This window comes from Cynocephalus volans, chromosome 4 (genome assembly GCF_027409185.1).
Source record: "Cynocephalus volans isolate mCynVol1 chromosome 4, mCynVol1.pri, whole genome shotgun sequence".
In the NCBI taxonomy this organism is placed as follows: domain Eukaryota; kingdom Metazoa; phylum Chordata; class Mammalia; order Dermoptera; family Cynocephalidae; genus Cynocephalus; species Cynocephalus volans.
In genome coordinates this window covers 33062283-33134371 of record NC_084463.1, presented here as the reverse complement: position 1 = coordinate 33134371, position 72089 = coordinate 33062283, and the positions used below count along the sequence as shown (strand labels likewise).

The 72089-nt window shown below is 35.6% G+C and overlaps 2 protein-coding genes across 2 annotated transcripts; one reads left to right on the top strand and one right to left on the bottom strand.

Annotated features, from left to right (window-relative positions):
- Positions 1-26125: 26125 nt before the first annotated feature.
- On the bottom strand, positions 26126-27082 carry LOC134375943 (olfactory receptor 9S13-like). The gene has a single exon (XM_063094670.1). It carries the CDS (start codon positions 27080-27082, stop codon positions 26126-26128), a length of 957 nt encoding a protein of 318 aa, XP_062950740.1.
- Positions 27083-40819: 13737 nt separating this feature from the next.
- LOC134375942 (olfactory receptor 1C1-like) lies at positions 40820-58544 on the top strand. The gene is given in 4 exon segments (XM_063094669.1): positions 40820-41144; positions 57610-57877; positions 57879-58264; positions 58267-58544. Coding segments are annotated over 4 exon segments (1257 nt in total).
- Positions 58545-72089: the final 13545 nt, after the last annotated feature.

Here is a 72089-nt window from a genome sequence, read left to right as displayed (position 1 = left end):
ATCAAGACAGATCCTAGAAGACAAAGAAAACCTGTATAGACCAATATCAAGCAATGAGATTGAAGCATTAATCAGCAATATTCCATAAAAGAAAAGCCTAGGAATGGATGGCTTTACTGTTGAATTCTACCAAATGTTTAAAGAGGAATTAATACTGATTCTCTTCAAACTATTCTGAAATATTGAAACAGAAGCCACTCTCCCAAACACATTCAATGAGGTCAGCATCACCCTGACACCAAAACCAAATAATGATACAACAACAAAATAAAACTACAGACCAATATGTCTGATGAATATAGACACAAAAATCTTCAATAAAATACAGGAGCACATGAAAGAAATTATACCACATGATCAAGTAGGATTCAACCCAGAAATGCAAGGTTGACTGAACATAGACAAGTCAATAAATGTGATACATCACATCAATAAAATCAAGAACAAAAAACATTTGATTATCTCAATAGTTGTCGAAAAATCACATGACAATGTTTAACTTCCTTTCATGATAAAGACTCTCAACAAATTCGGTACAGAAGAAAGCATCTCAGCACAAGTAAAGCTATCTATGATAAGCCCACCATGAATATCAACCTGAATGGGGAAAAGGTGAAGGCTTTTCCCTTAAGAACAGGAACAAGACATGGATGCCCACTCTCACCACTCCTATTTGACATAGTACTGGAGGTACACACCAGAGTAATCAGGCAAGAGAAAGAAATAAAGTGTATGCAGATTGGAAAAGACAAAGGCAAACTGTCCCTATTTGTCAATGGCATTGTCCTGTATATAGAAAAACGTAAAAGCTATCAAAAAGCTCAGAGCTGGTTAATAATTTCAGTAGTGTTGCAGGATACAAAATCAATTCCCCCAAATTAATTGCCTTTATATTCTCCAATAATAAGATAACAGAAAGAGAAATCAAGAAAGTAAGCCCATTTACAACAGTCATCAAAACAACAACAACAACAACAACAAAACAGAAAAAAACTAGGAATCAATTTAACCAAGGAAGCAAAAGATCTCTACAGTGAGATCTACAAACCACTACTGAAAGAGATTAAAGAAGACACAAAAAGATGGAAAGATATTCCATACTCTTGGATTGGAAGAATTAATATTGTGAAAATGTCCATAATGCAAATTAGTATTAGTATTATTAATCCATACTACAAAAAAGTGATCTACAAATGCAATGCAATACCCATCAAAATACCATTGATGTTCTTCACAGAAATAGAAAAAAATGTTAAGTTTCATATAAAACAACAAAAGATCCTAAATAGCCAAAGCAATCCTGAGCAAAAAAAAAAAAAAATAAAGTTGGACATATAACACTACCTGCCTTCAAATTATACTACAACACTATTGTAACCAAAATAGCATGGTACTGGCATAAAAATAGACACTCACTCAAGTGGAATAGAATAGATTATTCAGAAATTAACCCATAGTTACAGCCAATTGATATTTGACAAGGGCAACAAAAACATACATTGGGGGAAATGACTGCCTCTTCAATGAGTGGCGCTGGGAAAATCGGATATCCATATGCAGAAAAATGAATCTAGACCCATAACTTTCACCACATATCAAAATTAACTAAAAATAGACTAAAGACTTATGACTAAGACTGGAAACTGTAACACCTCCAAGGGAAAATATACGAAAACACTTCAGTAACTAGGACTGTGTATGGACTTTATGAACAAGTGCCTAAAAGCACAAGCAACAAAAGAAAAAATAAACAAATGGGATTATATCAAACTGAAAAGCTTCTACACAGTAAAGGAAACAATCAACAGAGTGAAAAAACAACCTAAAGAATGGGAGAAAATACTTGCAAACTAGACATCTGACAAGAGATTAATATCCAGAATATACGAGGAACTCAAGCAATTACACAGTAAAAAAACAAATAACCCAATAAAAAATGGGCAAAGGAACTGAATAGACACTTTTCTAAAGAAGGCATACAAATGGTCAACAGGAACTTAAAAAATATTCAACATCACAAATCATCAGAAAAATGAAAGTTAAAACCACATTTGGATATCGCCTCACACCAGTTAGACTGTCTAGAATCGAATGATGGAGAATGCAAATGCTGTCAAGGATGTGGAGAGAAGGGAAGCTCTGAGTCTTTTGGTGGGACCGTAAATAAGTAATACCACTATGGAACACAGAATGGAGTTTTCTCAGACAACTACAGATAGATCTTCCATACTATTCTGCAGTCTCACTTCTAGGTATATACACAAAGGAATAGTTATCATCATGTGAGAGGGGAATACCTGTATTCCTAAGTTCATCACTGCTCTATCTACAATAGCCAAGATATGGAACCAACCTAAATGCCCATCTAAGGATAACCAACTAAGGAAAATACGATATATATACACCATGGAATACTATTCTTCCTTAAAAAAAGAATGAAATTCTGCTATTTGCAGCAACATGGATGAACTTGTAGAAAATTACATTGAGTGATATAAGCCAGCCACAGAGAGAAAAATTCCTCCTGTTCTCACAGATAAGTGGTAGGTAAGAGAGAAAGCAGGAAGGAAAGAAAGACCACAGTAGTGTGTTGGACTTGCAGATGGAGAGAGCATACCTGGGTTGTGGAGTAAGGGTGGGGTTGAGGGGAGGGGGAGGAAGTTCAGGGATTTTTTGTAAGTGCGAGACACAGGGAATAAACATAATTTGTGAAAATGGATATGCTGATAGTATCAATTTTGCTGTCACGTCTTGGGCACAAGTAACGATGGTCAGGTTTGTACGACATGAATATGCATAACAAATAAAACTAAGAAAAATAGAAAAAAATAAACAAAAAATGGGCTGGCACCGTGGCTCACTTGGGAGAGTGCAGCGCTGGGAGTGCAGCAGCGCTAGGAGTGCAGCGGAGCTCCCACCGCGGGTTCAGATCTTATACAGGGATGGCCGGTGCGCTCACTGGCTGAGCGCGGTGTGGGCGACACCAAGCCAAGGGTTGTGATCCCCTTACTGGTCACAAAAAAATAAAAATTAAATTAAATTAAATAAATTCTGGCACTGCTGTGGGCTGTATCAAAAATAAATTTAAAAAATAAATAAATAAATAAAAAATTGGAAATCAAAACCCAGAGAAACTCTGGAAAGTATACAAACACATGGAAATGAAGCAACTGGCTCCTGAATGGTCTATTGGTCCAAGATGAAATTAAACAGGAAATTTTAAAAAATTTTTGAAATTGATGAACATAAAGACAGATATAGCAAAATCTGCAGGGTACTGCAAAAGTAATAATAAAAGTAAAGTTTGTTGCCATAAATGCTTACATTAAAAGAACAGAAAGTCTTCAAATTAATGACCTAATGCTTGACCTCAGAGAACTAGAAAAACAAGAACAGTGGATTCCTAAAATAGTAGAAGTAAAGAACTAAGACCAATGCAGAACTAAATGAAATAGAGACCCCAAAAAATGATATATATAAAAAATGAAACAAAAAGTTGGCTTTACTAGAAATAAAAAAAAAAGAAACATCTTTAGATAGGTAAACAGAAAAAAAGAAAGAAAGAAAAGAGAGAAGACCCAAATAACAAAACTCAGAAATGAAAAAGGAGACATTAGAACCAATACCACACACATACAAAGAATCATTCGAGACTACTATAAACAACTCTGTGCCAACATATAGGAGGAAATGGACAAATTTCAGGCCACATACAAAGTACCAAGACTAAACCAAGAAGAAATAGAAAACCTGAACAGACCAATGACAAGTAGTGAGATTGAAGCAGTAATCAGTGGTCTTCCAACAAAGAAAGGTCCAGGAATGGATGGCTTTACTGTAGGATTCTACCACACTTTTAAGGAGAAATTAATACCAATTTTCTTCAAACTATTCCAAAATATTGAAACAGAGGCCACTCTCCGAAACTCATTCTATGAGGCCAGAATCACCCTGAGGCCAAAATCAGACACAACAATAAAAGAAAACTATAGGCCAATATCCTTGATGAACATAGATGAAAAACTTCTCAACAAAATATTAGCAATCAGAATACAGCAACACATCAAAAAAATTATACACCATAATCGAGTGGGATACCTCCCAGGAATGTAAGGATGGTTCCACACACAAAAGTCAGTAAATTTGATAAACCCCATAAAAAAAAATAAAGGAAAAAAATGAGGATCTCAATAGATGCAGAAGAAGCATTTGACAGAATTCAATATCCTTTCATGATAAAGCCTCTAAGTAAATTAGGTATAGAAGGAAAGCATTTCAACACAATAAAAACCATATACAAAAAACCGACTGCCAATATCATCCTGAATGGTGAAAAGCTTAAAGCTTTTCCCTTAAGAATGGGAAAAAGGCAAGGATGCCCACTCTCAACTCTCCTATTTAACATAGTACTGAAATTACTAGCCAGAGCAATAAGGCAAGAGAAAGAAGTAAAGGGCATTCAGATTGGAAAGAATAAAGTCAAACTGTCTTTGTTTGCAGACAACAGGATCCTATGTATAGAAAAACCTAAAGACTCTACCAAAAAACTCTTAGAGTTGTTTAAGAACTTCAGGAATGTTTCAGGATACAAAATCAACACCCCCAAATTAGGAGCATTTTCACACTCCAATAATGAACTGGCAGTAAAAGAAATCAAGAAAGCAAGTCCATTTACAATAGTCACCAAAAGTTAAAATACCAAGGAATCAATTTAACCAAGGAGGTGAAAGATCTCTACAATGGGAACTATAAGAAAACTACTGAAAGAAATTAAAGAAGACACAAAAAGGTGGAAAGACATTCCATGCTCTTGGACTGGAAGAATTAACATTGTATGAATGTCCACACTGCCCAAAGCTATCAGAAATAGGAAAAACAATCCTAACATTCATATATAACAAAAAAAGACCCCGAAGAGTCAAAACATTCCCCACTCTGGAGGGGGAAAAACAACTCCAGAGGCATAACACAACCTAACTTCAAATTATACTACAAAGCTATTGTAACCAAAACAGCATGGTACTGGCAGAAAAACAGACACCAAAAGAACAGAACAGAGACCCCAGAAATCAACCTATGTACTTACAGCCAACCAATCTTTGACAACATCTACCAGAACAACATACATTGAGGAATAGATGCCCCTTCAATAAATTGTGCTGGGAAAATGGGACACCTACAAGAAGAAGAAGAAAAAAGCTAGATGTGAACCTCTCATCATATAGGAAAATTAACTGAAAATGGATTAAAGACTCAAGTATAAGATCCAGAACTATGAAATTACTCATAGAAAACAGAGGAGAAACACTTCAGGATGTAGAACTGGGCAAAGACATTATCAATAAGACCATAAAAAGCACAAGCAACAAAAGAAAAAATAAACAAATGGGGTTATATCAAGCTAAAGAACCTCTGCACAGCAAAGGAAGCAATTAACAGAGTGAAAAGGCAACCTACAGAATGGGAGAAAATATTTGCAAACTATACACCAGACAAGAGATTAATGTCCAGAATATATAAGGAACTCAAAGAACTTCATAGTAAGAAAAAAAATGGGCAAAGGAGCTGAATAGACATTTTTCAAAGGAAGAAATACAGATAGACAACAGGTACATGAAGAAAAAAAAAAAAAACGCTCAATATCACTAATCAGGGAAATGCAAATCAAAACCATACTAAGATATCATCTCACACCAATTAGACTGGCTATTATCAAAAAGACTGAGAATAACAAATGATGGCGAGGATGTGGAGAAAAGGGATCTCTTTTACACTGTTGGTGGGACTGTAAATTAGTAGAGCCATTATGGAAAACAGTATCGAATTTTCTCAAACAAGTGAACGTAGTTACCGTATGATCCAGTAATCCCTCTGCTGGGTATGTGCCCAAAGGAATGGAAATCATCATATCAATAGGATACCGCACTCCCATGTTCATCACGGCTCTATTTACAGTAACCAGTATATGGAATTACCCTAAATGTCCATTGACAGACAACCAAATTAGGAAAACTTGGGACAGAAAACCAAATTAGGAATTTTCAATAGAATATTACTCACTCAGCCATAAAAAAATAAATTTAAAAATTCTGCCATTTGCAGCTACATGGGTGAGCTTAAATTTAAGACAATTAAGTTACGTGGAATGAGCCAGACACAGAAAGAGAAATACTGCATGTCCTCTTTTATAGATGGGAGCTGAGAAAGAAAGACAGAACACAATAATAAGTTGAAGTTTTAGAAGGATAGAAGAGATCTATAGTCACTAGAAGTGGGAATAGGGGAGAGGGAAAGGGGTTAGGGAGTAATTGGTTAAGTTACACAAAGAGTAATTATGAATTATCATGTTGAATATTCTAATAATATTGATTTGATCATCTCATACTGCACACAAATATTGATAGTCAACTCTGTACTCCATAAATATGAATAATCAATTATGCTTCAATTCAAAAAGTAAATTAGAATTAAAATCTTGAATTCATAGAAGCAGAGAGTAGAATGGTGGTTACCTGCTGCTTGGAGAAGGGATTTGGAAAGATGTTGGTCAAAGGATTAAAAATTTCAGTTAAACAGGAGAAATAAACAGGAGATCTAATGTCTAACATGGTGAATGTAGTTAAGATCAATGTATTGCCTACATGAAATTTGCTGATAGTAGATTTTACATATTCTCACCATAATAAAAAAAGAATTAATTGATGTAACACACGTGTTAGTTGGGTTTATTTAGCAATGCCACAAAGAATACATGTTTCCAAACATCATGTTGCTCCCTAAATATGTACAATTTTGTCAATTTAAAAACTATAATAAAAGACTTAAAAAGCAGAATAAGCCAGTAAGTTCTAATTGATATCTATAGAACACTCTTTCCAACAGTAATGGAATACACATTTTTCTCAAGCCCATATGGAACATCCTCCAGGATAGACCACATGTAAGGCCCAAAACAAGTTTCAATAAAATTAAAATACCTTCTGTAAACACAATTTTAAAATGGGAAAACTAGTAACAGAAGGGAAAGGAAAATTTACAAATATGTGGGAAACAAAAATACACTCTTAACTTATGGGTCTAGGAAGAAATTATAAATAACATTAGAAAATACATTGAGATGAATGAAGGTAAAAACACAGCATACCAATATTTTTGTAATGCAGCAAAGGCAGGGTTCAGAAGGAAATTTATAGCTATAAATGCCTACATTAAAAAAAATCAAACAATAGCCTAGTTTTCTTTATAATACTAGAAAAATAAGAGCAAACTACATACAAAGCAAGAAGAAGAAAGGTAATAATAAAAATTAGAGTGGAGATAAACAACATGGAGGAAAGAAAAACAATAGAGAAAATGCTTAAGAACAAAAGTCGTGTTTTTGAAAAGACCAACAAAATTCACCAAAGTTTAGCTAAACTGTCCAAGAAAAAAGAGAGAAATCTCAAATTTGTAAAATCAGGAAAAAAAGTGAGCCCATCACTGTTGACTTAGTAAATTAAAATGTATTGTAAAAGAATATTCTGAACAATTAAATGACAACAAATCAGATAACCTAGAAGAATGGGATGAATTTCTGGAAACAGTAACAAAACTGACATAACAGGAATTTATTAAAAAATTATTGGTTTATAACAAGTAAATAGATTAAATCAGTAAAACAAACAAACACATGATAAACTTCATGATGAAGTCCAGGACAATTTGGCACTATTGTTGAATTCAACCAAAAGTTAAAGAATTAACATCAGTTCTTCTCAAATTCTTCTGAAAAAAAGAAGAGAAGGAATAATTTCTAAGTCATTTCATTAAGACACTATTACCCTGATACCAAACCCAATCAAAAATATCACACTAAAAGAAATTATACACCAAAATACTTTTAGAATATGCATGAAGAAAACCTAAAGAAAACCTTATCAATTTGAATTTAGCAGTGCACTAAAAGGATTATAAATAATGATCAATTGGGATTTATCCCAGAAATGTAAGTGTGTGGTTCAATAGTTGAAAATCAATAAATGTTTTACACTGTATTATGAGATTGAAGTAAAAAACAAACGTGCTTATTTATTGTTGTAGAAAAAATTTACAAAATCCAACATTCTTTCTTGACAAAATGAATAATAACCATCAGTAAACTGGGTAGTAGGCAATTTTCTCAATGTGATTTAGAGCAAGAATGAAAAACCCAACAACAGAGCATCACATTTCACAGTGAAGTACCAAAAGCTTTCCTCTAAGATCAGGAACATGGCAAGGATATCCTCTCTCAACAATCCTTTTCGATATTGCTCTTCAAGTTCCAGCCAGGGCAATTAGACAAGAAAAACATTTTTTTTAAAAGAAAGCATTCATATTGACCTAAGGGTTTAAGAAAAAATTAAAAAGGAAATCAAAAAATTTCTAGAAACTAATGAAAATAAAGATACAACATACCAAAATCTGTGGGATGCTGCAAAAGCAGTTTAAAGAGGCAAATTTATTGCAACAAATGCTTACATCAAAAGAATGGACAGACTTCAAATAAATGACCTAGTGCTATGCATCAAAGAACTTGAAAAACCACAGCAATGCAAACCTGAAAATTAACAGATGGAAAGAAATAATTAAGATCAGAGCAGAACTAAATGAAATAGAAACCCCCAAAACAATAGAAAAGATCAACAAAATGAAAAGTTGGTTTTTCGAGAGGATACTTAAAATCAACACACCATTAGCTAGGTTAACAAAAAAAAGAGAGAAGACCCAAATAACAAAAATCAAAAATGAAAAGGGGATATTACAACCTATAACACAGAAATACACAAAATTATTAGAGACTATTATAAACAACTATATGGCAACAAATATGAAAATTTGAAAGATATGGATAAATTTCTAGACACATACAAACTACCAAGACTGAACCAAGAAGTGATAGAAAACCTGAACACACTAATAACAAGCAAGCAGATTGAAGTGGTAATATTAGAAATTTCCAACAAGGAAAAGTCCAGGTTTGAATGATTTTACAGCTGAATTCTATCTAACTTTTAAAGAGGAGTTAATACCAATTCTCCTTAAACTGTTCCAAACAGTTACAACAGAAGCTTCTCTCCCAAACTCATTCTATGAGGCCAAAATAACTCTGATACCAAAACCAGATAAAGACACAATCAAAAAGGAAAGTTACAGGCCAATATCCTTGATGAACCTAGATTCAAAAATCCTCAACAAAAAATTGGCAATCAGAATACAGCAACGTATTAAAAAAATTATGTACTATGATCAAGTGGGATTGATTCCAGGGATGCAAGGATGGTTCAACATACAAAAGTCAATAAATGTGATACATCACATCAGCAAACTCAAGGACAAAGACCATGTGATTATCTCAATAGATGCTGAAAAAGCATTTGACAAAATTCAACATCCCTTCATGATAAAGACTCTCAACAAATTGGGTATAGAAGGAAAATGTCTTGACACAATAAAATCCAATTATGACAAGCCCACTGCCAGTATCATTCCCAATGGGGAAAAACTGAGAAACTTTCCCCTAAGAACAGGAACAAGACATGTATGCCCACTCTCACCACTTCTATTTAACATAGTAGTGGAGGTACTAGCCAGAGCAATCAGGCAAGAGAAGGAAATAAAGGGAATCTGGATTGGAAAAGACAGAGTCAAATTTCTCTATTTGCTGATGACATGATACTATATATATAGAAAAACCTAAAGACTCTATCAAAAAACTCCTAGAGCTGATTAATAACTTCAGTAACATTGCAGGATACAAAATAAAAACCCCCAAATCAGTTGCATTTATATAGTAAAATAATGAATTAATGGAAAGAGAAATAAAGAAAGAAAGCCCATTTACACTTCTCACACACACACAAAAGTACCTAGGGATCAATTTAACCAAGCAGGTGAAAGACCTCTACAAGGAGAACCACAAACCACTTCTGAAAGAAATTAAAGAAGACATAAAAAGATTGAAAGATATTCCATGCTCTTGGATTAGAAGAATTAACATTGTGAAAATGTCTATACTACCCAAAGTGATCTACAATTCACATCCAAATGCGAATGACATTCTTCACAGAAATGGAAAAAACAATCTTATCTTTCATATGGAAAAACAAAAGACCGTGAATAGCTGAAGCAATCCTGAGGAAAAAAATAATAAAGCTGGAGGCATAATAATACCTGGCTTCAAATTATACTGCACAGCTATTGTAACCAAAACAGCATGCTACTGGTATAAAAACAGACAAGCAGACCAGTGGAGTAGAATTGCAAACCCAGAAGTCATCCCTCAGGCTTACAGCCATCTGATATTGGGCAAAGGCAAGAAAAATATGCATTGGGGAAAAGAGTGCCTCTTCAACAAGTAATGCTGGGAAAAGTGAATATCCAGATGCAGAAGAATGAAACTAGATATGCATCTCTCACCATACACTAAAATCAACTCAAAATGGGTTAAAAACTTAAGTATAAGATCTGAAACTTGAAATTACTAAGAGATAATATAAGTGAAACACTTAGCACTTATGTCTGGGCACAGGCTTTATGAACATGAGCCCAAAAGCACAAGCAGTGAAACAAACAAACAAACAAAACCCCCCAAAAAACAACAAAAAAACACAAATGGGACTATATCAAATTAAAAAGTTACTGTATAGAAAAGGAAACAATTAAGAACGTGAAATGACAACCTACACAGTGGGGGGAAATTTTTGCTAACTATGCAATTGACAAGGGATTAATATCCATAATATACAAGGGGTTCAAGCAATTATACAGTAAAAAAACAAATAATCCAGTTAAAAAATGGGCAAAAGAGCTGAATAGACACTTTTCAATAGAAGACATACAAATGGCCAACAGTTATATTAAAATATGCTCAACATCACTAGTCATCAGGGAAATGCAAATTAAAACCACATTGATATATCATCTCACACCAGTTAGACTGGTGATAATCAAATAGGTGGTGAATTACAAATGCTGGTGAGGGTGTGGAGAGCAGGGAATGCTCCTGCACTATTGGTGGGACCATAAGTTAGTACATACGTGATGGAAAACAGTATGGAGTTTCCTCAAACAGCTACAGATAGATCTTCCATATGATCCAGCAATCCCACTTCTGGGTATGTACCCAGAGAAATGGAAATCATCATGTTGAAGGGATACCTGTACTCCCATGTTCATCGCAGCTCTGTTTACAATAGCCAAGACATGGAACCAACCTAAATGTCCATCGATGGATGATTGAATAAGGAAACTGTGGTATGTACACACCATGGAATAATACTCTGCCATAAAAAAGAATGAAATACTCCCATTTTCAACAACGTGGATGAGCCTGGAGAAACTTAGGTTGAGTGAAATAAGCAAAGCACAGAAGGATAAATACCACGTATACTCACTCATCTGTGGTAGCTACAAGAAAAAGATGGAAGGAAAGACCACCGTACCAGTCTTATGATTATGGCCCTCACATAATGGGCACAAAGGGTGACAATAGGCTTTGTTTCTCATGAATATTCATAATAAAAAATATTAAATAAATAAATAATCATTTATATTATAAAGGAAGAGGTAAAACTGTCTCTATTTACATTTCATTATTTTATATCTAGAAAAATCAATCAAATTCCTAATTCATTGTGCAGAAATTGATGTGCTGATCCCTAAATCTTATATATCATGGCAAGGGATTTCAAATTCCATAACAATCTTGAAAAAGATGAAAAGAGTTGCAGGACTCACACTTTCTGATTTCAAAACTTACTATAAAACTGCATTAATCAAAGCATTGAATTACTGCCATAAGGATAGACGTACGTTTAAAGTCATGAATACCTTAATTATCCTGATTTGATCAATCCACGTTGCATAGATGTATCAAAATATCACTCTGCACCCATAAATATGTAAATTTTTTATGTGCCAGTTATAAGACAACAATTTTAATAGAAATAAAAGGACAATAAGTCATGTCATGCACTGAGGTAAGTCTAAGGAAAGGAAATTCCCTTTGATTGGAGTTAAGACATTTCAAAGGAGAAGAAATAGTCTATTTGACAAAAGTTGCTGAAACAATCAGATAATTACATACGAAAGAAAGAAGCTAGACACTTACTGTACACTATACTGCAATATTAGTTAAGAGTGGATCAGAGACTAAATGTAACAGGTAAAACAAAAACCCCTTTGAAGAAATCATAGTTGTAAATCTTCATGACCTTGGATAGGCAACAGCTTCTTAAATATATAAGAAGCACAAGTAATAAAAGAAAAAACAAAACTGGACTTTATCAAAATCAAATTTTTTCATTATATTTTTTGTAATTAATCATTTTATTTGAAAACAGAATTTTTTAATGGATGTTAGAAGCAAAAGAGATATTCCACTGTGTTGCATTTCCCAGCAGAGCTTGGAAGAGCTAGACAATTATAAAGAACATGAAAAATTGTCAGTGCCATATACAGGAACCAAACTGCTTCAAAAAATTACTGAAGAAACCTATGTCTAAAACTTACATTCTACACCTTGACTTCTGTACAAACTACTGATTTTGACTCAAGATTGATGCAGATATTTTGTCTCTCACATTTGTTTCATTAAATTTTGTTGACTTGGTATTAAGATCTTCCTTGTTTTTTCATGAGTGATGAATATTCATACATGAATATGGGGTACAAAGAAAAGTGTCACCACTTATGCCTAAGATGTGGTGGCCAGATCCATACTGGAAGCACGCCCATTACCACAAATTGTGATTATACCCTGTGTCTCCTGCCAATTATCTCCCCAATTATCCCCAATCTCCAGCCTGATCCCCCCTTTCCCACTCTACTTTGTGTCCCTAGGTATGTTCTCTCCCTCTGCAAGTCCAGCATACCACTGTGGTCTTTCTTTCCTTCCTTCTCTCTCTCTTAGCTGCTACTTATGAGTGAGTACATACAGTATTTATCCCTCTGTACTTTGTTTATTTCACTCAACATAGGTTTCTCCAAGCTCATCCATGTAGCAAATAAAAGGATTTCATTCTTTTTTATGGCAGAGTAGTATTCCATGGTGTATAATACCACAGTTTCCTTTTCCAGTCATCCATAGATGAACTTTTAGGTTGGTTCCATGTTTTGGCTGTTGTAAACAGAGCTGCGATGAACATGGGCATGCAGGTATCCCTTCGACATGATCATTTCCATTCCTTTGGTTTTACACCCAGAAGTGAGATTGCTGGATCGTGTGGAAGATCTATCTGCAGTTGTTTGAGAAACCTCCATACTGTTTTCCATTGTGGTTGTACTAAATTATAGTCCCACTATTAAGAAAGTGGAAAGCAATCTACAGATTGGGAGAAAATATGTGTAAATCATATGTCTAATAAGGGTCTAGAATTTAGAATACGTAAAGAACTATTAGAGCTCAATGACAAAAAGATAATAGTAAATTACAGCATTTCACAGAAATTAAGAGACATTTAAGTAAACAAGATATATACATGGCTAGTAAGCACATAAAAAGATGTCCAACATCATTAGTCATTAGTAAAAATAAATCAAAACCACAATGGTATACCATTTTACAACATCTAGGATGGTTATAACCAAAATAATAGAAAACAAAAGTGTTACCAAGTATGCAAATGTTCAAGCAATATCCCCAGGAATCTCTCATTCTCCATATCTTCACTCTGCTTGCTTCTTTCGTGGCTTTGCTCAAAAGCAGCTTCTCGTGAAGTAGTGATGAGATGGCAGTTCTGGGTTCATCACCTACAATCCTAGGAAGAGAGCACATCTCCTTTGCACTAGTTCATGCTGGGATTGCATCTACTCAACCTACTTTGTATGACTGCCTATTTCTGGACCAATCCCAGTGATCAGGCCTAATGTCCTCCTCAGGAGGGCTGTGGGGTTGAGTTAGTGCCAGCCCCACCCACACCACAGAAAATGAGTCGGTCTTCAAAAAAATCGAGTTTATTACTCTTTAAAATGGGAGAGAGGCATTGGTTCTACATAGTTATAAATTATTTATAACATTATTTATTGGTTGGTTTAGGGGACTATGTGTATACTGTTCTGAGAACTTGGCCCACTAATGTAAAATTCTCCACAGAAGGAACTGTATCACTTTCACCATTATATTCCCAGTGCCCATCAGCGTAGCTGGAACAAAGCTGTGTGCAGTGACTTTTACTCAAAGTCAAACAGACAACACATACCCAAGACTTCTGATTTCTTGTTTAGATGGCTTTCAGCTTGGCCATCTTATTTTCCATGTTTAATTTTCTTATAATTTTATCTTACTTTTCACCATTATTATAGTCAATGTTATTTGAATAAAATATTCACACGTTTGGTAGCATTTTGTCACATATTTGTCACCATTTTTGATGGTCCACAACACATTACTAGAAGGAATTTATCCACTTTATTGTATCAGAAAAGATATTTTTGTCAAAACTGGCTTTTTCTTCATTTTATTTACATTCTTTAGAGTTTTATGTATTTATTGGATACCAGGAAATATTGTCAAGAAAAATGTTTAAATGAGTAAAGTGGCATAGAAAGGAAAAGTATCATTCACAGCTTTTTGTATTTTTAATTTTTAATTCTATTTTATGATACCATTGTGTTTACACATGAATTTCTTCAATAGATTTTGAGACCTACAAAACAAGATATTTGTATCAATCGTCATCTCCCCAGTACATTCAGCATATTATTGTATATATTTGCATAATTTTATATTCAAAACATATAAGTATATAAAATAAATGCATTTGTGTTGGTTGTGTGGTATAATTTCAGAAATATCTACACATATGTATGCATATGTGTGTGTGTATATATATGAAAATCTAATATCTTTCTGCTTTAAACATTTGTCATTTTATCCCATAACATTGTTTTACCATCTGGATCTGGTATTATTTTGGACACCACAATTGATGTGTGTTAACTTGGTCCTCAGTCTGACCCCTCAGTTTGACCCCTGTGTTACTGACTGATTAATATTCCTCAGAATCACGTATTTTCCAGTCTAAATTTACAAAAGAAAATATGACTAGCCATTCCACCTCTATAGAAGATGATATGACTTTATGTTAATAAATATGAAGTAACAAAATATTTGTACTGTGAGAGAACCAGGCCTTGGGACAATTCTAGGCACGGCCTCTTCTGCATGAGGCCCCAATGAGTGACTGGAACAAGATGTTCCTTCACTGCCCTCTCACTAATTATGGAGACAGGTTAAGGAACAGATTAAGTAATTCAATCCCAACAATGGTGGCAGAATTTCCCTTTGGAATAGTTCAGAATTCAAGCCTTTGGGAGATGGACAACAGAGATAAAATCATTGCCGTCCTCATCCTGCTTGCTATTACCGGCAGCTGTGTTTACCAAACTCAAGAGAGCAAGAAGCAAAGTCCTACCTGGAGAAGGCATTTAGATATTTAGAAGTCAGAGCTAGCACTGTCCCTCTGGATTAACAATCAGTAATAATTTCACCACCAACTACATCAAAAACCTGTGAACTACTTTCATTTTCTACATGGCAAGTACTTTAGTAAGTTTTTTTTATTCTAGTTGTTCATGATAATCTCAGCAACAAAATAATAGGCCTGAGGGAAAATTTGTATTTAAGTGTTTTAATTAAACACATTTCTTGAATGACTAAATTTTAATTTAAGATCTCTAAGACGTGTCTGTTAAGTGTAGGCTACAAGGAAATAAAACATTGTTTTTCAACATGTTTTCTGAACCATGAGCTCTGAAAGGTTTTATTTCAAAGGCTTGCTTTTTATTATAGAATTCTGGCTCAAGTACATATCAAACTTTGAAACAATTATTTACATTTAACCACATTGTGATGCACGTAATGGGTGCTGATTACACTGCAATCAATTAAAAATTAGGTAAAAACTTTAGGTAAAGTTTATGTCAGTTATGAGCAAGAAGTTAAAAAGGAATGACAAAATAACAAAGAGTTCAAAAAGATATGTCTAATTTAAAATGTTAGTTGACAACAAATTCTATGTTTTACAAGATGACAAAAAAATTGATAAAGTAGTACTAGTTAAAAGAACAAAATAAGATGGTACAAATCATTTCAGATACAGTACATTATAATCAATTACTTTAATATATTGACCTTTCAGACAAAAGACATGATTTTTATAGATGATTTAAAAAATACATCCAGCTACATTCTGCTTACATATAAATGAGGCATATAGTATATATAATACACATATATTTACTTACATATTTATAGGTATGAATGCACACAATATGAGAAAATGGACACATTAATACTCATTGTGAAAAATGGTAAGCTAGGCAAACACAAAAGATAAAAAGATAAGAAAGCCCTATTAATGTCAGAACAAATTAATCTTTAGGACAAAAATATTTTCCAATATAGAGTGACCCCATGTAGTATTAAAACTTTCATTTTAAATTAAAATATAGAAATTCTAAAGTAATCATTAACTGAGAATATAGATTAAAATATATAAATCAGATTTGATAAAACTATCAGAAAAACTGGATTAGAATTACAGCTCTATACAAAATCTTTTCAGCAATAGATCAAGTACAAATACTTCAGACAAGATATAGTGATTAAAAGAGCCAAACACTCTTGCTCTAATAATATTTATTTTTTCTCAACACTCATAAAATGTATTTTAAATTTACTTGGCCTTTGTCATAAAGCAAGTCTCCACAAATTTCAAATGACCCTTCTATGAGATTAACTTCCTTTACCAAAATAAATCTATTTAGAAATCTTAAAATAAGTATATATAATGTATGTTTATATATATGTAACATACAGCAGAATGTATTTCTTTTTTAAAAATCATGCAGTAAAATCATGTCTTTTGCCTGAAAAGTGAATTAAGCTTCACATTAGATATTGATTTAAAGTCACTTCTAAGTAACCATTTTACTTAGAAAGTAAAATTCACATTCTAAATTACAAAATCATAATTTTGTTATAATTAAAGAAGGTAATATTTAGACCTGACAAAAAATAAAAGTGTTTTATCTCAAATTTTTTTTATGATAAAGCTAAAGCAGTCCCTGAGAAAATTTACAACCCCTCAAAGGAAGAGAAGACAAGGTAAATATCAATGAATATCTAATTTCAAAATTTAGCAAATAGGCATTAGAATAGAAGGAATATTAGTTGAAGAAAATAATAATAAGAGAATAAGTTAATAAAATAAATGAAAAACAAGGATACACTAAGGAGTATATATAAAGCATAAAAAGTGGTTTATGGAAAAAAAGCTGATTGAATTATGTTGAAGAAAAAAATTATTCAAGACCACGATGATAGGTATAGGGACCACTGCAATGGGGTCTGGAAGGGGAAGAAAGAGACTGGGCTCGACTCCATGAACGAGGATAAGTGAGAATTTATAGCCAAGGAGTCAGTGGAGAGAGAATTACTAAGAGGAAAGATCAGGTTTGAGAAATTCTGGCTAAACCAAGCTAGCAGAATTGTTGCCGAGGACAAGCCAGGATGATTAGACATCACCTGAGTGATGGTGAAAACTGAGGAACTTGATCAGACATAGAGGAAGATCAGATATCAAAGATGAAGTGTTCTGGATAAACTGACTTAGCAGTTTTGTTTTGTTTTGTTTCCTTTTGGATTTTACACAGAAGTATACACACAGACCTAGGAAAAGTTCAGAAGTGTGACTGAAGTTTGGCCAAGCAAGGAATGTTTGTTAATTCCCAGACCTGTGGAAAGATTGATCGGGAGATGAAGAGAAAGGAGATAAACCATCATAAAGAAATTTGGACATTATTATAGATATCATAGAAAATTTTTTTCAAATGCTATAAAATTTGTAACCATATAAAACTTACAAATTTTTAAACTATATAAAACATAATGCTAATAAGTAGTTGACTTAGATGAACTGGAAATATTTTTAAATTAATTAATTTTTTGGGAACTGACTAAGGAAAAAATGTAAAACCCAAATTGTCCTACAAAACTATAGAAATGAGTCAGAGATAAAAAATATTTCTACAAAGAAAATATCCAGCATAAGTACTTGCAAAGGTGAATTATACCCAATATTTAAGAAAGATATATTTTAAAATGTACACGAAGTCTTCTCGAGAACAGAGTAAGTAGGAACATAATCTAATGTATTTTAGATATTTAGATGTAGATTCATGCTCAAACCACACAATAACCTTAGGAAGAAGGAGGTGACAGGCCAATTGTGCTAATATTTATTGTATAATGAACAAAACAATTCATCAATAAAGTCAAGATCAAGTTTTGATTATTCTAGTAGTACAAATTTGCATAGTTATGAAAATTATTACAGCAAATCAACACATTAACAAATAATAAAAATGTAAAGGTGCCAAAAAAAAAAAAAAAAAAGATGCTCCTAGTTTAAAGATAAACACATTGAAATAAATCAAGATGATTATAAAATATTTCTTCTGTTACCACTCTTTTTCAAAAATGTACTGGGGGTTATTGTCGTGAGGAAGCTTAAATTATTTTAAAAAGATTAATTTTCTCATTGTGTAATGAAAGATAAACAAATGCAATAGAAACATGTCATACAGAGTTTTGGTCAAAAAGGACTCATAGAATATGACCTCTTGCCAATCCAAATGACATTATGACTCCTACAATGTACACTTTCTTTTTGCTGGCACATAAAAGAAATATTATGAAGTTATTTTATATGCTTTTCTATACTTGTGTTCCTCAACGTCTGAGCTGATTTCTCTGGTTTCAAGCCAGAGTATTTCTCCTCATGATGGCTTTGCCTTGGGTTGAATGTCCCCCCAAAACTTACCCCCCTCTGTAACTGTTTTTTTTTTTTTTTTTTTTTGGTCTTTTTCATGACCGGCACTCAGCCAGTGAGCGCACTGGCCATTCCTATATGGGATCCGAACCCGCGGCGGAAGCGTCGCCGCACTCCCAGCGCTGCACTCTCCCCAGTGCGCCACGGGCTCGGCCCCCCACTGTAACTGAAAGGTGGGGACTTGAAGAGATGATTAGATTGTAGGACTATATCCTAGTGAATGGATTAAAAACTGCGGTGGGTGTGGTTTGGAGTTCTTTAAAAGGAGAGTGAATGAGGTGGTTAGTCTTTGTCTGCTAGTTCATTTTTGCAATATGATACCCTGCCATCACTGAAGTCACCACCAAAGAAAGCCTTCACCAAATGTGTTCCCTGTACTTTGGACTTCCTAGCCTCTGATACTGTAAGCAATAAATTTCATTTTCTTATAAACTACCTACTTTTTGTAGATGACATAATAAAATACCACAGACTGGGTGTCTTAAACTATGGGAATTTATTTCTTACACTTCTAGAAGCTGGCAGTCCCAGGTCAAGGTCAAGCAAGTGTTGACTTTAGATGAGGGCTCTCTTTCTGGCCTACAAACAGCCATATTTCACTGTTCCCTCACATGTCCTTTCCTCTGAGTGCATGTGGACAGAGAAAGAGAGAGAGAAAGGGAGCAAGTTCTCTGGTGTCTCTTCTTATCAGGGCCCTAATCACATTAGATCAGGGTCCCATCCTCATGACATTATTTAACTCTAATTACCTATGAAAAGCCCCATCTCCAAATATAATCATATTGAGGATTAAGGCTTCAACATGTGGATTGGGAGGTGGGGCACAAATATTTAGTCTATAACACTGAAAAAAAAATAAAGTGTCTTCTGTACTCCAGGAGCATTCTGAAGCATTCATTCAGCATTCAGTACTGAAACAACTTATTGCTTCTATCCTATTCTTACATATCATATATACCACACACCATACATACACATCATATATATCAAATTGGGGGAAAGTCTGTGTCAGATACATTTGCCTGCCTGAAATCTTAAAAGCAACTGAATGCTTGTCTTGAGTGAAGAGAGTTCCTATGTTATAATCAAAGTTGTCAGCATCACACTGACCACTGGTGCTCTGTACAGTGCACTCCTGAGCTGAAACTTGGACTATCAGGGAGGCTCAAGCAAGCTCAGTGTGTGTAGGGAATATAAGTGTCCTGAAATTTTGAGTTCAATGCTCTTTGAGTTTTGTGATCTTCACTAATGCATTCATTCAAATTCTAAGAACTGGGTATGGAGCAATGAATAAAAACTGACAGAAGTTCCTGTTCTCATATCACGTTGTGAGGAAAATGGAGTAGTTTATTCAGGCCCCCCTCACCTCAGGTCCAGTTGGGGGTGGTGCAGCACTTTCTTTGTAAATAAATGGTGTGGGGATGGAGTTACTGTGCATGCACACCCATGGATTTTTACCTTGTTGCTATTCTTGTGTGTGCTTCTTCAGAGTGTGTGAGGCAGCAAATCTGAGGTGCTGGCGGCATAGCTCACATGTAGAAATAAAGCCTATTCTACATTCACCCATGTCTCTAAGGACCTTTTTCCTGTTACCTAGCTCACAGACCTGTGTGTGAAGGGTTTGTGACCCAGTCTGGACAGCAGGCTAGAGGGGTTTGTGACCTCAAGCCCTAGCCCTAGCCCTACAATTGGAGTAGTTGGCAGGAGGATTCTACACAGGTAAGGGAGCCAAAAGCCCTTGGGAAAAGGAGGAAATGTGGCTACTTTTGAATATATGGTGCCCTGAGGCCACTTTCCTGTTGACCAGAATCTGGTTGCTGCTCATTATACTGCAAGGCAGCATAGACCAGGCACTACAGTGGAGAACACCTTGGGAGGGGGAGGAAATGTGGCTGTCCTTGAGCATGTGGTACCCAGTGGCCAGTTTTCTGCTGTACAGAGCCTGGCTACTGCTCGATATACTGCAAACTGATTGAGATTTGAAGAAGAAAGCAGAGTTGTTGGAAGCAGGGATAGATGTCCCAGAGGATGACATGCAGTGACTGGCCACTCCTGTTTCTCGCACTAAGGAGGACGACAAACCCTGTGGTGAGTTAGGGGAGACTGTGTGTCTCCAGGCACGACCTTTTGTACATCAGAAAGTGAAATGCAAGCCGCCTATGGGACCAGGTGGGCAAACAGTGGGCAATCCACAGGAGACCCAATTCACTACATATGTCCTGTATACCCAGGTGGAATTGGTTGACTTGGGGAGACAGTTCTGGCAGAAACAGGGGCAGCCCCTTGCTGCTTGGCTGTTGCAGTTATGGGACCTAGGGGTAGATAGTGTGGTATGCTCTGGTGAGGAGATGGAAAAATTAGCCTCCATCACCATGCATCCATCCCTGAGACAGTGGCTACAGAATAGCCATAGATATACACAAGGACCAGGTAATCACTCCTTCATGGAATGAGTGAATGCAGCTGCCCAAACTGTGTGGGGAAATGCTTGAGAACTGCCCAAGATTGTTAGTAAATGGCAAACTTATTCTAAGTTGGTCCAAATAGTTTGGGAGCTGGGGACGCAGCAGTCCATGTTTAATGTGAACACCCATGGCCCAGACAATGAAAGTTTTATAGGCAGCATGAGAGACATAGTGCTGCAAAATGCCCGTCAACATTCTTGCTAAAGATATGCTTTTGAAGCCAGGATATGGCAAGAATGGAAATATTCTCTTACCAGCCCCAACCTGTTTAAAACAGGGACAGACAGTACAATGGGAATGGCCTTGGAGAATAAAAGCCCCCCATATATGCTGGGTAGGTCTAATAGGGCCTTGGGGGAAAGGATTAGAGGAAGGCTTGCAAGTTTCATCTTGGGTGAAAATTACCTGGCCTCCTAGAGTAAAGGCAACACTTCCTGGAACAGATAAGCACTCTATTCCAAAGGGCACATTTGTATTATCATTATGGCCAATTTTGAGTTCCCTATACTGTTACATGTAGAACCTACAGATCCAACAGTGTTAGTAGATAAAGTATGGTATCATAAACCAGGTAAGATACCTACTCCTGCAACCATCATTTCTCAGGATGGCAAACTGGCATGTATCTTACCAGAGGGACAAGAACTTCCCCTATTGGTACCAATAACCCTTCTGTCTTTTTGCCCATAGTGTTCTGGCTGTAGGCACCAGAATCAACTGGGTACATACATACATTCATGTGATCAATGTGTCGGCCAACTGAATATGCATTGAACTTCTTATCAGTATGACTACAAGATTCCCATGGAAAATCACACCAGTGATGACTACTAACCAGACATGTGCGACTAATAGTTGCAAGGACAGAACTACAGGACAAGCATTAAGGACAAGCCTTAACGCATATTGAACAGACAATATGTTAAATGAATGTAAGGTTCATTTACCCATAATGGAACATCATGGAAAATTCTGAACACCTACATTGTATGGTTAGGGACACTGAAGGGGTGGATTGTGAGGAAAATGGAGTAGTTTAGTCAGGCCCCCTTGCCTCAGGACCAGTTGGGGGTGGTGCAGCACATTCTTTGTAAACAAGTTGTGTGAGGGTGGAGTTAGTGCACATGTGTGGCCATGTATTTTTAGCTTGTTGCTATTCTTGTGTGTTCTTCTTCAGAGTGTGTGAGGCAGTGGCTCTGAACTGCTGGTCAGCAGAGCTCACACCTACAAATAAAGCCTATTCTACATTCACCCATGGCTCTAAGGACCTTTTTCCTGTTACCTAGCTCATAGACCTGCACATGAAGGGTTTGTGACCCAGTCTATACAGCGGGCTAGAGGGGTTTGTGAGCTCGAGCCCTAGCCCTAGCTCTACATACATACATACCCTTATGGGACAGAAAGAAAATATGTGCTCTATTGGATGGTTTTAAGTGCTATGGAGAAAGACAACAAGGAAGAGAGGTGGGATTAGAGTACTGGGGAGAATGATATTCAGGGAAGATAACACTAATTAACCTCACTTGACATCAACATCATCCTGTAGATAATTTCCCTGAACCACTTAAGTAAAACTTTTGGGGGGATCCAAAATAATAGTCAATATAAGTGCTAATTCTGTATCTCCACATGCTTTTATAGTTATTTATATGTTTGTCTTTTGAATAAAATTAATAGTTTCATGCAGGAGTCGTTCATGCTTTATCCTCATAGTTGAGCATTTGACTGCCACATTGCTAATACTCAGTAAAATATTTCTTGAGAGGATGAATAAATAAATTTATAAGGCATCAATAAGAACCAGGCACAAAATGTTTCTAATGTCATTACATTGTGCTGGACTTCATTCTGATGGCAAAAAACATCTCCTGAAGTGCTGTCATACACAGAAAATATGATGTTTCTACCTTTTGGTAGTTTAGTCAATGGATTTATGATAGGACACTCTTTTGATACTTAAGTTTAGAACTTGTGAGTTTATGAGCCAAAATAGTAATAAAAATAAAGTAAATGAAAACAAATCAGGAAATAATTAAGAAACAGAATTAAGAGTTATTGGATGTGGGGGGATATAAAATATTATATGTATGAGTTGTAAATGATGAGGTGTCATGCATCCCAATGGTGCAGAAACTTATCCTGTAAATAGTCTTCAAATATAGCCATTTAAATAGTGAGTGTATGGATTTTGGTTTTTGTTTGTTTGTTTGTTTTTGATTTTGCTTACTTTCTACTAGAGGTTTTGCCAGTGGGGGGAAAAAAGTTGAAAATAAAAAATAAAGCATCAAACAGAAAAGGAAGAAATCTGTCGAAGGAAAAAAAAAAAAACCAAATTGGAAAAAAGGAATAACACTGTGTTTATAGACTAAATAATAGTATATGTAGAAAATCTGATGGAATCTATAAAAAAAGTTACTAGAAGTAATAGCTGAATTAAGGAAGTTTAAAAGATACAAGATCACTATATAATAATCCATTGAATGTCTATTTTCTATCAATGAACACTCCAGAAAATAAAATTTTAAAAAACATACCTTTTACAAAAGCATCAAAAACATGAAATACTTAGGGGCTGATCTGAAAAAAGATATGAAAGAATTCTGCACTGAAAACTATAAAACAATGCTGAGAAACACTACAGCATTACAAAGTAATTGGAGAGATAAACTGTGTTCACAGATTGGAAATCTCAATACTGTAAAGGTGACATTTATTTCCAAATTGATGCACAGGTTTGATTTAATTCTAATTGAAATATCACCGGCCTTTTTGTGATAAAAAAATAAATGCTTTCTAAAATTTATATGGAGAATAAAAAACAATTATAATAGTCAAAACAGCATTTTTCTTTAAAAAAGAAAAATGTTAGAGAGGTAACACTACCTGATTTCAAAACTTACTGTAAAATTATGGTAATCAAAACAGTGGAAAGATAAACAAACAGGTCAATAGAACCCAATAAAAAGTCCAGGGGAGAAAAACTCACACATATTGCGGCATCTGACTTTTAACATAGGTAAAATTAAAGACAATTCAATGAAAAAAGTATAGTGTTTTCAAGAACTGGTGCCGAAATTTTTGGCTTCACATAGAAAAAAAAAAAATCCACAAGAAAAAAAAAAATCCACAAGCTCTGATCTATGACTTACACCATATAAAAATAATCATGGACCAAAACATATACCTAAAACTATAAAACCTGTAAAAAAAAAAAACAACGAAACCTTTGAGACTTTGAATAAGGCAAGGATTTTTTTTTTAATAAGATAATGGAGGAACAACCCTTACATACAAAAGAAATACATTGGCTTTAATAAAAATTAAAACTTCTGTTCTTAGAAGGACATTTGTTGAAAGAATGAAAGGAAAAGCTCTCTGAGAAAATATTTGAAATCATATATCTCATACATAAAGAAATTTTAAATCTTAATAATAAGAAAAACAACTACCCAATGGAAAAAAACAAAAAAGACAAAAAAACAAACGAGCAAAAGATTTGAAAAGACATTTCACCAAAGATGTACGGACAGCAAGTAAGTTGTGAAAAGATGTTCAGCGCCATTTGTCATCTAGAAAATACAAATTAAATCAGAATGAGATACCACTATGTACTCATTAGAATAGCTAAAATTAAAAAGGCAGAAAATATCAAGTATTAATGAAGATGTAGAGGATCTGAAACTCTCACGCATTGATTGTAGGAATGTAAAATTATACAAAAACTTTGGAAAACAGTTTGACAATTTTTAAAATATTTAATATACATTTATCATACAATTGAACCATTTTACTTTTTAGGAATTTACTTAAGAGGAGTGAAACGATATGCCCATATAAATATGTGAACACAAAAAATGTTCATAACAACTATATTTGTAATAGCCCCAAACTAGAAACAAACAAATGTTTATCAACAGGTGAATGGATAAACAAATTGTATTTATACAACACATCAAACATAAATAAACCATTGATACATGCTACAATTTCATTGAATTTCAAAATAATTATGGTCATGAAAGAAGTCAGATACTTTCCATGCCCTCGCCAGTCCTAGGTTACATGATGTATGGATTTGTGGAAAGCTCAAGCAAGTATAAACTAATCTATAATGACATAAAGCAGATCAGTGGCTGCCCGGAGGAGATCATTTTTTGTGACAGAAATGGGAGAATCATTAGAAAGAGCTCCAAGGGAACATTTGACATTATTAACATGTACATTACCTTGATTGTGAAGATAGATTCATAAGCTTATATGTATGTCAAAACTCCAAACTGTACACTTCATGTGATTTTATTGCATGTCCATTATACCTGCATATAAGCTGTTTAAAATAGAATTTATTAATAAGATTTATCTAATTTTTTAATATGAAAAATACCAAGTACTAATGTATGTATTTCTAAATATTTTTAGGTAAAATATTGAAGCACTCATCCTTTTGGGAAGGATCTGTATTTGTACTTGGTTAGCTGTAGTCAAGACAAACATTTTATTGATTTTTTAATAAAATTATACAATTTTCACATAGTTATTTTCAGGTAGCGTTTGATCAAGATGCTGTGTAATATATGAGATAAAGTAACCACATATATTCATCCATTCCAAGACCTGTTCTTCCATTCAACAGCATTGTATTCACCATAAGCTTTGATTTTGTTCATTGTTTAAATATATAAAGACAAAACACACTCTATCTTCTAGATCACAGACTTCAATTAAAAAAAAAAAAAGAGGCCCGTAATGCTATATTCCTAAAGCATAATCCACAGGGGCAGAAGCGGTTTGGAGTGAAGTCCAGGATTATTTATGAGATCCACGGCCACAATAACCACAAGGAAGCTTCTGCTTCCTCCTCCTCAGAGCTTGCTGGACATCTTTGTTTCTCAGGCTGTATATCAGGGGATTCAACACCGGGATGACAAGGGTGTAAAAGATGGACACTACTTTATTCTGCTCCATGGAGACAATGGCACTGGGTTGTGCATACATGAAGAAAACAGTACCAAAAAACAAGCACACTCCGGTTAGGTGGGAGGCACATGTGGAGAAGGCTTTCTGGCATCCCTGCACTGTCTGGATCCTCAGGATTGTAGAGATGATGTAGATGTATGAGACCAAAATGATGAAGAAGGTACTGACAATAATGGAGCCACATAAACCAAGAAGGACAAGCTGGTTTATAAAGGTATCCGCACATGAGAAGGACAAGAGCGGGAGTACATCACAGAAAAAGTCATTGATGTCATTGGCTCCACAGAAGTGCAATGTGAAAGTCATTGTTGTTTGAGTGATGGCATTCACTACACCCCACAGGTAGGACCCTGACACTAACAGCACACAGACCCAGTGAGACATGTTCACAGAGTACAGAAGGGGGTTACAGATGGCAATGAAGCGGTCATAGGCCATGGCAGCCAGAAGAAAAGCCTCTGTGGTACCGAAAAAAGACAGGAAGAAGAACTGGGCAGCACACCCACCAAAAGAAACTGTGTGGTCCTCTTTCAAGCAGTTAATCAGAGCCCTGGGTGCAATTGTGGAGGAATAGCAGATGTCCAACAAAGAAAGGCTTTGGAGGAAGTTATACATCGGTGTATGGAGGTGAGAATCCACCCTGATAATCATAATCATGCCAAAGTTCCCCACCATAGCTATCAAATATAGGATCAAAAAAATCAGAAATAGCATTTTCTGCACTCCTGGGCCTCCTCTGAATCCAAGTAAAACAAATTCTGAGAAATGTGTAAAATTTGCCTTCATTAAGTGCAGCCAGAGAGAGAGACAGAGACAGAGAAACAAAAGAAGGAGAAGAGGGAGGTGGGAGAGGAAAAACGAGAACGTTTGCAAGCCAAATATTATTTAATGCTAAGCTATAAAAGCCATTAAATAATATCAAGTTTGAGATCTTCATATGACTTTAAATACATTCTGTTTCTGATCCTGTGTATGATGTCTTCATGTACTGTATTTCATATGCAGTGAAATGGAGAATGTTTCTGCTGCAGGGGAAAGGAGTTGGAAATAAATTTGCATTCACACAGAAATAGTTTGCATCTATAAATATGTCACCATATTATTCTACTCTAATATCACCAATAATATATGGGAAAGGATTCTCTGATCTATTTCAAGTCATTTCTTTATTTTACACTTTTTTAAAATTTAAAGAAGTCTCAAAATCAGAGCTCAAAGACAGACATGAGTACACATAAGACATAACTACTGAGTTAGTTTTGCATCACAAGAATGTTTATCTGGGTTGAGCTGGGAGATGCTGGCAGGTAAAGTTGATTGTACATATAAAATCAATTTACTCAGGCTCCTGTGTCACACTACCTGTATTAGTTTTCTGTAACTGCTGTAAGAAATTATCTTAGATCTGTTGTCTAAAACAACAGAAATTAACTCTTACAGTTCCAGAAGATGGAAGTGCAAAGCAAGCTTCAATGGCCTACAATGTGTTAGCAGGCTGGTATTCTTTTTGGAAGATATAGAGGAGAATTTGTTTGCTTGCCTTTTCTAGCTTCTAAAGGTCACCTGCACTTCTTGGTCCATGGTCCCTTCCTCTATTTTCAAATCAGTAGCATGATATCTTCGCTTCTCTATAAACTCTGCTTCCAGTCTTACATCTTCTATATCTGACTCTTTTACCACCCTCTTACAAGAATTCTTGTGATGACATTGGACCCTTCCCGATAAACCAGGATAATCTCAACATTCTTGACAATCCATCTTTAAATTCTCTTTTACTATGTAATACAATATAACCATAGGTTCTATAAATTAATATGTGGACATCTTGGGCAGGGGCACTACAATACTACGTATTTGATATATGTTAAACTCATTGATGAAATTTTTGTTATAAGGTGAAATAAATCTAACAATACATGCTAGGTTTTTGATACAACTTAGACCTCTTATTGTAATCATTGATGTGATAATCAGTGATTATCAAACTTTTTAAAAATTTTTTATTTGTAATCCTTTCCTGACATACTTCATTTTTAATGAAATATCATAAACAATACAACCATAATATAATTAAGTAATTTACCTTAGGGCTACTTGAACTACAGTAACTTGGAATTCTATTGCAGAGTGTGACTTCCATTCATGGAATAGAAAGCATGGGATAGAGCAATGCATGTATGTGTGTGTGTGCACGCGGGCATGCACCTGGATGCACACAGGCATTTTTGTGCATGTGAAAATTCGCTCTGTTTTTTACTCTATACAAAATAGAAATAAATATACCTACCCTAGGGACAGTAAATGTTATAATTCATGGAAGTTTTTATTCAGAATGAATGCAAAAGGAAGGTAAATTCCCTCTCTATTCTTCTGAACTTGACAATGGCACAAAAAATTTCTACTACCAATTTCATAACTCTTAATTAATTTTCTTAGTAAGAAGGAGTCAGAACCTATTTTCTAAAATGTATTAGCAACCCTTAATTCTTCAGTTGGTGGAGATTTCATAAAACTGCCATCATATTTTACTTCTATAATGTTCTGACTCTTCCATTTATTCTGAGAATTTATCCCAACTACATATGGGGGAAGGTATTTTTGTTTGTTCCTATGTAAGCTCCAGCTCCCAGGAGAGGAAAGATTGTGCCACTTACTTCACTGGTGTACTCTTAGCAACTAGAGTAGCACTTGGCTGAGAGTCAAGACTCAACAAATGTATTAAATAAATGCATGAATGATTCTCTTTATGCCCCATAACACTGAGTGGACTTGATTTTACATGCTGTTCAAAATGGGCCATGAATAACACAAATACTTACTTTGAACATTAGGGTTTACATTGTTGAAAGTGTAGATTCCAAAACCTAAGTACCTTAAGGCTTTAGGAGAAAAAAGCAAATCACCAAGTCATTCCAAGTTTAAAGGGAAGAAATCCAAGTCATTTTCATGTAAAACAGTAGCTACAGTTTGTAAACTTTTACAGATATGACCATGAATATGTGCTGCTGCACACTGTTGAGCTCAAATAAAATAAACATGGTGTAGATAATATCATTTTACCTTAGAAGGAGGCAAGTGATAGATGAGCAATAAACCAGGTAACTCTCAAAAAGCCAGTGAGTGTTCTTGTCTCAACAGAGGCCATTCATTGTCCTGGAAAATTAGTGCCACAGAATCTCACAAGTTTAAAAACCTCTCAGCAACAACCAGGGTAAAATCATGTGCCTGATTTTTTTCTGACACATGGGAGAACTTAATATTCATGCAACTAAATGTCCCACTTTGGGATGCTTTTGAGATTAATATGGTTGCAATATAACGGTTCAATATGGAAAATAAAAGGCCATAAACCTAATTATGAAATAAATAGCTAACATTTACTGAATGATTGTTATAGGTTAATCAATCTAAAAAAATCTCCAAACTTTATTTTGTTGAACACTCACAGAAGCCATGCGCCACATGCTAATATTAGTGACTATTACAAGCAGCATTAAGAAATGTGCTAAGATCTGCTAGAAAATGGCTTAGTTTTTCTGCCTGACTCCAAAGCCTATTATCTCGGTCCCTATGTTGGCTTACTATTGTTTTTAATTGAAACACTCAAGTCTAGATCGGTGACACTAGTAGTGCTATGTGCTATTGTGTTTTAGAATTTTTGGTGCAAAATATTTACTGTAATCATTAGAATTGCATTGTCTGAAGAGATAGCAAATGGAGTTACAGGTACAAGTGATCTAGAATGGGGTCCAATTCTTACTAAGTCAATGAGTTTTTTAATGGGAAATATATGCATAGAATTCTCTGAAAAACTTGAAATAGAGGATTGCCAAAATGCATTTATTGTTAAGACTATTAAATTTTCCCAGTGTATCTTACTTCATCTGTTTCTTATATCTGCGAAAACAAAGCAGAAAAAGCTAATAAATCATTATTCATGCATGTCACAATACTTAGTCTTTCTTTGGATGAATATAATCAGAAAATGCAGACTTTTGAATTAAAGAATATTTGAGGAAATGATGGCATGAAAAATCTATGTGATATTACAGCAGGTACACTGGATTCTAAATCAAGAAATACATTTCTAGCTGTCATTTTGCCAATAACCCATTGAAAATGTTAAGCAATGTTCATTGCAGCGTTCCCTAATAAGATGGATTGAGTACATTCCCCATCCTAGACAGGGTCCCAGCCACTAGACAGATGTTGTCTCATTTTATCCGTAAGAATACTATATGAGATAAGAACTGAAGTCACACCAATTTTTGAAAGAGAAAAAAATGAGAAAGAGACAATTTATCTAAATTTTCTCTGTTAATAAACAGGAGAGCCACAAATCAAACTTGGAAAATTTAGCTCCTGAATGAACACATACCACAATGCCTATTTATTATAGAAGAAAATAAAACATTCCTACTGTTTAATTTTATTTTTTGATTTTTTAAAAATGAACATTTTTATTTCTATGAGACATAGTATTTTAAATTTGCATCAGTGATCCTTATCTTAAAAGGTCGAAATATTGGTCTATATATGGTTAAACACACTTTATACTTTATGTTACACAAATGTGTCTCATATTCTTGTGTGAAAGAGACATAGGGCTATGGATGATATACCACAGAGAATCAATATAGTATAGTGGATAACGTCAGGGACTGTAATGCCAGAAGCCCAGGACTCAAATAGTAGCTGCACTTATTTTGATAAATGTCTTATTCTCTGCATATTTTAGTAGCCTGACCTGTCAAATGTGAGTAATAAGAGTGTGTGCTTCATTGTGAGTACTAATACATTTCCTAGATTTTCTGTAGTCACACCACGCTGAATGCACCTGATGTTGTCTAAAGCATTTCATAGATTAAAGTATGTGGAGAGCCTCTAGCATATAATGTACAATGTAAGTATTGTCATTATTAACTGTATTATTTTTGGAGACCATTATTAAACAATGCTATTTTAATTGAGGTGTGCCACTTTTATATATCAATAGAAGTTTATCAGTAAACTGTGATTTATTTAGATTTCCCACCTAATTTACTATAATTTAAATTAAGTTAATTTGATTGGTCACAGGGTCTTTGCAAAAGCATTTTGTGTTCTCAGTAAAATAAATCTCACCAAAATATCCTGTGTGCCTTCCTTCCCATTTTAGCTGACTCTCAGGGGCCTCATCAACTGTGCAGGTTGTAATGTCCATGCAAAATTTCTGCTGCACACTTTTGCCAGAGGCAAGTGTGAGAATTAATACTGTTCCTTTAGTGCTGGTCACTTGAGGTGCATTCCCCACGGTCTCATTTAACATGAGTGGCTTTGCTCACTCAAATGCTATAACTTGGTATAAGTATAGAGTGAAGTCACAGAGTAAAGACTTGAAAGCAAAACAAAGTAAAACAAAAGAACAGTGACAACAAAAGTATTATAATGCCTATCCTTAAAAATAATAGCATGCCGTACAGGTAAGTTTTAAGGATGCAAATTTTAATGAAATTTTATCTGTTTTTACCCTAGGCCCACAGTCATTGATCTAGAACAGCATGAACAAATGCAAATCAAATCTAACCAACAATGGTCAGGTTTCTGGCTTTCTGGTGACTTAATCAAATTCAAGGATAGAAATACATTCTTTAGACATATTTCATAAGACATTTTAGATTATATTTTTGTTAAACTGATGTGAGAGCCAGATTCCTACTGGGGGCATATCCATTACCAGAAATTACTTTTGTACCCCATATCCACACCCAATTATCCCTCAACCTCTCTTCCCCTCCCTCTCTCCCCCACCTCAGCTTTGTAGCCCTAGGAATGTTCTCTACCTCCGTTAAACCAGGGCACTACTGTGGTCTTTCTTTCCTTCCTTCCTTTCTCTCTTAGCTCTCACATATGAGGGAGCACATGCAGTACTTATCCCTCTGTGCTTTGCTTGTTTCACTCAACATGTTTCTCCAGGTTCATCCATGTTGTTGCAAATGGGAGTATTTCATTCATTTTACGGCAGAGTGGTATTCCATAGTGTACTTATACCACAGTTTCCTTATCCAGTCATCCTTTGATGGACATTTAGGATGGTTCCATAACTTGGCTAATGTAATCAGAGCTGAGATAAACATGGGAGTGCAGGTATCTCTTTGACATGATGATTTCCATTCCTCTGGATATATATCCAGAAGAGGAATTGCTGGATCATATAGAAGATCTATCTTTATTTGTTTGAGAAACCTCCATATTGTTTTCCATAGAACTTGTACTAATTTACAGTCCCACCAATAGTGCAGTAGTGTTCCCTTCTCTCCACACCCTTGCCAGCATTTGTTATTCACTGTCTTTTTTATTATAGCCAGTCTAACTGGAGTGAGGTGGTATCTCAAATTGGTGCTGGGAAAACTGGATATCCATATGCAGAAGAATGAAACTAGATATGCTTCTCTCACCATACACTAAAATCAACTCAAAATGGATTAAAGACCTAGGTATAAGACCTGAAACTGTAAAATTACTAAGGGAAAATATAGGTGAAACACTTCAGAAATTAGGTCAGAGCACAGGCTTTACGAACATGAGCCCAAAAGCACAAGCAGCAAAAGAAAAAATGAACAAATGGGACTATATCAAATTAAAAAGTTTCTGCACAGCAAAGGAAAAATCAACAGTGAAAAGGTAACCTACAGCGTGGGCGAAAATTTTTGCTAACTATGCATCTGACAAGGGATTCATATCTGGAATATACATAGAACTCAAGCAATTATACAGGAAAAAAATAAATGACCCAACTAAAAAATTGGCAAAGGAGCTGAATAGACACTTTTCAAAGAAAGACATACAAATGGCCAGCAGATACATGAAAAAATGCTCACCATCACTAGTCATCAGGGAAATGCAAATTAAAGTCTTGCTATTATTAATTGATTTTCAACTGGAAAAAAACATCTGATTTAGTGCAATAAGAAGTTAAAGTTTATGTCAGGATGCAGTGATGATAAAAATCAAAGTTTACATGTTCTTTGTACTTGCTAGTTGCTTGGCATTTCTAGCATTAATAAGTACATTTTATTTATTTACCAAGATTAAATAAATAAAAACATTTTTAAAGCTTGTCATTTGATAAAAATCTATGGAATCTGCAAATTATTTTATTTTAATTTAATTTATCAATATACAGTTTAGTTGATTTTCGTGTCCATTACCAATTCCTCCTTTTTTCGTCAACATCAGTTCTGTTCACTTGTCTTAACAAGTTTAAGGAATTGTTGTGATTGTTGTGTCTTCTGCCCCCATTTATTGGTTTGTATATTTATTTATTTACTTTTATTAGCTTCCACAAATACATGAGAACATGCAGTATTTCTCTTTCTGTTCCTGGCTTATTTCACATAATATAATTTTCCTAAGTCCATCCATGTCATTGCGAATGGTAGTATTTCATTTTTTTTATAAGCAGAGTAGTATTTCATTGTGTAGTTATACCACATTCTCCTAATCCAATCGTCTGATGATGGGCATTTCAGCTGGTTCCAACTCTTGGCTATTGTAAACAGTACTGCCATAAACATTGGAGTACAGGTATCCCTTCACAACATGATGATTTCCATTCCTCTGGGCATATACCCAGCAGTGGAATAGCCGAATCATATGGTAGATCTCTCTGTAATTGTGATTGTTTGAGGAACCTCCCCACCATTTCCATACAGGCTGCACCATTTTGCAGTCCCACCAAATGTGTAGGAGCATTCATTTTTCTCCACATCCTCGTCAGTATTTATCATTTTCAGTCTTTTGGATATTAGCCACCCTAACTGGAATGAGATGAATATTAAATGTACAAATCACTAAATTTTTATAAACTGATGGCATCCACATTCAAGTAACTTACTATTCAAGTAACTTCCTCAGGTCTACAAACAAGTAATTTTGGGGTGGTGATTGTAACCAAAATATTTAGACACCAGAACTGCAGTGTACAGTATGTGGCTACTAGCTATATCAGACATTTATATTTGAATTTAAATTAAACAAAATTAAAAATAAATAAAAGGCCACTTCTAGATAAAACTAGTTACCTTTCAAGTGCTCAATCACCACATTTGGTTAGTGGCCACCATAACAAAAAATGCCAATACAGCACGTTCCTACTATTGCAGAAGGTCCTCCTGGGAAGTACTGCTCTACATCCTTTATGCTTAATTCCTATAGGCTCCTGGATTCAGTCAGTGAAACAGGCTATGGTGAAAATTTGATCCCCAAATATCAGAGACTTAAGAAAAGTTTATTTTTCTATTACATTATTTGCTCAAAATGGAATAGAAGAAAGTTCTGCTACCCATTGTCCTGAAGGCACCCAGGCTAATGGATGATGCACCAACCTGGGAAATTGCCATCTTAACACCAAAATTGAGGTTTCCAAGGCAGGAAAAAGGAGCCATATGAAGAATTTTGTTCTTTCTTTTGGATTGATACACAAAACTGTGTTTATAACTAATTAGGCAGATGAAGCATATTGCCTTGTAACCTCAAGGGAATGAGGAAATGTATGTTTCCTGTGTTCCCAGGAAATGAAAGAGAAGAACTGGATATTGGTGAGCACTGAGGCTACTTACCACACATAACGTGTCAGTAGATGAAAAGTGACTCCACGTATCTCCATTGTTTTCTTCAACTGTGGCGCTTGCTTCTATCAGTAATATTGTCATATCATATTTCCCCTGGCAATAGTAGTCGTTATTGAGAAACATAGTTTTTAAGGTTTCTTTTAATGCCTGTTATTCCTCAAGGAGATTTCTGATTATGAAATTGAGGGCATGGCTGAGAGTCTATGTGGTTAAACAGTCACAGGGATGCTGGGAGAATAGAAACTCTTTTTGTTTGTTTTTGCCATTAGGTTGGGGCTATGAGCAATTTAGGAGAAATGGAACAGAAGAGAAGTCCTATTTTCATCATTTCAAACTGTATGTCAAGTGCACAAGAGTACTTCAAAAAGTTACTGGAAAGATTCATACTATCTTTCGGTTCTATTTTTCACAAACTTTGGAAGTAGTCTTGTATATGCTATGGACAGGACATCACTGTTCACATTAACTTCGATCACCTAACTGTTGTGGTAATTATCAGGTTTCTCCACTGTTAATTTTCTACCCTCCCCCCCCTTTCCATCCTGTACTCTTTGGAATGAAGACACCCTGCCCAGCCTACCTTTAAAGTGTGAGAAGTTATGTTTCAATTCCTTTGTGGGCCGAGTATCTACATTAGTTATTTGGAATGCTTCTGCATGGATATTTGCCTGTTCTCCCTATGCATTTATTTATTCAATACTGTTTTTACATCAGTATGGACTCCTGGGCATTTATTTTATGCTTTCAATTATAATCCAATAATGCTTTATTTATTTTGTTGCTCAAATTATGCTAGAAAGAACAACTAGGAAATTGCTTATTTGCTTATTTTGCTGTGTTTACTTCCATCTTTGTTTTATATTTTAGCATTTCTTCACATTCTGACTGGAAGCAATGCATCCTAGCAGCAGGAAACACGCACTCAATGCCTAGACCTTGACTTCTAATATCACACTCCTGTAAAAGAAATGAGGGCTCCTTGGGATTCTGGATTTTATGGCTGGGTGAGGCAACATACAAAGTTAGTCTGTTATATCTGGTAGGGCCAGAATGGGTCTAAAAATGTCTTTTCAAGATCCTACTTTCAATTCTTTTTGTTGCAAATCCAGAAACAGAATTGCTGGATTGTGTGGTAATTCTATTTCTATTTTTTTGAGGTGCTGTCATACGTTTTTCAGAAACTCTGGATCATTACACATTCTTCTCAACAGTGTACAGCGGTTCCCATTTCTCCAAACCTTCATCAATACCTGTGTTTTCTGTTTTTTCTTTATTTTTTTAATAAAAAAATAATTTATTGCTAAAAAATGCAAACAATTATCCAAGTCTTCAGCAAATTGTAATCTTTTTGCTGGTGGAAGGTCTTGCACTTTTTTTTTCTTGATTTTTTAAAACATTTATTTGTACATATTTGTGGGGTACATTATGTTGTTTCAATACATGCATGTATTGGACAATGATTCACTTAGGGTAAATAACACAGTTTTGTACCCATTAGTTCACCTCTTTCCCTTCCCACCCTCCCACCTGCCTCCCCGCCTCTGGTAACCATTATTCTACTCTCTACTTCTACAAGAACCACTTTTTTTATTTGTTTTAGATTCCACATGAGTGATATCATGTGGTATTTGTCTTTTTGTCCCTGATTTACTTCACTTAACATGATGGTTTCAAGTTCCATCCATGTTGCTGCAAATGATAGAATATCTTTTATATATATAGCTGACTAGTATTCCATTGTGCATATATACCACAGGTTTTTAATTAATTCATCAATTGATGGACATTTAGATTGATCCCATCTCTTAGCTATTGTGAAAAATGATGCCATGAACATGGGAAAGCAATTGTCTTTTTGACATATTGATTTCATTTCCTTTGGGTATATACCCAGTAGTGAGGTAGCTGGATTGTAGGATAGATCTATTTTTAGTTCTCTGAGGAAATTCCATACTGTTTTCCACAATAGTTGTATCAATTTACACTCTTACCAGCAATGTAGCAGAGCTCCTGTTTCTCCACATCCTTGCCAGCATTCATTATTTTTTGTCCTGTGGATAACAGCCATTCTAACTAGAGATTATGCCTGGTTGTGTTTTCAATTTGCAGTCCCTGATAATTAGTGATGTTGAGCATTTTTTCATGTTCCTGTTGGTCTTTTGTATGTCTTCTTTTGAGAAATGTCTGCTCAGGTCCTTTGCCCACTTTTTAATTGAATTATCTGTTTTTTTTGCTATTAAATCGTTTAAGTTTATTATATATTTTGGATATTAGCCCCTTGTCTGAAGTGTAGTTGGCAAACACTTTCTCCCGTTCTATAGGTTGTCTCTCCACTTTGTTTATTGTGTCACTTGCTGTGCAGAAGCTTTTAAGTTTTATGTAGTCCTAATTATGTATTTTTGCTTTAGTTGCCTGTGCCTTTGAAGTCTCACTCAAAAAAGCACTGCCATTCCTATTCTCTGTAGTATATCTCCTATGATTTCTTGTAGTAGTTTCATGGTGTGGGGTCTTAAACTTAGGTCTTTGATCCACTTTGAGTTGATTTTTGTGTATAGTGAAAGATAGGGGTCTAATTTTAATCTTCTGCATGAGGATATCCATTTTTCCCAGCACTATTTGTTGAAGAGGCTGTCCTTTCCCTTTTGTATTTTTGTCACTTTTGTCAAAAATCAGTTGGCTTAAGTGTTCGGGTTTATTTGGGGGCTCTCTATTCTATTCCATCAGTCAATTTGTCTGTTTTTTTTTTTTTTTTTCTGGTACTATGATGATTTGGTTACTATAGCTTTATAGTATATTTCAAAATCAGGAAGTGTGATGCTTCCAATTTTACTCTCTTTATTCAGGATCACTTATATTACATGGGGTCTTTTGTGGTTCCATGCAAATTTTAAGATAGATTTTTTTTTCCATTTCTGTGAAGAATGTTATTGACATTTTGATAGGGATTGTGTTGAATGTGTAGATTGCTTTGGATATTATGGACATTTTGATGATGTCAATTCTTCTGACACATGAATGTGGGATACCTTTCCATTTGTTTGTGTCCTCTTCAATTTCTTTCACCAAATGTTTTGTGGTTTTCTTTGGAGAAGTCTTTCACTTCCTTTGTTAAATCTACTCCTAGGTATGTCATTTTTTGATAGCTACTGTGAATGAGATTACTTTCTTGATTTCTTTTGTGGCTATTCTTTATTGGCATGTAAGAAGGCTATTGATTTTTGTGTGCTGATTTTGTATCCTGCACTTCACCGAATTTACCAGCTCCAGTAATTTTTTGGTGGACTCTTTAGGCTTTTCTGTGTATCGGATTGTGTCATCTGAAAATAGGGATAGTGGCACTTCCTCCTTTCTGTTTTGAATACACTTTATTTTTTTCTCTTGCCTTATTGCATAAGTTAGAATTTCTAGTGCTATGTTGAATAAGAGTGGGGAAAGTGGACATCTTTGTTTTGTTCTTATTCTTACAGGAAAAGCCTCCAACTTTTGTCCATTCAGTATGATATTAGCTGTGGGTTTGTCATATATAGCCTTTATCGTGTTGAGGTTCATTCCTTCTATACTTAATTTGTTGAGTGTTTTTATCATGAAGGGGTGTTGGATGTTATCAAAAGCTTTTTTTTGTATTAAAATGATCATATTTTCCCCCTTGATCCTGTTGAATTCATGTATCCAGTTTCTTGATTTGCATATGGTCAACCATCCTTGCATCCCTGGGATGAATCCCACTTGATCATGGTGTAGAATCCTTTTAATGTGTTGCTGGATTCTGTGTGCTAATATTTTGTTGAGGATCTTCACATCTGTATTCATTAGGGACGTTTGTCTGTAGGTTTTTTTTTTTTTTTTTTCATTTTTTGTTGTGTCTTTTTCCAGTTTTGGTATGAAGATAATGCTGCTTTGTAAACTGAGTTTGGAGGTATTCACTCCTCTTCAGTTTGTTGGAAGGACTTCAGAAGAATTGGTATTAGTTGTTCAAATGTATGGTACAATTTGGCAATGAAGCCATCTGGTCTTGGGCTTTTCATTTTTGGAAGAATTTTTATAACTGTTTTAATCTCATTATTTGTTGGTCTGTTTAGGTTTTCTAGTTCTTCATGATTCAACTTCGGTAAATTTGCATGTGTCCAGCAATTTATCCATTTCTTGTAGGTTTTCCAGTTTGTTCCCATATAGTTGTTTGCAGTTATCTCTTATGATTCTTTTTATTTCTGTGTTATCAGTTGTAACGTCTCCTTTTTCATTTCTGATTTTATTTGAGCCTTATCTCTTTTTTCTCTGCTAGTCTAGCTAAAAGTTTACTTATTTTGTTTATCCTTTTGCAAAAACAACTCTTTATCAATCTTTCATAGTTTTTTAAGTCTCTAATTCATTTATTTCTGCTCTGATTTGGGGTTTGGTTTGTTCTTTTATTTTTTCAGCTTCTTGGGATATAATCTTAGGTTATTTATTTGGAGTGTCTCTTCTCTTTTGATGTAAGCATTTATCACTATAAACATTCTCTTAAAACTACTTTCACTGTATCCCATAGGATCTGGTATGTTGTGTTTTCATTTTCATTTGTCTTCAGAAGATTCCTTCTTTATTTGTTCTTTGACACATTCATTGTTTAGGAACATGTTGTTTAATTTCCATGTATTTGTATGTTTCTATTCCTTTTGTTGTTGATTTCTAGTTTTATTCCATTGTGGTCAGACAAGGTAGTTGATATGATTTCAATTTTTTTTAATTGTTGAGACTTGGTTAATAATTTGTGGTCTGTTCTAGAGAATGTTTCATGCACTGCTGTGAAGAATGTGTATTCTGCAGCTGTTGGATGAAATGTTCTATAAATGTCCATTAGGTCAAGTGGACCTATAGTAGAGATCAATTCTGATTTTTCCTGGTTAGTTTTCTGTCTGGGTCCTCTGTCCTTTGCTGAGATTGGGGTATTAAAATCCCCAACTATTGAAGAGTTCCAGTCAAGATGGTGGAATAGATGGTCCCCAGTGTCTCTCTCTCCTATGAATCAACCAATTTACAACTATAAAAATGTAGTAACAGCCAATCTTGGGTGACTGGAGCTCAGGGGAAGAGGAGGAGAGACCTATGGAGTTCATGAAGTGGGAGAAGCCACGATGAGAGAAAGAAAAAATTGCTCAGAGCATTTCAGGCTATGGCCACTTTAAGCCTGGAACTGATGAGCACATGGAGCAGGAGCCCACAGAAGCCGCATCTGTGGCCTTCAGATGGAGTTGCTTGGAGGTGGCAAGGGAGAAGAGGGCCTTGGTGGCCCCCAGGACAACAAGACAACTAATAGGGTTTCTGTGGACCCACACAGGAGTGGGGAGTCAGAACAGCTGAAAATGGGGAGCCATTCAGAGGTCAGTGAGTCATTGTAAGGGATCAGCCCAGAAGCCATCCCATGGGAAGTGTTTGGAGCACAGGTATTGGGGGAGATGGGCCCACTGGGAGAACACTGGGACACAGCAAGGGCAGCCAATCTGCCCCCAAATCAGCATAGGACAACTCAGAGGAGACTGGCTGGGAATGCAGAATTCCATGGGGTGCAGTCTGATGAAAAGATACAGGCGCATATCAGAGATTCTACACAACCCAAGTGCACCAAGTCACTGGAGAGCCAGAAGTGCCTGTAGGGTCAACCATTAAACCCTGAGCTGCACAAAAAGTCTTCCCTGGGGAAACAGCAGCAAAGCAAAAATTTAGCTTAACCACACAGCTCAAGTACTGGTTCACACAGAAAGTTCCCCCATTTTAGAAGTAATCAAAGGACAAGAAGTTAGTTCCAGCCCAGGCATACCACCAGTGCCTCAGGGCCCACCAGGGGATCTGAGGTATGGAGCCACGGACCAGACCCCACTTCTTAATCCAGGCACACTGCCAGTGCCTCAGGACCTGACCAGAGACCCAGGGCATGGAGCTTGGCACTGGATACCCTGGCCCACATCCAGGCACACCACCAGCACCTCAGGCCCCTTCCCAGGGGCCAGGGATATGGAGCTGGGGACCAGACATCCCTGCCCACATCCAGGCACACTTCCAGAGACTGGGGCCCCTCCTGGGTGCCCAGGACATGGAGCTGAGGATCAGACCCCCCTGCCCACATCTAAGCATGCTACCAGTGCCTCAAGGCCCCATCTGGGGGCCCAGGACATTGAGCCAGGAAGCAGGCCCTCCTCCCACAACCAGGCACACCATCAGGAGCACACCCAGGAGCATGCCAAAAACATCACTTCCACGTGAGTGTCCCACCACAGTAACCTTGGCTGCCACAAAAGTGGCTAGACATCACAACCACCATGCAGATGGTCCACCAGCCACTGGAGTCCATTGACACAAGGAGAGTCACCAGTGGAGACCAAAGAAAAGAAGAGGATGTCTCTTTCTATAAAGCCCATTCCAGAGTGACAAAAGAAACATCTGCTCTATGATAACATTGGGAGATCTAAACACACCTTTCAGCATGGGACAGATCATCTAGGCAACAAATCAACAGCGCAACCATTACTCTTTCAGAGGGAGAGAAGAAATCTAGGGTTATCAGTGGTGAAAGGGGGAAAGAAGAGAGGGATAGGGAGAGATTGAAAAAGGGGCAAAAAGAATAAGTACAATTTGTAACAATATGCATATTAGTAATATTAGTTTGATCAACGTGTCAACATTGAATCCCAAAAATATGTATAATCAATTATGATTCAACAAAAAATAAATAAATAAATAATAGTCATTCAACAAGGAAAAAAAAAAGGTCCCCAACTATTATTGTGTTGCAGTCAATCTCTCCTATTAAGTCCAAAAGTAATTGCTTTCTATAACTGGATTCTCTGGAGTTGGGTTCATATATATCTGGAATTGTCATATCCTCTTGTTGAATTGATCCCTTTATCATTGTATAATGAACTTCCTTATCTTCTTTTTTCTTTTTTTTACTTTCCTTGGCTTGAAGTCTATATTATCTTACATAAGTATAGCTATTCCTGCTCCTTTTTAGTTTCCATTTGCATGAAATATCTTTTTCCCATTCCTTTACATCCAGCCAGTATGTGTCTTTATTGTTTGTTTCTTATAGGCAGCATATTGTTGGCTCTTGTTTTATAATTCATTCATTCATCCACTCTGTGTCTTTTAATGGGAGCATTTAATTTGTTTACATTTAGGGTTTCTATTGATATATAGGCACTCATTACTGCCATTTTGCTTTTTTTTTTTTTTTTCTGCTTGTTTGGTGTGTCCTTTTTCTGGTTTTACTATCTTCCTTTGCAGTTTTCTCTAGCTTTACATAGTGCTTTCTCACTATTTGTTTTTAATATGTCTCTTCTAAGTTTTTGTGTTGTGGTTACCATGAGGCTGACAAAAAAAATGTTATAGTTAAAAAAAATATTTTAGATTAATGACAACTTAACATTGATATCTAAGAAAAACAAAAATATCAAAGCCATCTGTATGCTTTGGTGTCATTCCTCTACTTTTTGACAATTTGTTGTTTCAAGAAACATCTTTTAACATTTCCTTTCTATCATATACTTGTTTTATGTTTTAATGTCTTGCTAGGTTTGTTCTTTAATCTTCATACTAAGCATGTAAGTGGTTTATTCACCATCTTTATTGCATTGGAGTATTCTGATGTTATCTGGAAGTTTTTCTTTTCTTTTCTATTGAGTTATGTACCTTCAAATGTTTTCTTGCTGCTGCTTACCATCATCTTCTTTCAGATTGAAGAGCTCCCTTTAGCATTTCTTGTAATGCAGGTCTAGCACTGATGAATTCCCTTAGCTTTAGTTTATCTGGGAAATACTATATTTCTTCTTCATATCTCAAGGTTAGTTTTGCTAGATACAGAATTTTTTCCTGACAGTCTTTTTCCTTCAGTACTCTGAATATTCATCTCATTTTTTTCTGGCTTCTAGGGGTTTTATTAAGAAATTTACTGAGAGACATGTTGGGGCTCATTGAATGCTATGTGTTTCTTTTCTCTTGCTGCTTTCAGTATTCTTTCTTTGTCTTTGTTTTTGATAAATTGATTGTGATGTACCTTGAAGTGTTTCTCTTCAGATTGAATTTGCCTAGCAACCTCTAAACTCCCTGTACCTAAATGCAGTCATCTTTTTGCATACTTGGGGATATTTCCAGCCATTATTTTCTTAAATATGCTTTCTACATCTTTTCAGTTTTCTCTCTAGGTATGCCAATTATATAAAAGTTATTTCATTTGATGGAGTCCCATATTTGCTGTATTTCTGTTTCTTTCTTTCTTTCTTTTTTTTTTTTTTTCTTCTTGCTCCTTTGATTGGATAATTTTATGTGTTTTTTCTTCAGGCTCACATTCTTTCCTCTGTTTGGTTAAGTTTGTGTTAGAGCTTTCTATTGAGTTTCTAAATTCAGATACAGTGCTCTTTATTTCTAGAATTTCTTTTTACTTGATCCTATTCTTTTGTCAAACTTCTTGTTCTGCTCATGAATTATTTTCTGGATATCATTTAATCTTCTATCTGTATTTAATTTTGAATCCCTGAACATTCTTAAGATGGTTATTCTGACATTTGATAGACCTGCTGTTTTTTGCATCTATTACTGATGCCTTGCATGTTTCATGTGGTGGTGACATGTTTCTCTGTTCTTCCTTTATCTCTGTGTCTTTACATTGATGTCTAGGCATTTGAGGAGACTGCTATTTGCTGCTGATTCTTTGGGGAAATATTTTTGTGAAGATCATTAATCACTTGTGGGTCTGGTCTGCATGGAAATTCTGGCCTGGGACAAGGTCTTTCCTTCGGATTGAGCCACCTGAAGTTCTATTGCCCTGATCAATTTCCACTGCGACCAGCTGCCCACACTGTTCCCAATGTTTCCCTGGGGGAGTGGGGCCAGGCTTTCTCCTGCCCTCCAACCACTTCCTGTGGGGGAGGCCATGTAGGCAACCCCTCATGATAAGTCACCATCTTCTAGGCAGTTCTCCTCTCTAGTCAGTAGTGGCTGTCTGCTCCTGTGTGGGTCTTGGGGAATCCTGCCAGTGGACTTCATGGCCTGTGAGTTGTGAGTTGGTAGAGTGCATTCCATAGCTCTCCTTTCCCCTGCAGACTCCAAACAGGTTTATGGAAAGAATTCTGCTGCAGCTTTTTCAAGCTTCTGTAAGAACTAGTCCTTGCCATCTTACCAGGCTGGCTCAGAAGAATAGGTGCCATCCCTATGCCTTCCCACCATTGCCTCTCATGTGCCTTCATGAATTCCATAGGTCTCTCCTCCTCCTCCCCCATCTCCATCAGTTCCAGGTTGGCAGTCTTTGTTTTTCAACAGTTGTAAATTGATCGCATGTTGGAGGATGAGATGCTGGGAAGTGTCTATTTTGCCATTTGATGACATCAGTCCTGCTGATTTTTTCCTTCCTTTTAATAGTAGTCATCCTAATGGGCGTGTAGTATCTCGTTCTGGTATTGATTTGCAACTTCCTAATGATATGTGAAGTTGAACATTTTTTCACGTGCTTGTTAGCCATTTGCATATCTTGTTTGGAAAAATGTCTAGTCAAGTCATTTGCCCAATTTTTAATCAGGTTGAGTATTTTGCTGCTGTGTTGAGTTGCAGAAGCTTTCATTTATATATTCTGGCTATTAACTCCTTATCAGATACATGCTTTTCAAATATTTTCTCTCATTCTGTAGGTTGCATTTTTACTCTGTTGATTGCTCTAATCTTGGTTACAATAAGTGCTGTCTCAGACCAGAGTGATCAGCAGTGGAGGACGTAAAAAGTGGTCACACAACAAATGTATTAGAAAAGAATAACTAAGGATTGGATGTGAAATTTAAATTTATTAGACATAGAAAAGTAAAAGATGACTTGGGGATTACTGGTCTCAGCACCAGAAAAAATGGTCAGTCTTATGGGCTTGAGAAATATTTGGGAACCATGAATAAACACTATGTTGTTGAAATATTGGAAACAGATGATATTCCTCAGGAAAAATGTATATAGTAGGAAATAATAGCCTGAATTAGCCTTTTGAACTCAATGGGAGATAATGACCTATTCAACAAATATGTTCAGTGTAAGTCATTTTAAATGTGGGAAAATAATTATATATTTGCAATACAAAACAAACAAAAAATTAAGAGAAATACCACTTGGAATTACAGTTTAATTTAGGCAGACTGCACACACTGTACTTCCTCCAAGAAACTGACTCTTTGGGTCTTCAAAGGAACATTTTGGTGGTGTTCATGGGAACCCAGAAGCAGAGGGTGGGGAGAGTGACAACCTCTACTCAGTAAGTAGGCAAGATTTCTAGTACCTCGAACCTCCATGCTGAGGGGAAGACAAAGGACTATCTGTCCCATGTTTATGAGGGCAGCAACCAGGACACCTTACTAAATAATTGTTTTTCTCTTGAGTAATAAAACTATGGCTAATGATTCAAGCACTTTTGTCTGAGGAAAAAACTGTTGGAAGCAGACTCATAAATATTTTAAAAACATATGTCTTAAGAACCAACTTATTAATTTCTTGTTTGTGAAAATGTTTCTCCCACCTCCATTTTAAAAACAATCTTAGTGAAACCTGTGAATTCAAAGTCATGGAAACTCAGAAAACAAATATATAAACCTTGCACTTACACTTCTGTAAGCGTGCTTTAAAACAATTTATAAAACAATGTATATACTAAAAATGGAACTAATACAAAAAATTACGCAAAGACTAAGATGTATCTCTCCCATCTGTGATTTCCAGGTTCCCTTTACAAAGGCAAATAACATAAACAGTTCCTTGAGAATATTTCTAGAAATGCACATGTGGCATCACAAAACAATTCTGATATAAAATCACAAATAAGCAGAACACTTTAACAAATCCTTCAAAACCATTTTTTTCTTTTTTCTTTTATTTTTAATCGACATAGTTGTATATATATTTACGGGGTACAATGTAATGTTTTCACTTATGTGTATACATTATGGAATAATTAATTAAGCTAATTAATTTATTCATCACCTTACATACTTATATTTTTTAAATTTTATTTTTTCAATATACAATATGATTGATTATTGTGGCCCATTACCGAAATCCTCCTCCCTCTCTCTGCTCCCCCATCCCTGCCATCGACCTCATATCTGTTCGCTTCTCGTATCAACTTCAAGAAATTGCAATTGTTGGGTCTTTGTCCCTCCCACCCCAGTTTATTTGGGTATTTATTTATTTATTTTTAGCTCCCACAAATAAGTGAGAACATGTGATATTTCTCTTCCTCTGTCTGACTTGTTTCACTTAATATAATTCTCTCGAGCTCCATCCATGTTGTTGCAAATGGCAGTATTTCATTAGTTTTTATAGTAGAGCAGTATTCCATTGTGTAGATGTACCACATTTTCCATATCCACTCATCTGATGATGGGCATTTGGGCTGGTTCCAACTTCTAGTATTGTAAATACTGCCACAATGAACATTGGAGAACAGGTATACCTTCGACTTGATGATTTCCATTCCTCTGGGTATATCCCAGCAGTGGGATAGCTGGGTCATATGGTAGATCTATCTGCAATTGTTGAGGAACCTCCATACCGTTTTCTATGGAGGTGGCACCATTTTGCAGTCCCACCAACAATGTATGAGAGTTCCTTTTTCTCCACAACCTCGCCAGCACTTATCATTCTCAGTCTTTTGGATATTAGCCATCCTAACTGGGGTAAGATGGTATATCAGTGTGGTTTTGATTTGCATTTCCCAAATGCTGAGTGATATTGAGCATTTTTTAATGTGTCTGTTGGCCATTCATAAACTTCCTTTGAGAAATGCCTATTTAGATCTTTTGCCCATTTTTAAATTGGGCTACATATTTTTTGTTGTAAAGTTGTTTCAGTTCCTTGTATATTCTGGATATTAATCCTTTGTCAGATGTATATTTTGCAAATATTTTCTCCCACTCTGTTGGTTGTCTTTTAACTCTGTTAATTGTTTCTTTTGCTGTGCAGAAGCTTTTTAGTTTGAATAATCCCATTTGTTTATTTTTCCTTTGGTTGCCCGTGCTTTTGGGGTCATATTCATGAAGTCTGTGCCCAGTCCTATTTCCTGAAGTGTTTCCCCTATGTTTTCTTTAAGAAGTTTTATTGTCTCAGGGTGTATATTTAAATCCTTAATCCATTTTGAGTTGATTTTAGTATACGGTGAGAGGTATGGATCTAGTTTCATTCTCCTGCATATGGATATCCAGTTATCCTAGCACCATTTGCTGAAGAGGCAGTCCCTTCCCCAGTGAATAGGCTTGGTGCCTTTGTCAAAGATCAGATGGCAGTAAGTGTGTGGGTTGATTTCCGGATTCTCTATTCTATTCCATTGATCAATGTGTCTGTTTTTATGCTCATACCATACTGTTTTGGTTATTATAGCTTTGTAGTATAGTTTAAAGTCAGGTGTGGCTTTATTATGGGTTATTATTATTTATTTATTTATTTCTGGCTTTATTAATATAATAATATTATTTAATTATTAATTAAATACTATTTATAATAATATTTATAAATAATTATAAGTAAATGATATTATTAATAAATGATATTATTACTTATTTATTTATGGCTTTATTTTTTTTTGCTCAGAATTGCTTTGGCGAGCACGGTCTTTTATTAATCCATATAAATGTCTGGATAGTTTTTTCCATTTCTGAGAAATATGTTATTGGGATTTTGATAGGGATTGCATTGAATTTGTAAATCACTTTGGGTAGTATGGACATTTTCACTATGTTGATTCTACGAATCCAAGAGCATGGGATATCTTTCCATCTTCTTGTGTCCTCTTTAATTTCTCTCAGCAGTGGTTTGTAGTATAATCTCTCATTATAGAGATTTTCCACATCCTTGGTTAACTCTATTCCCAAGTATTTTATTTTCTTAGTGGCTATTGTAAACAGGCTAGCTTTCTTGATTTCTCTTTGTGCATCTTCACTACTGGAGAATAGAAATGCTACTGATTTTTGTGTGTTGATTTTGTATCCTGCAACTTTGCTGAAATCATTTATCAACTCCAAGAGTTTTTTTGTAGAGGCTTTAGGTTGTTCGATATATAGGATCATGTCATCTGCAAACAGGTATAGTTTGACTTCATTTTTTTCCAATATGGATGCCCTTTATTTCCTTCTCTTCTCTGATTGCTCTGGCTAGTACTTCCAACACTGTATTGAATAGGAGTGGTGAGAGTGGGCATCCTTGTCTAGTTAATGTTCTTAAGGGGAAAACTTTCAGCTTTTTTCCATTCAGGATGATATTGGCAGTGGGTTGATCACAAATGGCTTTAATTATGTTGAGATACTTTCCATCTATACCCAACTTGTAGCGTGTCTTTATCATAAACGAGTGTTGAATTTTATCAATTGCTTTTTCAGCATCTATAGAGATGATCATATGGTCCTTGTGTTTGATTTTATTGATATGGTGTATCACGTTTATTGATTTGCATGTGTTGAGCCAACCTGACATCTCTGGGATGAATACCACTTGATCATGGTATATAATTTTGCGTATGTGTTACTGTGCTTTGTTAGCTAGTATTTTATTGAGGATTTTTGCATCTACCTTCATCAAGGATATTGGCTTATAGTTTTCTTTTTTTGTTGTGTATTTACCTGGTTTTGGTGTCAGGTTTGCTTCATAGAATGAGTTTGGGAGAATTGCCTCTGTTTCAATCTTTTGGAATAGTTTGTAGAGAATTGGTGTCAATTCCTCTTTGAACATTTGGTAGAATTCTGCTGTGAACCCACCTGGTTCTGGGCTTTTCTTTGTTGAGAGCCTTCTGCTAACAGCTTCAATCTCTTTTATTGTTATGGGTCTGTTCATGTTTTCTACATCATCTTGGCTCAGTCTTGGTAGTTTGTGGGTGCCCAGAAATTTATTCATTTCCTCCAGATTTTCAAATTTGTTGGCCTATAGTTGTTTATAGCAGTCTCTAATGATTCCTTGTATTTCAGAGTTATCAGTTGTGATATCACCATGTTCATTTCTAATTTTTGTTATTTGGGTCTTCTCTCTTCTATTTTTAGCTATGCTAATGGTTTGACAATTTTATTTATCTTTTCAAAATGCCAGCTTTATGTTTCATTGTTCTGTTGTATTGTTTTTTGGGTTTCTCTTTTATTTATTTCTGCTCTGGTCTTAATTATTTCTTTCTGTCTACTAACTTTGGGTTTAAATTGTTCTTGTTTTTCTAATTCTTTAAGGTGAAGTGTTTGTTTACTTGCCATCTTTCCATTCATGCACTTAATGCAATATATTATGCCCTAAGTACTGCTTTTGCAGTATCCTACAGGTTTTGGTATGATGTATTATTGTTTTCATTAGTTTCAAGAAATGTTTTGATTTCCTGTTTGATTTCTTCTTGGACACATATGTCATTAAGTAGAATGCTGTTTAATTTCCAAGTGTTTGTATAGTTTACAGAATTTCTTTTGTTATTGCTTTCTAATTTTAATCCATTGTGGTCTGAAAAAATACCTGGGATAATTCCAATTTTTTAAAATTTGTTGAGACTTGATTTGTGACCTAGCATGTGATCTATCCTGGAGAATGATCCATGTGCTGATGAGAAGAATGAATATTCTGAGGTTGTTGCATGGAATGTTCTGTAGATATCTGCCATGTCCAATTGGCCTAGAGTGTTGTTTAGATCTTGTGTTTCTCTGCTGCTCCTTTGCCTAGATGATCTGTCCAATATTGTTAGTGGGTTGTTCAGGTCCCCTGCTATTATGGTATTAGTGTCTATTTCCTTCTTTAGGTCTTGTACAGTTTGCTTTATAAATCTGGCAGCTCTGACATTGGGTGTGTATATATTTATGATTGTTGTGTCTTCTTGATGGATGAATCCTTTTATCATTAGGTAGTGGCCCTCATTATCTCCTTTTATGGTTTTTAGTTTAAAGGCTATTTTTTCAGATATAAGAATAGCTACTCTAGCTCATTTTTCATTTCTATTTGCATGGTCAAACTTTTTCCATCCTTTCACTCTTAGTCTATGTGAGTCTTTATAGGTGAGGTGGGTCTCTTGAAGGCAGCATATAGTTGGGTCCTCCTTTTTAATTCAGTAAGTCTGTTTCTTTTGATTGGGGAATTTAATCCTTTTACATTAAGAGTTGTTATTGAAAAGTGTTGATTTACTCCTATCATTTTATTGATTTTTATTTGGATGTCTTAAGTGTCTTTTGTTCCTTTCTTTCCAACTTACTGTTTGTATTCTGTATTTGTTTGTTTCTTGGGTTATAGATAAACTTTTTTTTTTCTCTTCAGTGTTGGCATTTTTATTTTACTAGTGGGTTTTGATTTTTCTTGAGTTTTTGTAGCAGTGGTATTTATTTTTCAGGTACCAAACCCAGTAATCCCTTGAGTATTTCTTGTAAGGGTGATCATGTGGTAGTGAATTCCCACAGTTTATGTTTGTTTGATAACTATATGATTTGCCCTTCGTTTTGGAAGGATAGCCTTGTAGGGTAAAGTAATCTTGCTGGAAATCTCTGTCTTTCAGTATTTTGAATATTTCATCCAATTACTTTTGGCTTTTAAGGTTTGTGCTGAAAAGTGTGATGTTAGTCTGATTGGGGCTCCCTTATAGGTGACTTGATGCTTCTCTCTTGTAGCTTTTAAGATTCTTTCTTTGTCCTTGAGTTTTGCCAATTTGACTATAACATGTCTTGGAGAAGACCTTTTTGGGTTGAAGGCATTTGTGGATCTTTCAGCTTCCTGAATCTGAATATCTGTGTTTTTTCCTATGCCTGGGAAGTTTTCTGCCACTGTTTTGTTGAATATGTTTTCGATACAATCTCCTTTTTCCTTCCCTTCTGGAATACCCATGACTCAGATATTTGAGTGCTTAAGGTTGTCTGATATCTCTCTTAGATTTTCTTCAATGTTTTTAATTCTTTTTCCTTTTTTATTTATTTATTTTTTTGTCTGCTTGTGTTATTTCAAACAGCCCACCTTCAAGGTCAGAAGTTCTCTCTTCTGCTTCTACAAGCCTGCTGGTTAAACTTTCTGTTGTGTTTTTTATTTCATTGAATGAATTCTTCAGCTCAGCAAGCTCTGCTACATTCTTTTTCAGGGCATTGATTTCCATGTATATTTTTCAGGTCCTGTATACTTTTCCTCATTTCATCGTGTTCTCTAGCTGAGTTTTCTTGTATCTCATTTAGTTTCCTTAGACTTATTACTCAACGTTCCTTGTCAGATATTTCAAGGGATTCTTGTTCTATAGGATCTAGAGCTTGAGAGTTATTATCCTTTGGTGGTGTACTTGATTTTTCATATTTCTGGTATCTTTCCTTTGATGTTTAGTCATTGTGGCATGGGATTTCACGATCCACTGGTTTAACACTATTTTCTGGCTAGGATCCTGCTAGGACTGCCAATTTGACACAGCTGCCTCAGTGCCTGCTTGGTTGTGCACTGGTGCCTCAGGCATGTGGTTGTCGTGTGTCTTGGGCCTCTCTGGGGGTCACCACTCTGGTTGGCATGCACTCGGCCAGGCTGGGGATGTGATTCAGGGGTGGCAAGTCCTATTTGCTCAGTCACATGCTGGTGCCATGGAGTGCTTTCTCTCCATGGGTTTTTGGCCTCTCGGGGGGGGCAGTCTCTCTGGTCAGCATGCACTTGGCCAGGGTGCAGATGGGGTCTGGCTGCAGTGAGGCCCAAAGTCATTTTCTTGAGGCTCTATTGTTCTATTACTGTTGTGATATTTCACAATTATAATAGTAATCTCATATATAAAAAGTTGATATATTATTTGTTGAGACAATGTTCATGCTTTCAATATGACTGTAAATAACCCTTGAGTCCATAATTTTGTAAGAATGCTGATAATGTGGATATTCAGAAATATCAGCATTCTGACAGTGATGCTGTAGGATGTTGATATTGATTTGAGTAGATATTGAGTAGATGACTGATATTTAGTTGATGAGAAATAACAATTTACATATGAAAATATCTTCACAAAAGCTAAGGATACCAGGTAACAGATTACGGCACATGGGTTAAGTGCAGAAATAAGAAAAAAGATTAATTGAACAGGGTAGAAAGGACACTTTTACATTACCCACAGCATCTCTCTCCCAACCCCAGGAAGTGCAGTAAGGAGAGTGATACCCTCTACTCAGGAAAAGGAGAGAAGTAAACACCATCCTGTGCCTTGGACCCCAACACTAGATCTACCCCATTAAGCCCAGCACTAGGCAGGCTCCCCACATCCCCAGACTCCAGGCCCTTACCTGAGGACTGAGCCTCCAGAGCTCCTTGGTGCATGCTGGATCACACAGCTGCAGACCTTAGGCCTGCCCAGTAGACTTGGTCTCCATACCAACCTGAGTGGTCCCAGGCTCTGACAACCTCAGTGCCAGGCTGGTGTTAATAGCCCTAGACATCAGACTTGCCTCTGGGGACACATGCTCCAGGCTCACCTAGCACCAGGCCAACCTCTGTGGCCTTCCATCTCCAGATCCATCCAGGTTTCAGACTAGCTCAGAGAGAGGATGGCCTACATATTCCCAGGCTTAAGTCCTGCTGCAGAACCAGCTCAGCACTTCTGGTCTCAGGAACCCAGTTGTTGCATATGGACCCAGCTTCCAAGCCTATCTCAGTAGACATCAGTGCTAAGTCAGCACTAACAGGCACAGGATCTAGGACTGCTCCTGTGGACCCAGGTTACAGGCTATCCCTGGTGGCTCCAGGATCCAGACCAGTCCTGTGGACCTGGAGTCCATCATCACCTGCACACCAAGCATCCTGGCCAGCCCCTGGAAATCCAATCTCTATTCCAGCCCCAGTGACTCCAGTCAGCACCCATGACCCCAGAGTCCAGATTTGCCCCTGCAGACCCAGACTTCATGCCTGCCTCCAAAACAGGCCAGCCCCAGGATATAGATGATTTCATTTCCTTTGGGTATATACCCAGAGGAAGTATTTCTGGGTCATCTGGTAGTTCTATTTTTAATTACTTTAGAAACCTGCATTCTGTTTTCCATAATGGCTGTACCTGTCTGCATTCTCACCAATAGTGTATATCCACACACTCACCAGTATTTATATTTTGACTTTCTGACAGTAGCCGTGTTAATGGGTATGAGGTAGTATTTCATAGTGGTTTTGATTTGCATTTCTCTTATGACTCATGATGTTAAGCATCTTTTCATGTACTTGTTGGTCATTTGTATGTCTTTTTTGGAAAAATGTCTATTCAGTTCCTTTGCCCATTTTTTAACTGGGTTATTTTTTTTCTACTATTGAGTTGTATGAGTTTTTAAAATAAATTTGAGATATTAGCCAATTACCAGATACTGTATGGTTTGCAAATATTTTATCTAATCCTTAGGCTGCTAGTTTAGTTTCTTGATTGATTTCTTAGCTGTGCAGAACCTTTTTAATTTGATGTAGTCCCATTCATTTATTTTTGTTTTTGTAGGCCTGAGCTATTGGTGTGATATTCAAGAAATCATTAACAAAGTCAGTGTCCAGGAGCTTTTCCCCAGTGTTCTCTTCTAGGAGGTTTATAGATTCAAGTCTTACCTTAAGGTATTTCATCCATTTTGGGTTGATTTTTGTGCTTAGTGTAAGATAAAGTCTCAGTTTTATTCTTTTATATGTGGAAATCCAGTTTTCCCATCACCATTTATTGAAGAGGTTATCTTTTCCTCATTGTGTCCTCTTGGTCCTCTTATTAAAAATTAGTTGATCATATATGTTTAGATTTATTTCTGTGCTCTCTATTCTGTTCAGCTGGTCTATGTGTTTATTTATATGCCAGCACCACACTGTTTGATTACTATAGCTTTGTTATGTAATTTTAAATAAGGAGGTCTAATGTCTCCAACTTTGTTTTCATTCTCAGAATTGTTTTGGCAGGAGGTCTTTTGTAATCCCATACTGATTTTACGATTTTTCTGTTTGTTTTTTTACTCTTGTGAAGAATTCCATTGGGATTGTGATTGGAGTTGTGCTGAATCTGTATATTGCTTTGTGTCTTCTTCAGTTTCTTTCGTCAATGATCGATGTTTTATGGCTTTTAGTCCACAGATCTTTCACTTCCTTCATTAAATTTATTCCTCTGTGTGTGTGTGTGTGAGTTTTGATGCTACCGTGAATGGGATTGTTTTCTTGATTTCTTTTTCATCTAGGTTGTTATTTGTGTATAAAAAATGCTACCGATTTTAAATAATGATTTTGTGCCCTGAAACTTTACTGAATTCATTTTTTATTAGATAATGTATTTGAAATAGCATATGTGTGCTAGTAGGTATTTGATATAGTGTATGTTTTCAGTGTCTGGGAACAGGTCATCACTCGAAGTTTCCACACACTCATGTTTGAGCCTCCTCAGCATTTCCATTACCACTAAAAAGTCTATAATTCTGATTCCCTACCACTAGACCTGCAACAAATTGTCTCTTCTAACACTCATCGTGCCCTGCCATAACACACACAAGCACACACACACACACGCACACACACACACACATGCACACACACGCGCACACACACACACAAGCACACACACACACACACACACACGCACACAATGAAAATTAATTGAAAGTAAAGTTCTGCTTGGATGCCAAATTGTTAAATGAAGCTCATCATTCACACCACCTCTTCATAGGTACAAGTTAAAATAAATACGTTTTTGTGTGGCAGAGACACCAAACTATTTTGTCTTCTTGAAGGAAAACAAATATTACATATTTTTGTATAAGGTTCAACATGTACAAATAAATACAGCATGCGAACATAGCTCATTCTAGAGTTCTCTGGTTTTTACATACTTAACTTCTCTAAGTGCTATTTACTTTCTCTCTAAATGAGGGATGGAATGTCGCAAAGCTGTTTAGATATTATATGAGAAAGTGCCTGCAAAGCCACTTCACAGTGCACCACACATGGTAATTATATAATAAAAGTTGATCCCTATTTTGCTTCTTTCCAGATTTCTAATTTTAGATTGCTTTCCAATAGTCCATGAATCTCCTGCAAGAGTCTCATACTTATATTCTAAAAGAACTCTACAAAAATGTTAAATTGGCCATACAATATAGACTCAGACATAAATTATCACTAAAGATCAATGTAAATAAGTCTCAACTCTATCACTCCCTGTCAATTGATAATATAAGACTTCTTCTATATTACAAAATATACAGGTATGAACATGTGCCTAGATATGTGTGTATACTTATGCATACATATACAAATTTTATATGTATTACATATGAAACTGCTTCAAAATGTTTATGTAAAAATTTGTATTATATTTTAATTCCATTTTGCCCAATCTATTTGAAGTACCCTCATATACCACATAAAAACTATACATACACTATATATATATATATATATGTACCTTGCATGTTTCAAGGTGATTTAAATGTATTCTCTCAAGAATGTTCTTATATTTACTCAAATACACCAAAATAAAAACTATGTCTTTAATAACATGTTTATTTCAATGTGCAGTAGTAAATGCATCTTTGAATTCAGATAAATGGGCATATGTTTAAAATGTTGTGTGAAGATGGAATAGATAGGTTTGTAGGCTTTTGGTTTCAGTTGTCCATCTTTTCCTATCATTAATTCCCCCAAGCAATATTACCTTGTAAAAGAAAAAAAGAATCTAACTGAGAAGGATCATGGGCTTTAATGCTTTCTCCTTACATTTAATAATTCACTCCGTGTTTTCTTTCACTTCAAAATAGAAGACAAAACATTTCATAATAAAGAGAAAAGTCATTAGAAGATGAATGTAGAACTGTGTGCATTCTCTTGGGTGCTGAGCTCAAGGGAGAAAACTGTACCTTTGTGCAAAGTCTGCCCCTTTGTATTACATAAATAAATAAAAGTAAGTACTCCCCATGGGATAGTCTGTTAGTTTCTGCAGAGAGGAAAACATTTATCTATATCTCATTCTTCTATTTTTCATTCTTGACTAAGAATCTGAATCAATGCATAGGTTCACCTGTATTTGTGTGGTTGGACATTCAGGGAGGGGAAAAGTTGTAGGTGGCAGAAGGTCTCAAAAACAGGGTATGTATTCATACATTTTTTTCTTTGTTTTAGTAAAGATGTATCTAAAGTAATTGAACTGTAACACATAAAACACTTTTTTAAATGAAGCTGTTAAATACTTCACTGGTAGAGTGAGGTTTTAAAAACCCTGGTTAAATGATAAAATTCTGGAATAAACATGACGTACTATAAATGAGAATATAAAATGAAAAATCTGTTCCAAAAAATTCATACATTTATTACAAAAATTTTTACCAGAATTTTTCATTTATTTATTGCTTCCATAAGCACTATTTTGCACTTTGTGTAAATTATATGCATGTTTATGTTATATATCAAAGATTCAGCATAATAAATCAAAATTCATTCCTAAACTTGTCACTGGCCACAATGAAGCAGCGAAAAAGAAGAGATGACTTGTTATGCTTATCATAAAAGGGATATTTCAGAGTGAGTATGCAGGATTGAGAAAAATGTTGTAACTGATGCATCCTGCAGTAGAAGAAAGCCACCTTTGAAAGGGTGCTGTTTACTCAAAGAAATGTATGTACAAGAATATGTAATATTTCCTCTCAGTACAGGGTTTATCCATACATGCCTCAGGTTGGGCAAAAGGGGATGTGATAAAATTAATTAAGATGACAGAAATCATAGGGAGATGAATGTCTTAATGTCAATGAGGTTTCTGATTAAGTTGGAATTCAAAACATTGTAATAGAAACAAATGTCTTATATTGTGTCCTCTAGCCTTAATCATCTGTCCTAGTACAGAACCAGGAGGTGCATATAGTACAGTGCTAAACTATGTTACACTGTGATGAAAATGATTGGCAGGGAAAGAAAATGAGGCATCTTGAACAACATGTATGAGTTGCATGAATATATGGATGTTTGCTTGCTTGTTGATTGCTATAAATATGGTTTTTTGCATTGATAATCTTTATAATAAAAAGAGAGTATAAATTGGATTGATACAGAGATGAATTTGGATAGTAAGTGATGAGTTGCAAGCAGCAAGACACTCTATAAAGAATTTTAATAGGAACAGAAAAGTACTGTTACCCTCTCTATATAGTTCACATGAGATGCTATGAGGCAAGGGCCTGAAAGTTCAGTCCACATTAAATGACCAGCATGTACCAAAGAAGCAATTGTCAACCCAAGGAATAGAGATGGACTTATGAGTATCAATGACCAAAACTTATTTTTATGAGAAGAAAGAAAGCTGATATAAAGATATCTGCCATCATAGTTATGAACAGAATGAGCATCAGATTGAGAAAGGTCGGAGTAAATAGCATGACTGCTGAAAATAATAAGTATTTTTGTATAGAAAATCAACATGAATCATATAATTACTGAGCTCAAAGAAAAATAGCTGTCCCAACTTTTTTTTAAATGGTCATTATTCACATAATTTGCATTTTCAATTGGAGGAAGAGGCCATTCTTTTTTGAACAAAGTTGATATTAGTATGTTCAGCATGTCTATGTGTACATATAGACAGAATATCATAAACACAAGATGTAATTTTCAAGCATCCAAGCAAGCAAGAATTTGGATGGTACATAATTACACACACACACACATACATACACACACACGTAGCTGTGAATAAGAGATTTAATATTGCTGGCCTCCAGATTTTAATTTCTTTTTTCTACATTCAATGAGAAGATGGAAAACAAAAATCTAACAGGGAATTCGTCCTTCTGGGACTCTCCAGCTCAGCAGAGCAGCAGCACCTCCTGCCTGTGCTTTTTCTCTGTATGTTCTTACTCACCATGTTGGGGAACCTGTTCATCATCCAGGTCATTGGCTTTGACTCTCACCTCCATTCCGCCATGTATCTCTTCCTTAGTAACTTGGCCTTTGTTGACAACTGTTTTACTTCCACTACATCCCCCCAAATGGTTGTGTACATCTTGACCAACACCCAGACTCTTTTTTACAGGCTGCCTCACCCAGTCCTTCTTTTCCCTGTCTTTTGTGAATATGGGCAGCCTCCTTCTCTGTATAATGGCATATGATATGTATGTCGCAATTTGCCACCCTTTACATTATACCACCAAAATGAATCCTCACCTTTGTGTGCAGCTGGTGGCAGGGCTCTGGGTTGTTACTTATCTCCATGCCCTCCTGTATACTCTCCTGATGGCACATCTGTCCTTCTGTGCCTCCAATGTCATTCACCATTTCTTCTGTGATCTCATCCCTCTCCTGCAGCTCTCCTGCTGTGATGTCTCCTTTAATGTGATGTTCCTTTTTACAGTGGGAAGTCTATTGGCACTCACACCCCTTATCTGCATCCTCATATCCTATGGACTTACCTTCTCACCATCCCGAAGGTCCCGTCTACTCAGGGGAAACAGAGAGCCTTTTCCACCTGTGGCTGCCAGCTTTCACTGGTGGTGCTGATTTATGGCACAGCCATCACTGTCTACTTCAGCCCCTCCTCCTCTCATACCCCTGAGAGGGACACCCTATCGGCTGTTACGTATTCAGTAGTGACTCCAATGCTGAATCCTTTCATCTATAGTCTAAGAAACAGGGATATCAAGAGAGCACTTCACTAAATGCTTTGTAAGTGCACAGTCTTTCAACAGCAATAATGACCTCGATGAATAATAGAAACGAACTGCTATTAAATGTTTTTTTATGCTGAACATTGTGTTAAGCACTTTATGTGAATCATCTCATTTAATCCTCTGAGTAAATATATGAAAAACTATGAAAACGGTTTTCTTTTCATAAGGAAAGTGAGTCTCAAGAAATTTAAATAGTGTGCATACAAACCACCACTTGTAAGTATTCTCTGACTCCAGTACAAATATGCCTTAGTGATGAGATTTATATTCTGCAATAAAATTCCCAAATGCCGCATATTAGTATTAATTCTCCTGGCATTAATGTCTATGAATTCAGATTAAGAACTAAAGGGGGATGAAATCTAAGGCAAGCTCCACAATGTAATGAAGCAGCAAGGCCGTCACATTTTTAACGTTGTGTTCTCTTAAGAAATACACAAAGAATTTATTTAGGTTTTAAATAACATGTTTTCCCTTAAATCCCTTTGACTTCAAAAACAGTCAATGATTTTATTCTGTTGACTCATGTCCTTGTCATTTTTGTCTCTAATTGGTCTCTGGCATAGAGGAACACACTTTCCACTCAGAATCCCTTTTCAGCCATCTTAGGGCAGAGGCTCTCCCAATTATGAGTGCACTCTTCACTCTTGGAGAAGTTATCAGGTTCTCAGCTGCATTTTCCATATAGAGAATACATTAATTTCTTTCAAGAGGATAAATGATTTCAGCAAAGTTGCAGAACACAAAAATCAACAAACAAAAATCAGTAACATTTTTATATTCCAAAAATGAACTAGCAGGGAATAAAATCAAGAAAGTAAGCCCATTTTTCAATAGTCACCCCCCCTCAAAAAAAATACTTCGGAATAAAGTTAACCAAGGACGTGAAAGATCTCTACAATGAGAACTACAAGTCATGCTTGAAAGAAATTAAAGGGGGTCACCAGAAGATGGAAAGATATTCTGTGCTCTTGGATTGGAAGAATTCACATTGTGAAAATGTCCACACTACCCAAAGTTATCTATACATTCAATGTAATCACCATAAAAATACCAATGACATTCTTCACAGAAATGGAAAAAACAATCCTAACATTCATATAGAATAACAAAAGACCCCAAATAGACAAAGCAATCCGGCAAAAATAAATAAAGCCAGAGGCATAAGATTACCTGATGCCAAATTATACTACAAAGTTTAGTAACCAAAATAGCATGATACTGGCACAGAATCAGACACATGGATCAATGGAACAGATTATAGAACCCAGAAATCAGCTCTTATACCTATAGTCATCTGGTCTTCGACAAAGGCACCAGAAACATACACTGGAGTATGTTTCAATAAATGGTGCTGTGAACATTGGACATCCATATGTAGAGGAATGAAACTAGACCAGTACCTCTCACCATATACCAAAATCAACTCAAAATGGATTAAAGAATTAAACATATGTCCTGAAACTATAAAACTCTTATAAGAAAACATGGGGTAAACACTTCCAAAAGTAGGACTGGGCATTATAGACTTTATGAATACAACCCCAAAAGCACAGGCAACAAAAGGAAAAATAAACAAATGGGTTTATATCAAACTAAAAAGCTTCTGCACAGCAAAAGAAACAATTAACAGAGTGAAAAGACAACCAACAGAATGGGATAAACATTTTCAAAATATGCATCCAACAAAGCATTAATATCCAGAATATACAAGGAACTCAAACAACTTAACAACAACAACAAAAACAAAAAGTAATCCAATTAAAAAAGGGACAAAAGAGCTGAATAGGCATTTCTCAAAGGAAGATATAAGAATGGCCAACAGACACATGAAAAAAAGCTGAACATCAGTTAGCAACCTGTAAATCAAAACCACCTTGAGATATCATTTCACTCCAGTTAGGCTGGATTTTATCAAAAAGACTGCGAACAGCAAACCCTAGTGAGGGTGTGGAGAAAGGGGAACCCTAGTGCACTGCGGGTGGGACTGTAAAATGATGCATGCATTATGGAAAATGGCACAGAGGTTCCTCAAACAACTACAGATAGACCTGCCACATGATCCAGCAATCCCACTGCTGGGCGTATACCCAAAGGAATGGAAATCACCATGTCAAAGGGACACCAGTACTCCCATGCGTATTGCAGCTCTATTTACAGTAGCCAGGATTTGGAACCAGCCTAAACACCTGTCATCAGACAAGTGGATAAGGAAAATGTGGTATATTTACACAATGGATTACTACTCTGCTATAAAAAAGAATAAAATACTGCCACTCGAAGTATATGGATGAACTTAGAGAAAATTATGTTAAGTAAAATAAGTCGGGCACAGAAAGAGAAAATACTGCATATTTTTATTTTTATTTAGTCTGTGAAGCTAATGAAAGAAAGAAAGAAAGAAATAAAGAAAAAAGAAAAAGAAAGAAAGAAAGAAAGAAAGAAAGAAAGAAAGAAAGAAAGAAAGAAAGAAATATGAAAGAAAGAAAGAAACAACAAACACAGTAATTCATTGAACTGTTTAGGAGGAGAACAGAAGTGAGGTTGCCAGGGATGGGAACGGAGGAGCAAGAGTGGGGAAAGGGAGGAACTGGTAAAGGACCATGAAAATTGATTCCTCTTTATTTTGTTCTTTTTTATTTATCATACAATGTAATCAATTTTCATGGCCCTTTACTGGAAACTTTTTATGTTCCTTTGGTGTATCATGTTTCCTTACTTTTTCATGTTTCTTGTGTTCCTTGTGTTGATATCTGCATTCTAATGGAGTAGTTGCTTTTCCCAATTTTATGGAGTAGATTATGAACAAATGAGTTTTCTGTATGTGGGTTCTAACGTGTCTGTTGCATATGTTGTGTTGGCTTTGGTTTTGGTGGGACTCGGCAGTGCAATCTATGTGCAGTTTCTCTGATTGTAATCCTCTTTAGTGATGTCTGCAAGTACCTTACTGGCCTTTATTATGTGCATTTTTGCCAACACTTGCTCTCCTTGGCTGAGTCAGAGACTCTAGGCTGGTGGTTTGGCCAGGCATGTGTGAGTGCAGAGACCCATTTGGTTGTTTGGCGGTCTCTCTGAGGCACAAAGTCACTGCACAACTGGCTATCAGGCCAGGCATGGTTATACAGTTTGAGGTGTCTCTCCCAGGAAGTGGTGTGCTGCCTGAACAGATTTTGGGCTGGATGCAGGTGTGCTTTGGTGCACAGTGGGGAATTAAGCAGCTCTGTGAAGGCCTGTCTGTGGAGCAGATGACACTCCCTGTCCAAGAGCTGGTGTGCATGGGTGCAAAAAGTCCAGGTGGCTCTATGGAGGCCTGCCAGTTTGAGACAATGTCACTGCCTGGTCTACTGTTGTTCTAGCAGTTGGCATGCACTGGTGCAGCAGAACCTGACAACTCTTTGGAGGGCCATTGGATCAGCTATTCATCCTGAAGCAAGCCTTCAAGGGTGTAGCCAGGCTCAGGAGCTTTGTAGCGACCTGCTGTGGAGAGGCAAATCCACTGTCCAATTGCTGTTGGTCAGGGAGCAAGTCTCCTGTAGGCAGCATAATGTTAGGTTTTGTTTTTCTGTCCATTTATCCACTCTATATCTTTTAAATGGGGAGTTTAATCCCCTTGCATTCAAGGTCATTATTGATATGTGAGAACTTATTCCTTCCACTTTTTAAATGGTTTTCTGGTTGTTTTTCAGGTGTGCCTGGTATAGCAGGGCCTGGTTGCTCTGTAGAGATCTGCCAAGGAGAGGCAAAGCCATTGCCCTATTGCTGTTGGTCAGGGAGTAGGTGTACACTAGTACAGTAGGGCCCTGTGGCTCTGTGGAGAGCCATGGGGTGAGGCAAAGCAACTGCCGAATTGGCTGTCAGGCTGGCAAGGGTACCTGTGGGCTCAGTGGGCCAGCAGATTGTGCAGAGCAGGTGCACACAAATGTGGTGTATCGCCGCTTATATGGCAGCTTCCCCACTGAGCAGGCATGCCTGTTATCCTGGGGAAGAGGGTGAGCCATGTGGGTTCTAACACTAGGGTCTCAGTCTTTCTGCCCAGTCTAGACTCCAGGTAGCCAGGGTCATTGTCTTGATGGCACATGTGTGAACATGGTAGAATGAAGGTGGAGCCTCAGGATAGAGAGAGTCAGTTTTCACTTGACCCAAGGAAAGGATGCACTCTGACAGTTGGGATTAGTTTCAAGATGGCACTGTGCCACAGCTGCTTAGGTTGGGAGGCTGGGGTTACTCTACCTGGACTACTCCTATGAGGCTGTGCAGATGAATCAACTATCAGCTCCTCTCCAAACTGGCTTTGGAGACTGTGAGGACTGGAGGATTCTACTGTGGCATGGATTGCTGGTGTTTGTGGTGCAAGTGAACAGCTGGGGTTTTTCCAGCTTACCTTCTCTCTGCCTGACTCCAAGTGGGCCCCTGTAGAATGACAATGAGGCACAGGCAGGAGGCCTTGCTTTGCTCTCTATTGTGTTATCCTGGTCTTTCATGCTCCACAAGGATTTTGCCACTCCTCTGTGCTGTGCAGCATATTTCTTCAGTCTAGTCAAAATACAATGGTGTTTGTTTGGACAGCAGAGGGATGAGCACCAGACACCTCTAGTTGGCCATCTTGCTTTACCCTACTTCCCTCATATAATATATATAATCATATGGTAATAAAAGCTCATATAATAAAGGAAACTAAAAAATCACTAGAGGGGCCCAAAAGCAGAGTTTAGATGACAGAGAAAATAATCAGCATATTTTAGCATAGGTGCATCAAAATTACCCAATCTAAAGTAATTAAGATGGAGGAAAAATAGTCTCAGAGGTCTGTAGAACAACATCAAGAATGCCAGTGTATTCAGTGGGAGCCCCAGAAACAGAAGAGAAAGAAAAAGGGTGAGAAACATATTTGAAGAAATTATGTCTGAGAACTTTCTAAATATAATGAAAAATATTAATGTACAGATCCAAGAAGCTCAGCATACCCCAATGACAATAAACAAAAAGAAACATCCATACATATAATAGAATTAAAATTAAAGACAAAAAGAAATCTTAAAAGCTTCAAGATAAAAACAACTGATCACAAATGATAGTGATCATACACCTAAGTGAAGAAGATATTAACAATTTATGTGAAAATCATCATGAGCTTAGGTTAGGCAAAAAGTTATTAGATATGTTATTGCAGATGAAAGTTATTAGAGAAGAGTTAATAAAATTATAATTAAATTTAAGTTATTGAAGATGTTATCCACAAGTGATAAATTAAACTTGTGTTGTTTAATTTTAAATATTTTTTACCCTCACAGGATGTTATTAATGTTATGCAGAAATAGTCATTTTTACACTTAATCACATATGTACTCTTTTTGTTGTTTTTCACTTATTCATGGATCTTTGAACTTGCATCTGTGATTGTTTTCCTTCTGCTTGAAAATGTTTCAAATAGATTTGTCAAGGAACAATTGATATACAATGAACTGAACAAATATAAAATAGACAATTTGATGTTACAACAAATGTTTACAGCCAAAAAACCACCACAATGAAGGTAACAAACATGTTCATCACCACCAAGTGTTTCCATGTGCCGCTGTATAATTCATCTCTCTCTGTATCCCCATTCTCCAAAACAACTAATCTTTATGTTATTAACAGTCAGTTTGCATTTTCTAAGGTTTTTACAGGTGTAATTAAACTGTATATAGTCGTTTTATTTGGCTTCTTTTAATTAAATGAGATTCATGCACGTTGTTGCATGTATCAGTAGATATTTCATTTATTTTTTATTGATTAGTATTCATTGTATAGGTATACTACAATTCGCTTATCCATTCACATATACATCAAACTTTTTTTTTCCAGTTTTCGTTATTACACGTATATCTGTTCTGAATATCTATGGATAAGTCTTTGTGAAGACATATGATTTTCTTTTTCTTAATAATAAAAGAAAAAAACTATTTGTGGAAAGGCTGGGCCATATAGTAAGTATATACCTAACTTTAAAAAGAAAACGATGAACAGCTTGTCCAAAGCTCTCACTATACCACCTTCTTTCCTAAAGGCAATGTATGAATGTTAACATCGTGTCACATTCTCACAAATACTAGGTATGGTTATTATTTTAATTTGATTCATTTTAGTGCATTTATGCAAAGCAAATAATATTATATTGCAGCTTTAATTTATATTTTTTAAGAGACTAATGATGTTGAGCATCTTTGCATGTGTTTATTTGCCACGTGTTTGTGACATGTCTTTTCAAGTCTTTTGTACATTTTTATTAGGTTGTTTGCCTTTTAATTATTGACCTCTAAGTTTTCCTTATAATTGTAGATACAATTTCTTTGTTAGATATTTTTTTTATCACAAGCAGTTGCTTGTTTTTTTATTTTCGTTCTGGTCTCTGTTTTTACACCAATGTCACACATTCTTGATTACTCTAATGAGTCTTAAATTAGGTAGTGGGTGTCCACCAACATTACTCTTTATTTCCAAAAATTTTTCCTTGGCTTTTACAGATAGTTTGAATGTTCATATAATCATTAGAATCAACTTATAAATTTCTCCATAAAGAAAAACAGCTGAGGTAATTTTGGAATTACATTGTGAGTGTGTGTGTGTGTGCGCGTGTGTGTGTGTGTGTGCGCGCGCGTTTTCTTCTGCAGAAAAACTGTAATTAATTTAGGTAGATACTTCCCTTTCAAGAAAATGGAACATAACTACCTTCTTATATTTGGAATCTAAAAAAGAAAGAAAAACGTGAATACATAGTAAAAGAGAGTAGAAAGGTGGTTACGAGGAGTAAAGTGTGGGCAAAGTGGGGAAATGGAGGTCAAAGGTTACAAAATTTTAGGTAGGCAGGATAATGAAATCTAGGGATTGGATGTACAGCATGAAGAATATAGACAATAATATTATATTGAATATTAAAAATTTGCTGAGTGTTGATTTTAGGTACTTTTAACTACATTGTGTTTTTTTATTGTATGTTTTCCAGTAAAACATTCTACTTCCTCTCCTCTTTTGCAAATATTAAGATAATTTTCTCTAAAGAGCTACTACTCAGGATATTAGAGTAAGCTGATAAAAACCAAGGATGCATAGTAAAAAAAGGAAAATATATAGTGCTTTATAGAAACATAATCAGTCAAGACTATGGAATGATATGTTCCAATTCTGGAAGAAATTAAAAACAAAGACATGCTAGATTGAAATCTACACCCAGAAAATGTTTCTTCAAAAACAATGTAAAAATATATACATTTCTAGATACACAAAAACAAAGTGAATTTTTATGAACTACAGAACAGAATGAACAGTACTAGAGTCTTAGTCAAATCTTCCTCTTCTACCCTTTCAGAGGTAGAATTGACCCAGATACCATGATTACATACCTAGAAACAAATTGAATCACCTGAAGTATTACTCAAAGCAGTAAGAATTAGTAAGGTGGTGACTTAATAATGCAGACATCAATAGCAAGTTTAGGAGAAGTGCCAATATATTCACAAATCGTTACCTATTTAGATCCTATATAAGACAAGACTCATTTATAAAAATATAGGAAACATAAAGTGCTCAGGACAAAACTTAATAGAAAAGATGTGAAACTAGTATATGTAAAATGGTAAGATATTCCTGAAATATAAAAGGATAGTTTTGAGAAATTATACATCTTTTGTTGGAAAGAAAGCCTCATTGTCATGATAATTTTAATTATCTTTAATACCTGACATCTGGAAAAACCATTTCTAATCTAATCTAACCATAATCTAATTTCCATTTAAATAAATATATATATATGGCCAATAAATATCTGAAAAATAAAAGCAATGAGGAGAATTTTACCTTATAGGCTATTAAGCATAATATAAATCATTAATGATTAAAAGAATGAGAATTGGTATGCAAATAGTTAAAAAGATGAATGAATAATAACACAATCATTTTAAATGAATCCAATGTATGTGGGAATATAACACTCAATAACTGTACACTATTTGATACACAATTTTGAAGTAAATGAGTATTTACCTTTAAAAAAGATCTGATCTGCACATTTCATATAGCAGGTTACAACTCCTAAAAAATAAACTAAGTTTCTAAGAAAAAAAAAAAAAAACAGCAAAAGTTCTGAGATAAAACATGGTGAAATTTCTTAAAGGTTATCTGTAAGGAAGGTGTCAGGCTGGATCTCTGATCCTTCTGCCCCTTCCTATGCAGGTTGTGAGTCAGGTTGTGAGAAAGAAGATTCTGTCAGCTTTATGCAAGGTAGACATACTTTATTCTTCAGATGTGAGCTCCCACAGACATGCTTTATTCTCAGACACAAGCTCAAGCTCTACTCCACTGACCCTCCATGCTCTGCCCACCAGCAGTTCAGAGTAGTTACTTTTATATACACTTAGTACACAATAGTGGCCGTAAGCCAAGTACTACATAATTACAACAATCATGCTGAATCAGTGAATGGGCACACATGTGCAATTACACTATTTTTATAACTTGTTTCTAGCGAATGTACTGAATCTTGCCCATTTGTAACAGATGTGAGGTGAGTGGGCCTGACTAAGCTGCTCTTTATTTTGCATTGGTTTTACTTTCCTTACAGAAGGTATTTCTAAAAAATGTTCAAAATATAAAAAAGTAAAATTAAGGATCAAAATGTACTGCTAAATGGAAACAATTTTACAAGTTAAAAATAAAGTATTAAAAAATCTGTCAACTTAGGAAAATATTTGCAACTCAGATTATAGATCAGGAGTTAATGTTTCTTCACTTCAGGATGTAAGACATGGCAAAGATTTTATGAGTAAGACCCCAAAAGCACAGGCAACAAAAGAAAAATAAACAAATGGGCTTATGTCAAACTAAAAAGCTTCTGCACAGAAAAAGAAACAATTTTCTTCAAAGAGTGAAAAGAAACTTACAGAATGGGAGAAAATATTTGCAAACTAAGCATCCAACAAGGGGTTAATAACCAGAATATACAAAGAACTCAAGCAACTCAACAGTAAGAAAACAAGTAACCTAATTAAAAAAATAGCCAAAAAAGCTGAATAGACATTTTTCAAAGGAAGATTTACAAATGGCCAATAGACACATGAAAAATGCTCAAGATCACTCAGCATCAGGGAAATGAAAATCAAAACCAAGCTGAGATATCATCTCACCCCGGTTAGATTGGCTATTTTCAAAAAAAAAACAGAGAATAACAAATGCTCACGAGGATGTGGAGAAAGGGGAATGCTCCTATACTGTTAGTAGGACTGTAAATTAGTATAGCCATTATGGAATAAAGTCTGGAGGTTTCTCAAACAACTACAGATAGATATGCCATATGATCCAGTAATCCCATTTCTGGGTATGTACCCCAAGGAAAGGAAGTAATCATGTTGAAGGGATATATGCACTCCTATGTTCATCGCAGTTATATTTACAATAGCCAAGATATGGAATCAATGTAAACGTCCATTGACAGATGACTGGATAAGGAAAATGTGATATATATACACCACGGAATACTGTTCCACTATAAAAAAAGAATGAAATTCTGCCATTCACAGCAACATGGATGAGCTTGGAAAAAATTATGTTGTGTGAAATAAACCAGGCACAGAGGAAAAGATACCACATGTACTCACTCATAAGTGGGAGCTAAGAGAGAAAAAAGGAAGCAAAAACCACAGTGTGTGCTGGAATTGCAGAGCGAGCGAGCATACCATGGATTATAGAGTGATGTGGGGGTGGGGGGAGGAGGAAGTAGGTCAGAGATTAATTGGGTGGGGTACATGGGAAATAATCACAATTTGAGGTAATGGGCATGCTGATAGTATTGATCTGACCATCACATCTTGGACACAAATGGTAACAGTCAGCTTTGTATCCCATGCATGTGCATAATCAATTAAAAAAATAATAATAATGAGAGGTTGGGTAGAGATATATATATGTATATAAGAGTTTGTATGTGTATATATATATATATTTTTCTTTCATTCTTTGTCTTGCCTTTTTGTTTCCTTAACGTTTTTTTAAAGAGCAAAGTTTTAAATTTTCCTGAGGTCGGTATTATCAATTTTATGTTTTAGGTTTATTATTTTTGGCATGTGTCCTATATAAGACATCTTTGACTACTCCAAATTCATGAAGATTTTCTTCTGTTTTCTTCTACAAGTTTTATAGTCTTACCTTTTACATTTAGTTCAATGACCCTTTTCTAGTGAATTCTGTGTATGGCATGAACTAACATTTCTGATTTCTTTAAATGAATAAATTTTCTATATAATTTTAACGAAGACAACTCTTTCTCTATTGAATTTCTATGACCCCTCTATTTGAAAATCAGATGGCTATAAATCTGTGGATCTACTTCTGTATGTTTTATCAGATCCATTTGCTTACATTAATGCAAATAACCCAGTTTTAACTATCATAGCTTTGTAGTTAATCTGTTAATCAGGTAGTAAAAGTCCTCCACATTTGCTTTTCTTATTTAAAATTGATTTGTCTAATGCAAAACTTTGTTTGGAGGTTTTTTTAAGAGCAAATTTTTAAAAGTTTTTAGATAATTTATTATACATATATGTGGGTTACGAAGTTGGTTTTCAATAATTGTGTACAACGTGTGGTGGTTAGATCCGAATAGTTAGCTTATTCATCATTACAATACGCAATAATTCTTTGTGTCTGTTGAACAATTCCTCATTAGCCCCCTCCCTCCCCTCCCCCCTTTTCCACCTATAGTTTTCTAAAAGTTCAATTACTGTGATTGTTGTTTCTTTCTTTCTCTCTCTCTCTCTCTTTATTATTCATTTGTTTATTTAACGATTCAGTTCCCAGTTATGAGTGAGAACATGTGGTATTTCTCTTTCAGTTCCTTGGATGTTTCACTTAGAATAACTTTCTCCAGGCTCATCCAAATTGCTGTAAATGGTAGAATTTCATTCTTTTTAATGGCTGATTAGTATTCCATTGTGTATATATACCACAATTTCCTTATCCCATCATCCATCAGTAGACATTTAGGTTGGTTCCATTGCCTGGCTATTGCAAATAGTGCTGCAATAAACATGGGCATGCAGGTATCCCTTCGACCTGATGTTTTCCAATCTTCTGGATATATCCCCAGTAGTGGGATTGCTGAACCATATGGAAGTCCTCCCTGTAGTTGTTTAAGGAACCTCCATAGTGTTCTCCATAATGGCTGTACTAATATACAGTCCCACCAACAGTGCAGGAGAGTTCCTCTCTCTCCACATCCTTGCCAGCATTTGTCAATCCTAAACCTCATAAAAATTATAAAGTATTATGTATTAAAAATTAGTTGAATATTTATTTATAGAAGCAATAATCTTGAAATCATGTATATATATATATGATTGAGTAGGTTAAGGGCCATCAAATTTTGATGTATCATTAGATTAGGATATTAGATAATAAAATACATATTTTAAGAACTTATATTGAAAATATAGGTTAATTTGGTTAAATGTTTTTCTTTGTATATTGGTATTTAAGATTATTTTGTTTATAATAAAATAAAACAATATGAAACTATGTGAAAACAATATGAATCTATATGAAAGCACATCAGCATTATGAAAGTAGCATTTGGAACAAAACTCTTAGTACTTGTTGTAACAGAGTAAGAGATTTTCTAATCAAATATTTAAAATTTCTAAAAAAGTAGATTTTCAAAGTTCTCACCAAAGTAAAATGACAAGCATGCAAGGTGATGAATATGTTAATCAGCTTGATTTCACAATGTATGCATATATCAAAATATCATATTGTATGCAACTAATATATACAATTATTATTCAATTAAAAATTGAAATTGAAATTGAAAAAGTTCAATATCAATATACTATAAACTAGTCCCCCATTATAGACAGTTTTGTTTTCCACAGTCAACAGCAGTCTGAAAATACTTAATGGAAAACTGCACAAATAAACAATTTGTAAATTTTAAATTGTGCACTGTCCCGAGTAGCATGAGATTTCATGCTGTCCCATGAACCATTTCTTTGTCCAGTATGTTCATGCTGATATACTACCCACCCATTAGTCACTTAGCAGCTGTCTCATTTATTAGATTAAAAAACTTAGCACATGATCAGTTTGGTACTATCTCTAGTTTCAGTCATCCACTGGGGATTTTGAATATATCCTCCATGGATAAGGAGAGACTACCATATAGGGAGAATATAAAAGTCTCTTTTGAAAATAGTATAAAATACATTTTAATTGTACTTATTACTTGATTTGTCAGTATTGCGGGTTCAATGTGTTTTTTAATGACATTTTTTTCTCTCAATATAATGATTATGAAAATGTCCAGCATGTGACTGACTTCAAACTCCCAGAAATCAATCACTTGAAAAAACTTTTTAACACTAATATAATCTAAATTTGCTTAAAAATCAGACTAGTTTTGGTTCATGCTATAGAGCCCACTCACCTGTATAAGAGAACAAATTTATTTGTGTGTTTAGGTTAATTAAAACTTCATTATCGTGTGCATTTAAAGTTAGAGTGACCCTATTTACTTTTGAATCTCTGACAAAGGTACACAAACACACACAGAGAGATGGTTGTGTTTCACGCAGCATTTACAAACTAAATATTTGAAAGACTGAAGATGTAGCTATGCAGACATCTAAGAGGAAAGTTTTTAAACAAGAAGAAACACCGAAAACAAAGTTACCAGAGGCAGAAACACAGAGGACACTAGATTTGAGGAAGGTGACGAGTGGGAGAATCTAGATCCAAGAAGTAACAGAAGCACTGGCAGTGGAAAACTTTGGAAGACACTGTGAGGATTTTTGCTTATCCTTGGTGTGACCTGGGGAGCCATTCGTGGTGATCTTACACCTAGCTGCAAGTCTAGGATGAACTGAGTCAGGAAATGGGGGAAGCCAGTACAGGAGGTTGGAAGATATAAAAATAATCTGAATGACAGGTGATTGGGTTGTGACCCAGGCTGGTAGCAGTGAAATTGTAATAAGTGGTCGATGCCTATATACGCTTTGGGGAAATAAAAGAAAGGAACACATTGAATGTGTTTGAAACAGAGAGAACAGAGTCCAGAATTACCCCAAACTAGACTCAGAGCAATTAGAAAGATGGGTTGTACATAAGTGGAAATTCCCAGGAGGAAGATGTTTGAGTGCAGAAGCATAAGTTCCTAAAATCGGAAATTAAATAATTGAAAAATGAATATATAATGATTCAAAAGTATTAGATATACTCACAAAAAGAAATATGAAATTACAGTGTTTGGGATAAGTATTCTTTCCTGAGGTCTCCCTTAAAATTGCTCAGTGATTTACAGAATTTCTGAATCACTACATTAAGGTGACAGAGATGAGGAAGGACAAAACTAAAGGTAGGCATTGTGATAGATTAGTGACAAAAGTTAAGGTCAGTTCCATCCACTGGAGGACATGCAGATGCAACAGTGGTCATTTCCACACAAAAGTCACAACAAAGAATTTAAAGGTAATGTGTTTTAGGTAGTCAGCAGAATAATCTGACTGGGAAGAGAATGACAATTAGCTGTGAAAAGATCTTTGAATG

Excerpts from the sequence above, each read along its gene's own strand:
- LOC134375943 (XM_063094670.1), bottom strand. The coding sequence starts at position 27,082 with ATGAAGGCAAATTTTACACATTTCTCAGAATTTGTTTTACTTGGATTC.